General features: G+C 38.1%; 1 protein-coding gene across 3 annotated transcripts; it reads right to left on the bottom strand.

The window, feature by feature from the left end:
• Positions 1-24,278: 24,278 nt before the first annotated feature.
• CUL4B (cullin 4B) lies at positions 24,279-58,492 on the bottom strand. Of its 3 annotated transcripts, none has more exons than XM_045538761.1 (21): positions 58,328-58,492; positions 57,051-57,593; positions 54,850-54,965; positions 44,923-45,026; positions 43,646-43,715; positions 42,692-42,765; positions 41,718-41,880; positions 41,479-41,568; positions 41,097-41,179; positions 40,398-40,465; positions 38,552-38,670; positions 37,867-38,059; positions 36,732-36,836; positions 35,788-35,898; positions 34,882-34,967; positions 33,675-33,782; positions 32,695-32,808; positions 31,872-31,977; positions 30,593-30,765; positions 28,877-29,029; positions 24,279-26,508 (listed from the first exon to the last, which is right to left on the bottom strand). In XM_045538761.1, exons 1-21 carry the CDS (start codon positions 58,353-58,355, stop codon positions 26,413-26,415), a joined length of 2,703 nt encoding a protein of 900 aa, XP_045394717.1. In that variant the 5' UTR covers positions 58,356-58,492; the 3' UTR covers positions 24,279-26,412. The 3 variants fall into 3 exon arrangements, with proteins under 3 accessions (XP_045394717.1, XP_045394716.1, XP_045394719.1); XM_045538760.1 differs by having other exon boundaries at positions 34,876-34,967; XM_045538763.1 differs by lacking the exon at positions 58,328-58,492 and adding an exon at positions 57,890-57,999 and having other exon boundaries at positions 34,876-34,967.
• Between the last annotated feature and the right edge of the window lie 13,597 nt (positions 58,493-72,089).

A 72,089-nucleotide genomic window follows, 5' to 3' on the forward strand; every position in this document is an offset into this window, starting at 1 on the left:
CTGCCCTCCATTCTACAACTCAAGTTTCAGGAAGCCTACCTATTAATAGAACCATCTTCACCTGATAACTTCTTTCCAACTCAGCAGCTGCTCAAGTACTCATTCCTTCAATTTGCAGTATGAGTAGGGTTTTTGTCATACATTTAACATTTTGCTTTGTAATATCTAGCCATTTGCTCACTTAAGCAATCAGCTTGGCTTCTCTCCCCATGTAGCTTCCCTGCTGTTCTTCAGATATACTTTCACTTCCAGGGCTTTGACACTGGCTGTTTTCTCTGCCTGGAACATTCTTCCCCCAGATATCCAGATGACTAACTCTCTCACTTCCTCCAAGTGTTTGCTTAACTGTCACTTTCTCAACGAGGCCAATGCTGACTACTCTATTTAATATTAACTGCCCCACCCTACCACCACACACATACACATTTTCAAACTCCCTTTTCCTGCCCATTTTTTCATAGCACTTATCTCCTAACACAAAATAGAATGTGCTTCTTATTATGGTGCGTGTTTAGTGTCTGTCTTCCCCCATTAAAGTGTGAATGCCACAAAGTACAAGCAGTTATGTGTTTTATGTTCATTGATATATCCTAAACACCATGAATAGTGCCTGGTACATAGTAGCTACTCAGTAATATTGTCGAATGTATGAATTTATTCTCTTCTTTGTACCTATGCTAGGCTAGATCCTGGGGCAGGGCTATAAAAGAATAAGACATTGTATGACTTAGAATCTGTCCAAATATCAGACACATGTGTGATTTTGTTTTGGCAGGTTAGGCTGTAAACACGTAGGGGCAGGTAAACCACCTTTAATTTCCCTTGACTCCCCCAATGCTCACTCAGTTCCCTTCTCTCCCTGAGCCCCAAACCTAATTGCTATTCAAGTGGTTGCCCATTCTCTCCAGGTTTCTCTTCTCTCCTCAGTGGGAAGGAATGAGTGGGAAGGGAGTTTTTTTTTTAACTGCAGAAAGGCATGTTGCATGGGAAGGGAGTTAAATCATTCCTTTCACTGAATCTAGGTACTTACGGATACATATGGTGTTGAAATGCTTTGGAAAAAAAACACAAAGATGCTTAGAACAATAGTTTGGGGTGGTTGTTTTTTTAAACATACATTTGTAGGAAAACCTCAAACAATTCCCAAACTTCAAAAAAAAATTACCTTAAGCAAATTGCAATAAACGAGAACTCAAATGTATAAAGATAGATTGGGTCTGGGAGTGGCTCTTCACATTTCAAAGGATGTCTCATGTCATAGAAAGAATTTACTACAGGTTTATTTTAAATAGTTAGTGCAATTGAAAAAGAAATTGAACCCAAACATCCCCAAATAGAGGACCTGAGATTAAGTGATCCATGTTTAGTTCATAAAGTGAACTACTAAACAGTCATTAAAAGTTATGTTCTAATCCCTATTGAATAATGATGATGGTAAAATTGGGTAGCCACATGTAGAAGACTGAAACAGGATCTGCACCTCTCACCTCTCACAAAAATTAACTCATGATGGATAACAGAATTAAACCCTAAGGCATGAAACTATAAGAATCCAAGAAGAAAATGTTGTAAATACTCTTACAGACATCAGCCTAGGCAAAGAATTTATGAAGAAGACCCCAAAAGCAATCACAGCAACAACAAAAACAAATAAATGGGACCTGATCAAATTAAAAAGCTTCTACACAGCCAAGGAAACAATCATTAGAGTGAATAGACACCTACAGAATGGGAGAAAATATTTGCATGCCATACATCTGATAAACGGCTGATAACCAGACTCTATAAAGAACTTGAGCAAATCGGCAAGAAAAAAATCAAGCAACCCTATTAAAAAGTGGGCAAAAGACATGAACAAAAACTTATCAGAAGAAGATAGACTAATGGTCAACAAACATGAAAAAATGCTCAACATCTCTAATCATCAGGGAAATGCAAATTAAAACCATAACGAGGTATCACTTGACTCCAGTGAGAATGGCTTTCATCAAAAAGACCCTGGGCCTGGCACAGTGGCTCACACCTGTAATCCTAGCACTCTGGGAGGCTGAGGTGGGTGGATCCTTTGAGCTCAGGAGTTCAAGACCAGCCTGAGCAAGAGCGAGACCCCATCTCTACTAAAAAAAGAAAGAAATTATATGGACAACTAAAAATATATATAGAAAACATTAGCCGGGCATGGTGGTGCATGCCTGTAGTCCCAGGTACTCGGGAGGCTGAGTGAGGCAGGAGGATCGCTTGAGCCCAGGAGTTTGAGGTTGCTGTGATGCCGTGGCACTCTAGCCCGGGCAACAGAGTGGGACTCTGTCTCAAAAAAAAAAAAAAAGTCCCAAAACAACAAATGCTGGCGTGGATGCAGAGAGATAGGAACACTCATACACTGTTGGTAGGACTGCAAACTAGTACAACCTCTATGGAAAGTGCCCATCAATACATGGGTCGATTAATAAAATGTGGTATATGTATGCCATGGAGCACTACTCAGCCATAAAAAAAATGGTGAAGCAATACCTCTTGTATTAGCCTGGATGGAACTGGAGACCATTCTTCTAAGTGAAGTATCACAAGAATGGAGAAACAAACACCACATGTACTCACCATTAAATTGGAACTAATGAATCAACACTTATGTGCACATATGGAAATAACATTCATCGGAAATCAAGCAGGTGGGAGGGGGGAGGAGGGGATGGGTAAATTCACACCTAATGGGTACAAGGCATACTATCTGGGTGATGGGCAAACTTCTAACTTTGACTCAAATGGTACAAAAGCAATTTATGTAACCAAAACATTTGTACTCCCTTAATATTCTGAAATAAAATAAAAATTTTAAAAAGTGATGTTCTTAAAATGGGAAAATGACAGCATTTTAATGAGGGAAAGGTTTCAAAATATTGTATGATTATAATTGTTTTTAAAAACCCTTGATACAAAGACTGGAAGGAAATATACCAAATTATTAACAGATTATTTCTGAATGTCAAGATTGTAAATAATTTTCTTTTTGTGTTTTGAATTGTCTGTCCACATTTCCTATAATGGGTGTGTACCATTTGTATTACAAAGATTAAAATAAACTTTAAAACAAAAATTAAGATTTGATTTCTTTTTTAAAAATTCTCTGAGCCTTTAATTCCTCATCTTTGGTTTTTTTTTTTTTTTTAGAGTCTTGCTCTGTCACCCAGGCTGGAGTGCAGTGGTGCAGTGGCACAATCATAGCTCACTGTAGCCTTGAACTTCTGGGCTCAAATGATCCTCCCACCTCAGCCTCCAGAGTAGCTAGGACTATAGGTTTCCACCACCATGCTTGGCTAATTTAAAAAAAAAGTGTAGAGATGGGGTGGGGGAAGAGGGAGGGATCTCACTATGTTGTCCAGGCTGGTTTTGAATTCCTGGCCTCAAGTGATCCTCCCGTCTCAAGGTCTGATTTCTAAAAATTTGATTTGCACAAAACTTTTCAGAATTGTCACTATCAAGGTGACTATTGAGGTGTCACTACTGAGAAAGAAAAAGTTCCAGGAGAATTGTTTATCAAGTCTTTATCTAATTCTCCCATTTGCTTGAGAATGGGTTTATAAATCTATCACACATCATGCTCACTATAGTTAATAACAATATATTGTGTGCTTGAAAATTGCTAAAGGGAGTAGATTTTGTGTTCTCACCACAAAAAAAAAAGACAAGTATAGGAGATGAGATGTATGTTAATTAGCTTTATATAGCCATGTCCCAATGTATACATATATCAAAACGTCATGTAGTACACCAGAAATATATACAATTTTTACTTGTCAATTAAAGAAAGGCAGAAAGGAAGGGAGGGGTAGAAAAAAGGATCTATAATAACCCAGAGGCACGGTAGAAGAGTGAGAAAAACTGATGGTCCTTGTAAGAAAATATGTGGCAGTTGCTTCCGTGGAGAATGAGGGAGGAGACTCTTGTCAAGTGGTTATTTAAAACCCGTATATTGTCTTTGGCGGACTTGAAACGAATTGGGCTAAACTGAACTTTTTTAGAAACCAAACCTTGATTTTTGTTTTTAAAAGTTATGTGTGCTTCAGTATCGACTCGGGGGAATTCTGTTTAAATGCTCAAAACTGGTAGGTAGGACTGTACAAGAAAAGGTGAAGGCGGTGATGACAAACGAATAAATTAAAGGAGGCTATTTAGAAAAATCGCTGAGTCAAGAGTCGGGCAGTCACGTGAAGATTTTAATAAAAAACGAAACTTAACCAGACTCAGCCCTCCCTCCCCTCTCCACCTCTCTCCGTGTTGTTAAAGGGCTGCGGAGCGTCGGTTCCAATCAATCCTTTGGCTTCTCCGCTGGGCGGAGCCCTGGGAGAGGGTGGTGGAGGGAGGGGATCCGGCCGGGCCCGCGCGCCCTCGGCACGTGAGTCAGGGTTGCGGGAACAGGAACACTTCGATCTGGGCGAAACATTGGGCTTTTGTGTCCCCTGCGTTTGGTACCTTTGGGGGGCCGGCTGCAGCTGTGGGAGGCCGCGCTCGCTGCCAGCGGTCAAGGCGACCTTGCTCAGCAAAGCGACTATTGTACTTTGAGCTAGCGACTCCGGAGGCTTTGCTGCTCTCTAGGCATTCCTCCAGGAGCTTTCTCCCCCTGGAGGCCTCGGCTTTAAATGCAGTTTGTTTTTACAGTGCGATGCTGCTTTATTCTTGGCTTTGGCGCCAAGAGGAGCATGTACTCCTGACCGATTAATTAGGGCCTCTGTGAGAAAAGAACAATAAAGTGCTGTCCTTTATGTATAAAGGTGGTGCTCCCGACTTCACTGGCAGTAGATGCTCTGAAGTCTCTTTGCCAGCGTACCTACTCACCCACTGTCCTTTATTCGAACATGAACCTGCACCAAAGCCTAGTGGCTTTCCTGGCTTGGCATGTCAGTGGGCTACAGTGCCACTGTGGCTATAGATGACTTCGAGCAACATAAAGAGATGCCACAATTGTTTCACGCATATATACATATCAAAACTTATCAAATTGTACAGTTTAAATACGTGTAGTTTATTATATGTCAACGATGCCTTAATAAAGCTGTTTAAAAAAACACATCCAGGGAATTAAATACTAAACACTAACTTAGATTAAGTAACTGATAAAATAAAAAAAACACGTTTCTTTTATCTACATCACTGAGTAGTGGGGAAAAAATCATATCCATTGCCATTTTTAAAAAAATTAACTGCTATTATCTTAAACCTTAAAGTTTTGTAAATATAGGCTCATGGTTTTACTTGCAAAATTTTTCCTAAGTGAGGATATTTCATTGATATTTTATTTACTATTGCTGTGACACCTAAGAAAACACAAAGCCATCATGCCTCCAAAAAATAAAAGGAAGAAAAGAAAGAAAGAAGAAAAAGTAAAATAAAAAGAAAGGAAACCAACCATCACAGCCCAGTAGGAGGTAACAGGGTACAGGGGTCAGGAACCCTGGCTGAGGAGTTAGGCTGGCCTGGGTCTGAATTCAAACTCTGCCACTTGCCAGCTGTGTGAGCTGAGGCGAGTCCCTTGTTTTCTCTGAGCCTCAGCTTCCTCACAGAGCGCCTGAGTGAATCAAGGTTAGCAAAGGAGGAGCAGAGAGAGACATCATTTGGGGGGAGGCTTGACTCTACGTGGGCCTCAAATATGGGCTGCTGCCTTGTAATAAATTTATGCCGAATTGCTGGGAGAATGATTCCTGCCAAAGTTGATCCTAAGTGAAATCCATCAACCCTGGGACTAGAGGGTGGGAGGTTGGTGAGTTTCCTCAAAATCTGAAAGTTTCTCAGGCCTTGAGGACTTTTAATAATTAAATGAGATAATAGTGAGGGTGAAGGCTCAGAACAGTAGCTGATACATAGTACTATGTAATCAATGGCACTTATTTTTATTTTCTTATTATCACTGATGGTGTAATCAATGGTGCTTTTTTAAAAATTATCATTGGTAATGGAACCACCTACCTCCTAGTATTGTGAGCAGATCATTAATAAAATAAAGCAAGTGGAGTTCTTAGCAGAAAGCCTGAGATAGAAGGCTCAGTTGGTATCATTAATAGTTTTCTTCCCCCTTCCCTCTCCCTTACTTTGAAGCATTTACCTCAATTTCAGCCTACTGCACGAAGCTTTCCCTGCTTCAAGTCCCCCAACTTGACACATGTGGCCTTTCCTGTGGCTGTGGGACAGGATGGGGGAAGCACCGTTACCAAGTGCAGGCTAGGGTAGAAGACCTGGGCTGGGTGAGCTGGCACTGAGCTTCGGGGAGGCATCTGAGTTTGCACTGAGGTATTGCCCTGGACTTTGTGTACTTTAGCAGCAGTTGCTGCAAGAGTAGGAAGTGGGGTGTCACAGGTTGGGTTTTGCAAAAACATGCTGAGGTAGAATTTGAGGTGAAAGATGTTTATTTAGAGATCAAAGACCTGGCGCGGGGGCTCATGCCTGTAATCCTAGCACTCCGGGAGGCCGAGGCCGGAGGATCGCTCGAGGTCAGGAGTTCGAGACCAGCCTGAGCAAGAGCGAGACCCCGTCTCTACTAAAAAAATAGAAAGAAATTATCTGGACAACTAAAAATATATATAGAAAAAATTAGCCGGGCATGGTGGCGCATGCCTGTAGTCCCAGCTACTCGGGAGGCTGAGGCAGGAGGATCGCTTCAGCCCAGGAGTTTGAGGTTGCTGTGAGTAACAGAGCAAGACTCTGTCCGCCCCCCACAAAAAAAAAAGAAAGAAAGAAAAAGAAAAGAAAAGAAAACTTCAGCTTTTAAAGCTTTTAGCAAATTGTAGTTATTGAAAACAAAACCTGAGAAACAGAAAGGCATTAAAATGTATCCCTAATAGGCCAGGTGCGGTGGCTCACGCCTATAATCCTAGCACTCTGGGAGGCCGAGGCGGGTGGATCCCTCGAGGTCACAAGTTCGAGACCAGCCTGAGCAAAAGCGAGACCCCGTCTCAACTAAAAAAATAGAAAGAAATTATATGGACAACTAAAAATATATATAGAAAAAATTATCTGGGCATGGTGGCGCATGCCTGTAGTCCCAGCTACTCGGGAGGCTGAGGCAGTAGGATCGCTTAAGCCCAGGAGTTGGAGGTTGCTGTGAGCTAGGCTGACGCCACGGCACTCACTCTAGCCCGGGCAACAAAGCAAGACTCTGTCTCAAAAAATAAAATAAAATGTATCCCTAAAAAACGATTGGAACAAATTAAATGAGAGCTGTATTGGAGAAAAATGAACAAACAGGATTTGATTATGAAATTCTACAATTGTGCTTAGGGATATCTTGACTTGAGAGAAAACACTTGACATTTTGATAAAGCTCCTATTTTTTAATGGGATACCTTTAATTGGGTACAATTTTAATTAGATAGGTTTATATTCTGTACCTGAATGGAATGAAATTAAGAAGGCCTATGATTTTCAGCATCCATTTCTGGCAAAATTTTCAAAACGAACATAGAGACTTTTTGCATTAGTTTTGTCTTGTGAAAATATTTACTGAACAGTGACATTTTGAATAGAGAGTTTCTGTAAGAATACTTGAGATTAAGTATTTACACATTTCAATATTTGTAAAAATGTAATTGTGAATATCCTCCATTTAGCAGAACTTGAGTTTCAGGGTACTTCAGCACCTGCAGACAAAGTATTTTCTAAATAAAAATAGTGTGATTTACAGATATGAGCCAATTGAAGGTGGGAACAACTTCAATTTTTTTTTTTTGAGACAAGGTCTTGCTCTGTGGCCCAGGTCAGAGAGCAGTGGCACACCATAGCTCACTGTAGCCTCAGACTCCTAGGCTCAAGCAATCCTCCCACCTTTACCTCTTGAGTAGCTGAGACTACTCAAGGCACCAGCTACGTGCTATCATGCCTGGCTAATTTTTTAATCTTTTGTAGAGATGTTGCCCAGGCTGTTCTTGAACTCTTGGCCTCAAGTGATCCTCTCACCTCAGCTTCCTAAAGTGCTGGGATTATAGGCATGAACCACCACACCCAGTCAAATTTCTTAACCATAAAAAAATGCAAGTTTAAAAATGATTGCAGGCCGGGAACGGTGGCTCACACCTGTAATCCTAGCACTCTCGGAGGCCGAGGCAGGTGAATCATTTGAGCTCAGGAGTTCGAGACCAGCCTGAGCAAGGGCAAGACCTCGTCTCTACTAAAAAATAAAAAGAACTTAGCCGGACAACTAAAAATATACAGAAAAAATTAGCTGGGCATGGTGGCGCATGCCTGTAGTCCCAGCTACTTAGGAGGCTGAGGCAGGAGGATTGCTTGAGCCCAGGAGTTTGAGGTTGCTGTGAGCTAGGCTGACGTCACGGCACTCTCGCCAGGGTGACAGAGCGGGACTCTGCCTCAAAAAAAAAAAAAGAAAAAAGAAAAGAAAAGAAATAACATGTATAAGCCACTTAACACAGTGCTTTGACATATAGAGAACTCAATAAACATGAACTATTATTGTTGCTGTTATTATTATTATTAAGAGGTGATAGTTATGATTACTGTCAGATTTTCCTTATCATTGACTTAGTGTCCTAACATTAGCAGATTGGTTGCTTCACTTTGTCTGTATCTAGCAAAGGGACCCAGTGATCAGGAAGATTTGCCAAATTAAATGGTGGCATAGACCAGCATTTTCAAAAACATTTTCCTTAGAATACTGCCAGAATATTGCCAGAACACTGCAATATTGCAAAATACTGCAAGGTGCTCTGTCAGCAAAAGGTTCTGCTGTCAACTGATGTTGGGATTCTATAGCCAGGTCTTATAAATTCACAATACATATTAGCACTGCAGCATCTCTCAAAAGTCCTGCAATAAACACTTTTGTTTAACCCTTATTTTCCAAACTTATTTAATAATTTAGCCTCTCCTTCTCTCTTTCTTTTTGTATGTATGTGATGCCTCAAAATTAATATGCCTCACATATTATGTGAAACACAGACCTAGTCTAACATTTTCATTTTAAAAATGAGAGGCTCAACTATAAGACGGACTTTACCAAGGCCATACAGTAATAGTGTATACGTAGACCTAGATTTCAGGACTCCAAATCCTTGTGCTTTTTTTTCTTTCAAGGAAGTCTCTTTGTATGTAATAATCTTTGTACACGAATACATTGATGTGGGCTGTATATTGATAAGTAGCTGGGTGCTACCTTTGAAATTTTAAGGACGAGGAAATTTTATAATAGCCAGAGGTTTTCATATTGTAAAACTTACAATGTTATTATAACAGCCTCCATGCTTTCTGGGACTGAGGGTTTCTACACACAGGCAATAGGCAATAGGCAGGGACCACAGACCACTGCAATGGGACATGGTCTCTTGAACTGACACGAGATGAATGCCAGAGGGCGCTCGTTCCTCAGCAGTACCAAGTTAGAGTCCCTGAGCAGGAAGGTATAGAAGCAGCAAGTTTCAAGGAGACTCTTTTCCTAGAGAAGACACTGTCTCTGTAGAGGCATGGTAATGTTTAAGATATTAAAGCCATAGACAACAAATTAGAAAAGAAAGGAAGGCCGAATAAGACTATATCAATATATAAAACTCTGTTTCATAATCAACACAACTAAGATTAAAAACAAAAAAAAATGTAAATGTGAAAAGAAGTTTTTAACACAGGAATGAGAAAAGGTCAACACAAAGTTATATATATGAGACTACATATATAATTATACATAATGTGTAATACATTATATTATAATTGTAAAATGTATACACACATACATACATATAACCTGCACAAATCTATGAGACCATCAAGTTTCCAACAGCCAAAATGTCAAGTTCATATTAGAGGAAATAATATAGAAATTTTTTGATATTTTTTGATATTTATTGAGCACATATTATGTATTAGATATCTTCTGTCCACTATTTAACGCCTAAGCCTATGAGATAGGTATTATTAGAGCACCATCCTCATTTCCTATATGAGGAAACTGAGGCTTAAAGTCTTAAGTAACCTGTCCAAGTTCACACTGTTAAATGGAAGAGACAGCTAAGGCTCCAAGGGTCTTCCTCCAGAGGCCCCAACTACTCTTTACGTCTTCCCCATGGCTTATTTATTTATTTATTTTCTTGAGACAAAGTCTCACTCTGTTGCCTGGGCTAGAGTGCCATGGTGTCAGCCTAGCTCACAGCAACCTCAGACTCCTGGGCTCAAGCCATCCTCCTGCCTCAGCCTCCCAAGTAGCTGGGACTACAGGCATGCACCACCATGCCTGGCTAATGTTTTCTCTATATATTTTTTTTACTTGTCCAGATAATTTCTTTCTATTTTTTTAGTAGAGATGGGGTCTCGCTCTTGCTCAGGCTGGTCTCAAACTCCTGACCTCGAGCGATCCTCCCACCTCGGCCTCCCAGAGTGCTAGGATTACAGGTGTGAGCCACCATGCCCGGCCTTCCCCATGGCTTATAAATCCCTGTGTGGCCTGGCTCCCACTTACCTCTCCAGCCTTCCTCATCACTCAGCTCCCTAAACGGACTGTGCTCCTTACCTAGGACTCTCTTCCCTCCATGTTTGCCTGACTCAATCCCACTCATTCTTCCAGCTCAGCTTAGACATCACTTCTTCTAGGAAGTCTTCTCTGCTGTCCAAACCTGGATTAGGTGACTTTCCTTTGTGCATCTAAAGCTCCCCATCATCTCACCACACTGCACAGCGACTGCCCATTTCCTGATCTGTGTCCTCTGGTAGACTGGGAGTTTGTGGAGAGCAGAAACCAGATCTGGCTTGCTCCCCAATGCATTCTCAGCTCCTGGCACAATGCCTGGCACATAGTAAGTTCCCTGTACACACATAAATTCCTCTGCTTGAGACATTTCTTAGAGAACCACAAAGCCGTATGGAAAGTAAGTGTCATCAACTCTGTCTGCCACCAGCAGATGGTTACTGGCTGTCGTTTTGTTCTTTGGCATTGATGGCTCTTCAGGCAGGTTTGCTGTGATTTTGCTTAGGTTTGAGCAGTTTAATGAATGTCATTATATATATCTGATATATACAAAAGCGGCAAGTGTGTCAAAATTCCCAGTAAGGGCCAGGCGTCGTGGCTCACGCCTGTAATCCTAGCACTCAGGGAGGCCGAAGCGGAAGGATCGCTCGAGGTCAGGAGATCAAGACCAGCCTCAGCAAGTGTGAGACCCCCGTCTCTACTAAAAATAGAAAGAAATGATTTGGACAGCTAAAAATATATATATAGAGGAAAAAAAACTAGCCGGGCATGGTGGCGCATGCCTGTACTCCCAGCTACTCGGGAGGCTGAGGCAGAAGGATTGCTTGAGCCCAGGAGTTTGAGGTTGCTGTGAGCTAGGCTGATGCCACGGCACTCACTCTAGCCCAGGCAACAGAGTGAGACTCTGTCTCAAAAAAAAAAAAAAAAAAAAAAAAAAGTCCCAGTAAGAAATGACATAGGGTTATGATGAAAATGAAATTCGAGATAAATAAATATGAAAATTACCAGTGTTGCACAAAAACATACATGAATAGTTGAAGAGTAGTAAACATTCTGATGGGCAAACACTAGATCATACAACATGTGAAGAATGCTGTGTCTACCAAAGGCCAAAATACACCTATAAGAACCATGTATTTTGACTGAGGAAATGAGTGTCCTAAGCTACTTCTTAGAGCACTTATTTTTGGGAAGTCAGAGGGGAGCTAGAGGTCTTTGTCCACTTTCCAGAAGTTTTTTTTTTTTAATTCTTTAGGACACACTATTTCTCCGAGTTTCTCTGAAAACTATCACTGTGAAATTTTGAATTTAAAGATGCTATGGCAAAGAGCCGGGATAATCAATCTTTATGAAGGAGGGCCAAATCCTTAAAAAAAAAAAAAAAAAAAAAGTGCAGCAAATTCCTCCCATTGTGTATCCCACTACCCCATTTGCATAGGATTTTACAAAATATTATCATATACATTTTGTAATGTACTACCATTTTCTGAGTGCTTATTACAGGTCAGGCACTTTGGAACATTTTCTCATTTATTCCTCACATGTCCCCGTGAGACAGATACTATTATCTCATTCTATAGATTGGTAAACTAGGGCCCTGAAAGGTTAAGTAACTTCCCCAAGGTCACACAACTAGGAAGTGTTTATGTTGGAATTGGAAGCATCATTTTGTTGGATCCAATACACTCTTTACACTACACCAGCCTTCCTCCTCTGTTATCTAATGTCCTCCTCACAGCAATCATGTAAATGAAAGTAAGAAAAGTATTCCCATTCCTTCCTTTTCAGATGAAAACAGTAAAGCCAAGAAATGCTCAAGGTTTCACTAGATAGTGATAGAGATAGAAGTAAACTCTTTTCTGTGTCTCTAAGTCTGGCTCTTTCCAGGTCACTTCCTTATTGTTTAGTTAAAGGCTAGTGGTTGGAGCCTTTCCAAGGGTTAGACTTTCTTAATGGCTGTGAAGTACGTGCCTGGGGTGAGGTGAGAGGTACTGGCTTGCTCTGTTGGTGGGATGAGGAAGGGAAGGAGCAGTAGACCTCCCACAGCAAGAAATGGTACAGGATGTCCTTTATAATACCAGATAGAAATCTGGATCTGCACAAAGGAATGAGGAACACTGGATATAGTAATTACATGGGAAGGATGCACAAGATTTTTTTCTTATCATTTAAATCTCTTTGTAAGATACTTAAAAATAATAACAGTATGTTGTGTGATTTATAACATGTAGAAAAAATGCCTGGCAACAGTAGCACTATGGTTTGAATGTGTCCCCTCCAAAATTCATGGGGAAACTTATTCTCCACTGTAGTGGTATTAAGAGGTGGGGCCTTTTGAGAAGTGATTAAGTCATGAGGGCTCCACCTTCATGAATGGATTAATGCCATACAAAAGGGCAGGAGGGATGGGGGAGGGGAGGGAATAAAAATAAAGAATTTAAAAAATAAAGAGGCAGGATAGTCAAACGCAGTGGCCAGTGCCAGTAGTCCCAGCTATTCAGGAGGCTGAGGTAGGAGGATCAATTGAGCCCAGGAGTTCAAGACCAGACTAGGCAACATAGCAAGACCCTGTGTCAAAAATAAAATATAAAATAAAATAAAATAAAGGCTGGAGGGAACTAGCTTAGGCTCCTTTTGCCCTGCCACCTTCTGCAATGTAAGGACATAGCATTTGTTCCCTCTGACAGACACAGCAAAAAGGCACTATCTTGGAAGCAGGGAACGGGGCCCTCACCAGACACAAAAACTACCAGCACCTTTTTATTATTATTTATTTATTTATTTGTTTTTTGAGACAGAGTCTCACTCTGTTGCCCAGGCTAGAGTGCCGTGGCGTCAGCCTCGCTCACAGCAACCTCAAACTCCTGGGCTCAAGCGATCCTCCTGCCTCAGCCTCTCAAGTAGCTGGGACTACAGGCATGCGCCACCATGCCCGGCTAATTATACATATATATATATATATATATATATATATATATATATATATATATATATATATATTAGTTGTCCATGTAATTTCTTTCTATTTTTAGTAGAGATGGGGTCTCGCTCTTGCTCAGGCAGGTCTCGAACTCCTGAGCTCAGACGATCCGCCTGCCTCGGCCTCCCAGAGTGCTAGGATTACAGGCGTGAGCCACCACGCCTGGCCCTACCAGCACCTTAATCTTGGACTTCCCAGTCTCCAGAACTGTGAGAAATAAATTTCTGTTCTTTATAAATGACCCAGTCTCAGGTATTTTGTTATAGCAGCACAGACTAAGATAAATATCATAAAGGTCCAGAAGGGGCCGGGCGCGGTGGCTCACGCCTGTAGTCCTAGCACTCTGGGAGGCTGAAGCGGGTGGATCGTTGGAGCTCAGGAGTTCGAGACCAGCCTGAGCAAGAGCGAGACCCCGTCTCTCTAAAAATAGAAAGAAATTATATGGACAGCTAAAAATATATATAGAAAAAATTAGCCAGGCATGGTGGCGCATGCCTGTAGTCCCAGCTACTCGAGAGGCTGAGGCAGTAGGCTCGCTTGAGCCCAGGAGTCTGAGGTTGCTGTGAGCTAGGCTGACGCCAGGGCACTCATTCTAGCCCGGGCAACAGAGTGAGACTCTGTCTCGAAAAAAAATAAAATAAAAAAAAAATAAAGGTCCAGAAGGGAGAGATGGAAACATACTATTATACTGTAAGTGAAGTGGGATAATATCACTTGAAGGTAGACTGTGACAGGATAAAGATGTATTACTATAAAACTCAAAGCAACCGCTAAAATAAAAAAAGTTATATTTAATCAGCTAACAAAGGTGATAAAATAGAATCATAAAAATGCTTAATTCATGTTAATTTTGATAGTCTAATTTATTACTTTTTGCTTTTTTGAATCATGATGTCAAAGAACTCTTCACTATAAACTCCATAGATTTTTCTCCCATATTTTTTCTAAAAGTTTTACAGTTTTACATTTTACATTTAAGCCCGTGGTCCATTTTGAGTTATTTTTCATATAAAGTATGAGACTTAGATTGAAGTTCATTTTCTTTTGCCTATGCTTGTCCAATTGTGCCAGCACCGTTTGTTGAAAAGGCTATCTTTCCTCCACTGATTTGCTTTTGTACTCTTGTCAAAAATCATTTGGAATGGTAAGCTATATGTTACATGCATTTTACCACAATAAAAAAAAAAGTGGGCATATTTGTGTAGGTTCTCTATTTTGTTCCATTGATCTGTGTATCTATACTTCTGCAAATATGACACTATCTTTATTACTATCGCTACATAATAGGGTTAATATCAAATACAGTAATTCCTCTCACCTCACTATTCTTTTTCAAGATTGTTTTAACTATTCTAGAGTCTGAGCCTTTCCACATAAATTTTGGAATAAGCTTGACTGCTCTACAAAAAAAAAAAAAGCCTTGCTGGGATTTTGATAGGAATTGCATTACACCTATAGATCAGTTTGGGGAGAATTTATATCTATTGATATTGAGTATTCTAATCCATAAATATGCTATGTCTCTCCATTTAATTAAGTCTTTGATCTCTTTAATCAGTATTTTGTAATTTTCACCACAAAGATCTTGTGCATGTTATGTTTTGTTAAGTTTATGCCTAAGTATTTCATTCTTTTGGAGCAATTATAAGTGATATTGTGTTTTTAATTTTGGTTTCCACATGTTCACTGTTAATATATAGAAATGCACTTGATTTTTTTAATGTTGATCTTATATCCTGCAACTTTGTGAACTCACCTATTAATTCTAGGTTGTTTTGTTTGTTTTATAGTTTTCTTGGGATTTTCGGTATAGACAGACATGCCATCTTCCAATAAGGACAGATTTATTTCTTCCTTTCTAATCTGCATTCCTTTTCTTTCTTTTTTTATCTTATTGTGTTGTACTCCCAGTACTATATTAAATGAGAGTGGTGAGAATGAACATCCTGCCTGATTTCTAAACTTAGAGGGAAGGCAATTATTCCTTCATCATTAACTGATGTTAGCTGTAGCTTTTTTGTAGCTGCTTCTTATCAAGTTGAGGTAGTTCCTCTATCATGCTAACTTCCTGAAAGTTTTTTTAAAGTCATAAATGGTAGGTTTGGAATGTGCTGCTTCTTAAAAAATAAAAATAAATAAACAGGTGTTGGATTTTATCAAATGTTTTCTCTTTGTCAATGAACATGATAATACAATTTTTCTTCTTGAGCCAATTGCTTTAATGCATTACACTGATTGATTTTTGGGGTGTTAAACCAGCCTTGAATACAGGCACACCTCATTTTATTGCACTTCACAGATACCGCATTTTTCACAAATTGCAGCTTTGTGGCAACTCTGCATCAAGTAAATCTTTTGGCACCGTTTTTCCAACAGCATATGCTCACTTTGGGTCTCTGTCAGCATTTTTTAGCAATAAAGACTTTTAAAATTAAGATATGTACATTTTTTTAGACATAATGCTATTGCGCACTTAATAGGTTATGGTATAGTGTATGCACTGGGAAACAAAAATTGTGTGACTCACTTTATTGTGATAATCACTTTATTGTGGTGATCTGGAACCTAACCCACGACATTTCCAAGGTATGCCTGTACTGTGATAGGTAACTTTATGTGTCAACTATCTCTACCATATTATTTTTGTGCTTTGTATTAACTTTGCTTTTTCTAAGCTTCTTTTCCCACCTTCTTTCCCTATTTCATTGATCATGTTTCCTCCCTCTACTGTTTTGATGTTATGTATTCTATTTCTATTATTTTTTGGTCACCCTTAAAATATTTTTTTAAAAATTTAATTTACATACAGTAAAATTCATTTTGGGTGTATAGTTTTGAATTTTTACAAATGCAGAGTTGTATAACTACCACCACAATTAAGGTACGGAAAAGTTTCATCATCAGCCCAAAATTCCCTCTTACTATTCCTTTGTAATCAGTTCCTTCCTCCACCCCCAACCCATGCTCAGAGGCAAACAATTCATAAGTTTTAAATTGCACGCCATTCTGAGTAGTATGATGAAATCTCACACCATCCTGCTCCATCCCTCCTGGGACATGAATCACCCATTTGTCCAGCATATCCATGATGTATATGCTACCCACCTATTAGTCACTTAGTAGCCATCTCGATTATCAGATTAACTGTTGTGGTGTTGCTGTGCTTGTGTTCAAGTAATCCTTATTTTACTTAATAATGGCCCCAAAGCACAAAAGTAGTGATGCTGGCATATTGCTTTAATTGTTCTGGTATTATTGTTAATTTCTTATTGTGTTTAAATTATAAATTAAACTATAGGTATGAATTGTATAAGAAAAAAACATAGTATATATAGGGCTCAGTACTATCTGAGGTTTCACAGGCATCCACTGGGGGTATTCCAATGTATCCCCCATGGATGAGAGGGGCATTACTGTACATGCTAGTAAACTGTTTTTCTCAGTCTTTTGTTACAGGGTCCATTCCAACTAAGAACTATGAAGGGTAGAGAGAAAATTATTTTTCCTCCCCTGGAGTTTCTGGGGATGAGTACAGGATGTCTAGGCCATCCCACTCACTCTGGAGCCCAGTAATGGGATCCTGGGAAAACTGACAGAAACTGGCTAAGGGTAAGAATTCTTACCAAAGTCAGCTCTCCTGGATCTGTCTTGAACACAAGCACAGCAACATCACAATAGTCTGATAAACAGCTGGGCGCGGTGGCTCACGCCTGTAATCCTAGCACTCTGGGAGGCCGAGGCGGGCGGATTGCTTTAGCTCAGGAGTTCGAGACCAGCCTGAGCAAGAGCGAGACCCTGTCTCTACTAAAAATAGAAATAAATTATCTGGACAGCTAAAAATATATATAGAAAAAATTAGCTGGGCAGGGTGGCACATGCCTTTAGTCCCAGCTACTCGGGAGGCTGAGGCAGGAGGATTGCTTGAGCCCAGGAGTCTGAGGTTGCTGTGAGCTAGGCTGATGCCACGGCACTCTGGCCCGGATAACAGAGTGAGACTCTGTCTCAAAAAAAAAAAAAAAAGAAAGAAAAAATAGTCTGATAACCAAAAAGGCTACTAAGTGACTAACCGGTGGGTAGCATATACAGCATGGATATGCTGGTTGAGAGGAAGGCAAAAGCTTCTGTGTCCCTTCCTTTCCAACTTTAGGTTAGCAGAAAAAAAAATTTGTAAAAACTAATTCTTTGGATTGTACTTTGGCTTGGGAGCAACCCATTTGGATTGATCCTTTCCCTCTCAAGAGATAGCTGCTTTGTCTCACCTTGTGTCCTGAGAGCTTAACTTGGCCTTCTGCCTGTCAGGACATGCAGGTTATCAGGCCTACCTTTGCAGGCAGCCAACTTAAAGGTTGTGGGCCCCAAAAATGTGGCCAGGAAATGTAGGTTGCACCCTAATTGCAGCTAGGATCCTACCAACTGTTGTGAGCTCTCAGGGGGATTCTCTCAGTCTTTCTTTTGGCTATCCTTGGGAGTGGCTATGGATCTTGGGAGGGCTGTGTCTAGGAATATTCTTTCGTTATTTTTGATCCTGCTCCGCCCATGAGAACCTCAGTCAACTGAAACTCCTTTGAACTCCTGCAGATTATATGCTCTGCCAACTCTACCTACCTCCTTCTTGTTGACGTGATTTTGCTAATTTAGTAATTTGAAACTTCATTGGCTTTTTCAGAAAACCTAAGATCTCCCCGAATTGGCTCAAAAACCTCATTGCTTCTGCTCCTCCTTCTGCTACCTTCAATCTTCAATTAATTCAGTTCCTTTGAAACTTGATCTATTCTCTTCCAAACCCCTACCTCCTCCATCCCTCTGTCCACCCACCAGACCTTTTTCCTTCCCACTCTGGCTCCTCAGTTACGTGAACGTTAGGTCCCCTGCTCTCAAGGGACTCAAGGACCCTGGAAAGCAACTACCTGAGGCTGAAAGAAAAAGTAAAAAAAAGGCTAATAAGAATTGACTGGATATTTTATCATTCAGATGGGCTTTGGAGACAGTCAGACAGCCACTAGATGTCTCCTCAGTCACTCACCTAAAAATTTAGTCCATGGGCCTCCATAAGATTGATCTCTGATGATAGACAAATATGCTCCAAAACTCCTTCTAGGAGAGAACTATCATCCTTTCTCTGTGCCTTTGAAATATAAATTTTCTACCAAGTCTTCTCTAGGGCCTGAGGGCTATCATTTTTAAGGTGCATATCTCAGGGAGATGACTCTCGTCAAAGAAAAAAGGGATCTATTTGGAAACTGTGCAAATGAAAAATCTTAAGTATTTTTCACAAATATTGATTAAAAACCTTAGCCTTCTGAGTGGGCAATCTTAACTTATTCCATCTGCCAGGAACATAATTTAGACCTAGCTGTTCTTTTACAAACTAGTGAGTTTTATGTTATTGTACGTGACAATGTGGCTAGAATGTTAAAATAAAAGCTGTAAAATCTGTTTGCATCTGTATGCTTATGTATGTCTATTTTTTCTACCTCTGGATAATATTGCCAAAATTAATTTGTAAACATTCTCTATTTAATTGGCTTAAAGAAAAATACACTTATATAAATTATTCTCTCAGAAAATATAAGAGCCCCAAATGCTTTTCAAGTTCACATGACTTTGATAATCTTTGGTAAATAAGTATATTTAGTTTTTTAAAAAAGGAAATGCCTAAATGCTTTCAGAGTTGTCAGCATTAAATATATTGCAGATACATAATTTTTATTCTATCTGGGTTTAGTATTCAAATAAGCCTATGTTATCTCTACTAGATATTTGAGATTATAAAGCTGTAAATTCAACCTAATAACAAATGTACAAGCAAAAATGCAGTATCCATTACTTCATGTATATCAAGCAAAACAGTAAAACAAAAAAACCCATTATTTTTAAAAACTACACAAAGGAAGGCAATAATAAAGGTATTGAGGAACAAAGAAGATATAAGATATACAGAAAATAAACAGAAAAATGGCAGAAGTCCTTCTTCATCACTAATTATTTTAAATGTCAAAGGATTAAACTGGCCAGGTAATCCCAGCACTTTGGGAGGCCCAAGGTGGGAGGATCACTTTAGGCGAGGAGTTTGAGACTACCCTGGGCAAAAAGCAAGATCCCATCTCTACAGAAACAAAAAAATAAATTAATTAATAAAAGGATTAAACTGCCCAATTGGAGGAAACATTCCATAACTCATTCTATGAGGCTAGCATTACCTTGATACCAAAGTGGACAAAGATACCACAGAAATACTACAGACCAACATTCCTTATGAATACAGATGCAAAAATCTTCAAGGAAATAGTAGAAAACCAAATCTAACAACGTATCAAAAGCATTATAAACCATGAACAAATGAGATTTATGTAAAGAATGTAAGAGTGGTTCAACATATAAAAACAAATCAATGTAATACACGTTAACAGAATGAATAAAAACATGATTATCTCAACTGATACAGAAAAAGTATTTGACAAAATCCAACACCCTTTAATGTTAAAAACATCCAGAAAATTAGGAATGAAAGGAAACTTCCTCAACACAATAAAGGGCATTTATGAAACAACCATAGCTAACATCATACTCAATGGTGAAAGACTGAAAGCTTTCCCCCTACAAGGATGCTCACATAAGCAACTTCTATTCAGCATTGTATTGGATGCTCCAGCCAGAGAAATTAGGCAAGAAAAAGAAATAGAACACCCAAATTGGAAAAGAAGAAGTAAAACCATACTTCTTGGCAAGGATACTATATATAAACATTTAAAAATCCATGAAAATATATTAGAGCTGATAAATCCAGCACAAATGCAGGATACAAGACCAACATGCAAAAATCAGTCGCACATAGTTACACTGGCAATGAATGTGAAAATTAAATTCAGAAAATAATTGCACTTATAATAGCATCAAAAATAATAAAACATTTAGGAATATATTTAACCAGGGAGATTTAACAATTATACACAGAAAAGTACAAAACTTCACCGAAAGAATATTTTCTTTTATTCTTATTTTTAGAGACAGGGTCTTGCTATGTTGCTCAGGCTGGTCTTGAACTCCTAGGCTCAAGCAATCCTCCCACCTCAGCCTCCTGAATAGCTGGGATTATAGGCACATGCCACAGTGCCCAGCTGAAAGAAACTTTAAAAAGACCTAAAAGTAGAAAGACTTCTTGTGTTCATGGATCAGAAGGCTTAATATTGCTAAGATGACAGTACTCCCCAAAGTGATCTATAGATTCAATGTAATCCCTATCAAAATCTCAATGGCCTTTTTTGCAGGAATGGAAAAGCTGATCCTAAAATTCATATGGAATTGTAAGGGACCCAAATAGTTAAAATAATCTTGTAAAAGAGGAAAGCTGAAGATTCACATTTCCTGATTTCAAAATTTACTAAGAAGCTATAGTAATCAAAACAGTATAGCGCTAGCTTAATAACTAACATATAGGGTCCAGAAATAGACTCATACAGCTATGGTCAATTTATTTTTGACAAGGGTGACAAGATTATTCAAGATTTTGAAAGATAGGGAGAGAACAGCCTCTTTGACAAATGGTGTTGGAACAACTGGATATCCACATGTAAAAGAATAAAGTTTGACCCTTACCTCATATCATATACAAAAACTAATTCAAATGAGATCAAAGTCCTAAATATAAAGAATAAAACTGTAAAACTCTTACAAGAAAACACAGGGGTAAATCATGATCTTGAATTGGGTAATGGTTTCTTAAATGTAACACCAAAAGCACAAGTAACAAAAGGAAAAATAGATTAACTGGGCTTCATTAAAATTAAAAGCTTTTGTGGAAAGGTTATTATTGAGTGAAAAGACAACTCACAGAACTAGAGAAAATATTAGCAATCCAGTGATAAGGGCCTATTATCTCAAATATACAGAGAATTGTTACAACTTGACAAAAGGACAACCTATTTCAAAAATGGCCAAAATCCAAGTTCAAAAGCAAGTAAAAAGAGAAAAAATTGGCCAAAGGATGAGAAGACATTTTTCTTCAAAGAAAATGTACAAATGACCAACAAGCACATAAAAAGATGCTCAACATCATTAGTCATTAAGTGGAATTCAAAACCACAATGAACTACTTCACACCCACTAGGATGGCTATAACAATATTTAAAAACCCCCAAAACAGTAAGGGTTGATGAGGGTATGAAGAAATTGGAAAACCTGTATACTGCTGGTGGGACTACAAAATGGTATAGCTGCTATGGAAAACAGTTTGGTGGTTCCTTGATAAGTTATTAATAAACACAGAACTATCATATTGATACACAAAATCCCCATCTATTACTTGGCACATCAGCCACCTGAGATCCTCACCCCTCACGGAAGACCCGCATCAACATTATACTAACCTATTACCTGGTGCATCAACTAACCTATTACCTGGTGGCGTGTGAGCCACCTGAGACCCCATCCCTTGGACCACCCCAACTTAATAAAAGTGGGAAAAATAGGGTAGACAGGGCTCAGAATTTGGTGGTGAGACCCCTATGAGCCCGCCAGCTAATAAACTTTGATTCTCCGACTCTCCGTGTGCCACTTGGTTTGTCCTTGGGACCACCCGCTGTAACACCTGCTGTAACAATATAAGCCAGCAATTTTACTCCTGGGTATATTTCCAAAAGATTGTAAAACAGGGACCCCAACAGATATTTGTATACAAATCTTCATAGCAGCATTATGCACAATAGCCAAGAGATAGAAACAACCCAAACGTCTAAAAACTGATGAATGGATAAACAAAATATGGTATATACATACTATTATTCAGCCATAAAAAGGAATGAAGTACTGATACAACATGGATGAACCTTGAAAACATCATGCTAAGTGAAAGCAACCAGACCCAAAAGGTTACATGAGTCCCTTGCTATGAAATATCCAGAATAAGAAAATCCAGAGAGACAGAAAGCAGATTAGTGGTTTCCAGAGGCTGGGTAAAAGGGCAATGCGAAATGACTGCTTAATGGTACCAAATTTCCTTTTGGGTTGATGAAAATGTTCTAGAACTACATAATGGTGATTACTGCACAATAATGCTGAATGTCTGAATTGTACACTTTAAAATGGCTAGAATGGTAAACTTCATGTACTCTACCAAAATAAAAAAATTTAAAAATTATGGCCAGGTGCAGTGGCTCACACCTGTAATACTGGCACTTTGAGAGGCCAAGGCAGGAGGATCGCTTGAGGCCAGGAGCTTGAGCAACATAGCAAGACCCTATTGTTACAAAAATAAAAAAATTAGCCAGGCATGGTGGCACGCCCTTGTCGTCCTAGCCACTTACGAGGCTGAAGGAGGAGAATCGCTTGAGTCCAGGAGTTCAAGGCTACAGGGAACTATGATTATGTCACTGCACTCTAGCCTGGGCAACATATTGAGACCCTGTCTCAAAATGTACCAATGCATTACATTCTTATATTCTACATCAACTATAAAAGGTTCTACCAAAGAAAGGTTTTTTTTTCTTTTTTACTATGCTAGACATAACTTCTAAGGATTGCTAAATATAAAAGTATGTGTCTGTTCAAAAGAATAAATACCCTTTTTTCTAATAGCAAGGGGGAAAAGGAAAAGAATTGAACAAAGTGATAGATACGAACCAAATGTTTCCAGGTGAACAAACCTGTTCACTATTCAAATGGAAAGCAAGATTTTTTTGGTAGGAAACTGAAAAAATATTCACCAAGGAAGCATTAGCAAAGATACCATTTTATAAAGCATAATTATGCAAATTCCCATCAGTACTGCTTTTTTCTTTTTAATGAACAATTTGTTTTGGCCATTGTATGTAAATGAGAACAAAACATGTTTATAACACTCCTGCCATTCAAAGCATTAAACACAATGGTCATAAAAACAAAAACCAGCTAATTTAAAAAGATTTATGGACCCTAAGATTAAAAGATAAACTTCTCAAACCTTTAGACACAGATGCCTAACTAGGATAAACTGATTTCCTGAACTGTACACTCACATACACAGTAAAAATTTTAAGACTATGGCTAGATATCATGTTAAGACCATTCAACAGGCTCAGGAACTGAGTTCAAAAACCTTTGAGGAACATTTTACTGTTAGAGTATTTTGCCCAGGACTCAAACTATTAACAGAAAAGGTAGATCAAGTACCATAAGTAAAATAAGGGTAGTTAATCTTTTATTCTTCCTGCTCAACTCAAATCTTGACTTGTTTCATATTGCCTATTTGACTTTGAGGATGTGAATGAAACAGAACTGCTTTTACTAAAATGATATTTAATAATGATTGGCTGGGCACCGTGGCTCACGCCTGTAATCCTAGCCCTCTGGGAGGCCAAGGCGGGTGGATCGCTTGAGGTCAGGAGTTCGAGACCAGCCTGAGCGAGACCCCGTCTCTACTAAAAAAATAGAAATAAATTATCTGGACAACTAAAAATATATATAGAAAAAAATTAGCCAGGCATGGTGGCGCATGCCTGTAGTCCCAGCTACTGGGGAGGCTGAGGCAGGAGGATCGCTTAAGCCCAGGAGTTTGAGGTTGCTGTGAGCTAGGCTGATGCCACGGCACTCACTCTAGCCTGGGCAACAAAGTGAGACTCTGTCTCAAAAAAAAAAAAAAAAAAATGATTACCCACCTTGAGGATTCCTGGGAATTTTACCCTTTTTGCCATACCCTTCCCCACACTCCTCTAGCATTATGACAAAACCACCCAAAAAATAAAAAGAATATAAAAAAACAACAAAATTGACAAATGTGAATTCATTAAAAGAAATCATTGGGAAGATTTTAAGTCCTATGTTTTTATAACTTTCTTATAATATTTGAAATTTAAAGATCTTCTCCAGAAGCCTTTTTTAAATAAAAGTTTTATTGGAGAAAAATAGAACCACCACGTACACAGGGAAAAGAGCACAAAAATTCAACTGATACAGAACTGAAAGTCACAATTATCCAATATGGTTTGCAATTACTTTCCAATTTCTCAAACAGCTCCCCTCAACTTGTTTTTTAATAGTCTTGCAAATTTTTCAGCTGAAACAGAATCAAGTTTTCAAAAAAATTATGAGCCTCAAGGAGGGGACCCACTTTCAAGATAACAAAGGTGACATCAAGAGTCTCCTCCTAACAGGACCAACTCTACCTAAAAATTGCTTAAGAGTAACTATTGAGTCTTTTGTAATAGTCTACGTATCTCAGAGACCATCAGGGATGAGTTAGAACACTGATGTAGATGGTCCAGTATGGAGAGGGCAAACAAAATAGTTGAATTTCCTTGTCAGATGTGCTCATGTAAGGAAATCCGTGAGGAGCTGAGAAAACACTGGGGCAATGGCTGCTCAAAAAAGAATTACAAAGTAATTCTAAATACCACGTATAGTTAGACAACAGTGTGCAAGTTGATGCAATTAGAAAGAAACAGGCAACTTTTTTAGATAGCTGGCCACAGGTCTTTGATAAGAAAACAATCAATAGTAGAAATGAGCCAAAAGTCTCCACAACTGGAGATTCAGATCTACATATTCTTCTCAATGGCTCAAACAGAAAAGGAAGTACGCTGCTGCAAAAGACATTAAGGTAGTTCTAATTTTTAAAAATAAAGAAACAAAATTTTTTGCTTCTCCTCCATGATCAATTCCCTTCAAAGCTTCAAGGAAACAAAATTAAAACAAAATACCACCGATGACAAGAGAAGCCTTTTACTCACGTTATCAATTTGAAAACAATACTTTTGCCATTTTCTATGTATGAACAATCCTAGTACTCCCCTGAAAAGTAGATGTCCAGTGGCTAAGAGACCTCTGAACTTCAAGCAATTTTGAAAAGAATATCAGCATGACATAGAATTTCAAATTTCCAAATATGAGGTGTATGGGAAGAATGAGGGAGGACCTTTTTGTCTAGAGTTTTAAGAAGTTAAAATGAAGATGAGAGGAAAGACTTATCAAAAAAGAGTTGGGATGCTTCCAAAAAAACTTTGGTAAATAGGAATGCTAAATCCTAGGAAGCCTGTAACAATCTACAATTGGTCCAAGTTAAAGACAAAACTGTCGAAACAACATTTAAAGTCTAAAGTATGTTGAAAACTAGTTGGTGAGTTTTTGTTCCTGTAATAACTTATAAACATGTTGATTTTGGTCTCTTTTGCAATTTTCTTATTCATTTTTAATATAAAGAAAGAGTTGGATTTTTCTCTCCTATGTTCCTGTAGTACAACTGATCAGCAATTTTCTATTTTAGCTATTTTTATAAGTACTTGTTAATCAGCACAATAAACTCAGGGGATATAAGCCATATACACACATCCCATACTCATAAATGGAAAATTTTAGGATGTGAATATACAAGATATTATGTAAGCAACTGTCCCCTTACTTGAAAACTTGTTTCCAAATAAGTTTTGTTTTTTTTTTTTTAAAAATCCCTTTCAGTGTAACAGAACATTACCTAATAAAATATCAATAGCTATGACAACTTATTTTTCTTTTCAAGGGAAATCACAAAACAGGTGAACAACCAAGTCAAGGGTGGTTTTTCTATTTGATAAATACATCCAGAACTCTGTACAGTAAATAAAGTTTGCATGCAGTTTAAGTATCTTTAAATGACATTTTAAGCAAATAAACCTTTTGCTTCATAATTAACGGTGTATAAGAACCCTCCCTTTTAATAGCCATAGGGACCTCTTCCCCAGTTCGAAAGAGGAATCATGAAGACCAGGTACTTTCTTAAGTGTTTTCTGCACATCATACTAAATAACATGCAAAGAGTCAAAGAGTTCAACAACATTCTTCTTAAAGGTAAGTATTACTCTTTCAAATGGGCATGTTAATCACTGAGAAAAAGTCCACTCAACTATTTCCATTAATTACACTGCTTCATTTGGTCATCGGTAGTATAAAAGAAGTCAAATAATATAAGATCAACAGGTTAGTTTATCCACTGGCTACTGCATATGACACCAAATGCTCCAAGGCCAACATTCTATGCAATATAGTTGTACTGATTTGGATTTTCTTTATCTCTTTCCATGTAGTCCCGGTCAATTAAGGATTCTATTCTCTTCTTAAGATCAGCAGGCTGTAAGAAAAAAGCAAATTTTCAAAGCAAAGCTCATAGTCATTGGCTTAAGCCCACTTACCAACACCCCATTAAAAAGAGAACAGTTTTGGCTCACTGGTTTTCTCAATTTTTATTTATTTAAATCTCGTTAACTTTTTAGAGACAAGTATAATCAAAATAAATAAACCATGTTAAGAAATGCTTTTATAAAGCTTGACAATACCTTATCTGAAAATGCTTGGGACCGGAAGTGTTTTGGATTTTGAATTTTTTTCAGATTTTGGAATATTTGCATAGCCATAAAGAGATATCTTGGGGATGGGACCCAAGTCTAAACATGAAATTCATTTATGTTTCATATACAACTTATACACATAGCGTGAAGGTAATTTTATACCTTTGGTGTGTGAAACAAAGTTTTGACTGTGACCCATCACGTGAGGTCAGGTGTGGAATTTTCCACTTGTGGCACCATGTTGTCACTCAAAAAGTTTCAAATTCTGGAGCATTTTGGATTTTCAGATTAGGGATGTTCAACCTGTACAATATACTATACATATGTTATAGTGTTATACCCTTGCCAAATTGTTATGCAACACTTTCTATTACTTTTCTATTTTAAAGAGGTCTTCCAAGAAGCAGCTACCCTCAGCATGGTTAAATACAAAAGACTAAATTTATCATATCTTCACTTGAGAAACATATTATAGTTTAGCAAAACAGTTTAGTTTTGCCAAGACAATTTGAGAACATAAGAACATCTTTACTTTGGGCAAAATCTAGGTGGTTTCATTTTTATAAATTAAATTTAAAAATGTATTGAGGATTTCGGATAAATGACAAATCATGTTTTAGTATAAGTACACCCCATGCAGTACTGGGGACATACTTATACTACGACATGATTTGTCGTTTATCTGGAATTCGAATCTAACTGGTCATCCATGTATTGTATGTAGCAAACCTACAATAATAAATATTTTAGACTTCAAAAAAAATGTATTGAGGAAATCACTATTTAAAAAAATACTACACAAATGGCTTGATAAATGATGTATCATCTCGTAATTTAGATCTTCATATTTTGGGTTTAATGTAAGATTTAACTGTTATCTACTTTAAGTGATCAAGAAAACTTGTAGCTTGTCTTCATGATTGCCATTCTGAGCTCTTGGATGACAAAATTCCACTATATGTCTTGTGTATCTAGCCTATAAAAAGAATATAATCTTGTTTGCTAATAGAAAGTTTTCCAGAATATGTACAATGACCACTTGATCAAAAGGAGAGAAAAGAAAAAGTAGTTTGATGAGGCAGCCAAAATTTCAGCCACAATTTTATCCAGTAATCCCAAGGTTTGAAAATTAAATGACTTTCTCTTAATTATGGTGAAAGACCTAGAACATTGACACAATATTTATTACAGTGACCCCCTAACTTCCCTAGCACCAGTGATCTCTCTGGCTGGAGGACAAATGATTGTTAGGCACAGCATGAGGGTGACAGCATGGTAATGAGGAGGCAGTAGTAGGTTTGGAGTAGCAAAAAAGCTTACCTTCTTACAACTAATACCTATTGAGTGCTTATTATATGCCAGGTCCAGTGCTAAGTTTTTACATTCATGGTATCAGTTAAGCCTCTCAATAATCCTACAAGTACTATTATCTCCATTTTACAAAAACGGAAATAAGCTCAGCAAGGTGAAGTAATTTACCAAAGTCCAAAGTTCACAAGAACCCTAATAGCCAGGAGTTTATCCAAACTGTACTGAGTATTTATCATCACAAGGGTTTGGGTATCTCCTAAAACTTGGAAAATAGTCTAGTACAATATTACATTGTCTAAGTGTCTTCATTATTAGGCATTTACACTGGAACACTTCCATTTAATGACCAATTTCAGTTTATCAGAACTATCACTGAACTTTTCAAGAAGATGCTTTAATGATGATCAGTTATCTGTATACAGTTTTTTAATAGACACTTGTAAAAGCAAACCAAACAGAAGATTCAACTCAATCTAAAATAACCAAATCTGTCAAATACCATGGTATTTCAAGGAGAAAAGAAGAAAATAGAACAACAAAGAGGCTCAAAAGAAATACAGTGAATTAACATGAAAATTTCAAGGACGCATTTAGCAGTTAAACCTTCAGCTATAAGAGCTTTTATACACAGTTTTCCCCTTTTGTCACAGCTGTTCACAAATGCCAACAAAGATTTTTTTTTTTTTTTAGAATCACACGCACAATCACAGGAAATTAAAACTTTTATCTCCCTGAATGGTCTTGAGGATTTAAACTATGTTTGCAAAATTTGTGTCTGGAAATCTAATGTATTCCCTTTTATTTATAACAAGCTCAATATGAAAACACAGAAGTACCTACCTTTACCGGAAATTTCAATTGGTTGTACACTTCTGAAACAAGGAGATTGTGGCTAAGCGTCTTTCTCATCTTCATAATTCGAACAATTGCAGCATCAATTTGATACTGTCTGTCTTGAAATACTCTTTCTGTAGTGCTTGCTTGTTCCTCAACCTAACAAAAGTTTTACACTTAAGAATTGTAACATAAATGAAACTTGACTATTTTTACACAAATTGTACATTCTAGGGAAATGACAATATTATTGCTTTAAAAGTACTGAATTACATAAATGGGACCTTATAAACACAGAAAATGACAGAAAAAAATCCTACAAATGTAACTCCTTTCTGTTCTAATTACACTGCCCTGTACCAATGAAGCAATGCCAATATCAGTAAATGGAAAAACACCATCTTTAACTGATTTTCTGGAAGTAGAGATGGCTGGTGTGGAATTTACCATTTTCTTTTTTTTTTACCCTCTCCTTAGATACTTCTAAATGCATGTATCAGTTACAAGGGGTTTTTGACCAGATTTCTGTAGGACAATAGCTTACCTATAAAGTGATTGACTCTGACTCGAAGCATGGTACTAACTAGCTAAGTAAACTAGAGTCAAACTCTTTGAAAATTAATTTTTATTTTGTATTACATAAAACAGAAATACATAGTTGGTACTTACATTCCTTCAAAACCTACAGAAATTTAGGTTTTTAGGAGTTAGCGCTCCAATCTTGATGCTGAAGTAAAATGTTAATCTTTTAGTAACTAACCCAAAAGAACAGTTTGGGGTTTGTGCAGCAGTTTCTTTCTGGAATGGCATAAATGTTTTAAAAGGACATAGCAATCTTTTAAGGGAATATCATGCCTTTGATGTGTATGGGAAAAAGACAGGAATTTGTTTGAAGATACTGACCCTCGTCCCACATAAAAACTTTTTCTCAAGTATCGCTTTAAATCTTACTGGAATTGAAACCAACTGGTTTCAGGATGCTACAGTTGGTTTCCGTAATAAAAGTCTCTTACAAATTCAAATGGCAAAGACAAAATATTTACCCTCACTGTTAATCAAAGAAATACTAAATAATCATTTGGATTTTTCACCAAGAAAGTCTTTTTTAAAAGAAAATATAATCATTAGTGCCGGTGAGGGCATAGTAAGATAGGGCACTCATATGCTGCGGGCCAGAGTATAAATTGGTCCAGCCTTTCTGGAACACAATATGGCATTATGTACTAAGACTCCTAAAATGTTCATAGCCTTTGACCTAAAAAACCTACTTCCATGAATTTATCATAAGAGAAGGATCAGAGAGATTAAGATTTAGGTACAAAGATGTTTCTTGCAGTTTTATTTACAATACTAAAAAGTCATGAATTTAACTGCCCAGCAATGAACAGTTGCTGAATAAATTATAACAGCCATGTAAAAGAATATTATGTAGCCATTTGCCATTTTTGAAGTTATTAATGTTTAATGGCATGGAAAAGTTCTAAGGATTGAATATTAAATGAAAAGATCAAGATATAAAACTATGTTGAATATCAACCTAATCATGTGCAACCCCCCCAAAAAAAACCCAAATCAAACACTGAAATATATTAAGTTAGATAAAGACACAGAAAATGTTAATGGTAGCGGTAACATTATGGGTATAAAATTTTCTTTATACATTTCTATTATGAACATACGTAATTCTGGTGCATTGGGACTAGGAGAAAGTAAAAGAAATACCGTTTCTTTCATTTGGATTTGATTGATCTTTATCCTGAAAAGTTTGTGTCTGAAATCATCATTACAAATGAACTTGTCACCATCTTCGATATCTTTGCCCTTTGGGTTTTTCGCCAGAACTCTAGCTTTGCCACAGGCTAATGACTGTAGTGTCCTCCTTAACTCTCCATCCTCTGAATAACAAACAGAGGTTTAGTTATTTGTTATCAGCTTATCAGCATGAACTAGTACATTCAACCTCAATCTAGCTTCTACTCTGTCCCTCTATTAATACTGTTTCTTTTTCCCCCAAGGTCACCAACAACTTCCTCTTTGTTCTATCCAAAGGCTTTTTTCCTAGTCATCTTCCAAAGATGTCAATTATTACTTCATGTGGATAACTACCAAATCTTCTGAAATGACATTCTCTCCAGTCCCACATTTAAAGGACACCTCCCCCTAGCTGTTCTACTATCATCAACTCTACTTATATCGAAAATTATATTCATCATCTTCCCCATAAAACTGTATCCTCTTTCCAATTGTTAGTGGTGATACTACCAACCTCGTCTGGTGAGAAACCCTGGAAATCATCCTTTTACTCTTCTTTCTCCTCCAGCCTCCCATGTAGTATCTAGTACTTGCTTCCTTAGAGATACCTCCTCTCCATTCTCATGGTCTCGTTCTAGTCTAACCCCCTTATCACTTTATGCCTGAATTATCCCAATAGCTTTGGAACTTGAATTTCTTCATCCGTCAAATTGCCCTGTATATTGATTTCAGCTAGATTGTCCAATTACTTCCATTATATTGAACATTTGAGACCCTACAATGTAGGTTTCATTTGCCAGATTTATCAGGCTCTTCATGATCCAGCCCTATCCATCTTACCTATCTAATTTTGTAGCTCATTATTCCATGCTACAATTAAGCTATTCATGATTCCTGCCCACGCTGCCCATTAGTACCTCCAAGCCTTTTCTCACAATATTTCCCCTTGCTGCATATGTCTTCTCCCTGACCAAGACTTGGTGGCCCAGCTCAAGTCTCACTTCATGAGGGCTTTCCCAATTGTGCCAGTCCACAGTGATTTCTTGCTTTGCTTAACTCCTAAGACACTTCTAGTGAGCACCACAAACTGGTATTTATTGGTTCAGAAATTATTCCAAGTGTCATTTTCCCCTTTCCCCATGGTTATATTAAGAGTGCTGAGGTGAGGGATTATTCCTTTTGTATCCCCCAGAGCTCTTAACACAGTGGTGTACACACAGTGGACACTTAATAATGCTTCAACACAAACCTATTCCAGTAGCCTGCTTGATCTCTTCCAAACTGAACTCTTCTCCCTCATTAAACATTAGCAGCACCAGTGTTTGAAAAAGAGAGACTTGGAGTTCTTTTTTACCCTGTTGGAGAAACAGCAGTGTTTAGCCATCACTTTTTAAAAAAAAACACATGAAAAATTAATCAAATAACTAATCTCTCATAGGAAAAGCATTTTTTGATTAGTGGATTTATAAACATGGATTAACATTATGCAGAAAAGACACTTGAGGTAGTAATACTGTATGTTTGGTGTAGGGTTTAGGTATGATCCTACCTAGAATGGGTGAAACATTAGTTGACCTTTTAACAGGTCTTTTTTAAGCCTTATAATTAAAATAAAACAACAAAGTAATGAAAATTAATAACTCAGCCCTATGTGTCATTACAGATATTCATCACAAGCACCAAGAAATCACTATTTCAAATGCATTTTCAACTTATTTGGTTCAGATTAGTCATGAAAAGCTGCAGGAGTTTCTTGAAATTAGATATGGGAACTGTTCCCCTTAACTCCCACTCTATTATCTAGCTTCCAGCAACAAGATTTTCTGTCAAGACGTGACAATGTGAATTCTGCATCCACAGGTGAGGAAAAGGTAGAGGAAAAGTTTATCGGTTTTGGTTTTGCAGGAGGGCCAAATCTTAAAATACACAAAGCTGTGACAAGCTATCCGTGCTGTTGTGCAAATATCTAGGATACATTTAAAAAACAGCTTAAACTTTCAAGTTAAGAGGGATGACTTCAATATTAAAGATAAAGAGGATGAAAACTAAAAGTTTTGGGGACATTCACTTACCTCTTTAAATTCTGCTTTTAGCACACAGTGTCCTAGGGTTGATTGCCATTGAAGTTTCCTGCCACTGTGTTTGCCTAGGTAAAATGTCTTGAAAATCTCCTGAAGTTTTACCATCTAAAGTAAATAAAATACGGCTTTAATTAAGTTCTACATTCAATACCATATTCATCACTCTTTATACTTATGTGTAATACTTTCTGGAAGTTTTTAAGACTATATATATCTAATAGGTCAATGCATCACTTTGATGTAAAATAACGATCTCCCAACCACCAAATCTAATGGCATTTATCAGTCTTTACACTCTGCCTCATTTAATCATACCCTCTTTTGAAACAGTCACATCCAGTGGCTTTTGTGCCTCTGCACTATGCTGGCTCTTTCACCTTACTGTTGCTTCTGCATTGGTTTCCTTTGTAGGTTCCTCTTCCTACCATCTGCCCAATGAGAGAGCCTTTTCTAAAGTTCTGCCCCTGCCCCTTTTTCTTCCTCTTCTCTATATTCTCCCTCTTACTGAGGGAGATCTACTCCCTGCGTTTCCATGATCATCTCCACAGAGGATTCTCAATATCTATCTCTCTAGCCTTAACCCCTTTTCTAGGCACCAGTTAGTCCTGAGCTAGATATTTCCCCAGGCATTAGAATGGATTTAATCAAGCACCCATCGTTCAGCTATCCCACTCCTCTGGATGAAATATGGGCAAGAATTTTCAATAGCTAGTCAGAGAGGTATAATCTAGGGAGATGAAAGAGCAGTCAGGGAAATTGATCCTGAACTCAGAAACTTGGCATTATTAGCTATGTACTAAACTGGACTTGGAAATATAAGTACAAGAGTGAAATATTAAAATAGTTGGCATTTGGTGTAGGTGTATTTACCAGCGTAAGTTTTTAAAAGGTATCTATTTTTAAATGACAAGTAAAATAGAAATGCCATGATTTCTATGCCTATAACTCAGGTCCTAAATAGTAACTCTTACCTCTGGTGGTAAATGAACTTCCATAGGCACATATGTTGGCCAATAACCCATTGTCAGGATATTCACAGTTAATTCAATATTCCCAGGTACATTCTGATTCTGCATATACTGTAAGAAAACCAATACACACATTGAGATCTTAAAATAAAACTGCATACATTTCATGTCATAATAAACCCATTTTAAAAGTTACGCATTATACAACTGCATGCAAATACTGACCATCCTTAAGATAAAAGGCAACTATTTAGAGGATTTTAAATGAAGCCTACACAAAATGCACCATGAAAGTACATAGCTTAACATTATGATACAAGTGCATACAAGGATCACATGACCCCATTATAGGCATTATGAAGTTAAATAATTTCTCACATATAGCTGAGCTGTTTTAGGATCTCTTCTCCATTCTTTTCCCCAATACCACCTGCAGTCCCCACCTTTGGAGACCCCTATTTGGCTTTAACACCTTGTAGCAACCCCATTCCTCATCCCACCAGCCAGCCCAAGTCTCCAGTTTTCCACTTGCTCCACTGCCTGTTTGCAGGGGGTGACCTGAAGTAGGGAAGAAAGAAGAAGGAGGGGAGGGCAAAGCAGATAAACTCTGTTCTGTAGCTATATAGGATCCATGATCCTACTGGCCCTCATCTTTTCCTGAGTCTTTCACTTTCATTTCCCACCTTAGCAATATAGTGGTAAAGAAGTCACTACTAAAACCCTAAGAAAGGAAAATGTAATTTGCTATCACTATCACCTATGTTCTTAACTATTTTAAAACTATTTTCTACCTACATCTTCCAAACTATGGATCTAAATTTTCATCGCCAATGTTCCCTAAGGCTTTATACAAGCACTTTATCATCTCCCCTCCCTCCCCCTCACAAGCTCTGAACGTGCAAATCACCAAGTGATTAGATGTTGGGGAAAGTCCTGTTCCCACTACTTAGCTACAGCTCTTCTTGTGCTGACAATACATTTTATTTCTATGTTTGTGTTATTTTGGGTGTTTATTAAAAAATCCTAAAGTAGGTCAAATATACTTACATTTCATTAATTTTTTTCCTGTACCGCGAACACCATCTGAGTTGCTATGAAGTATTTATAACAAATGTGTTCCTATTTATCCTCTTCAGTACAAACCACAGCAAGAAGTTAACTAAATATGACTAAGTTCGAGGAATTAAGTAAGAGTTTAACTCACTTTTACCTGTTTGAACTGAATCATGATGTCTTTAGAAAGTTCCATGTCTTTAAACATTCCTTCAAGTTTGCTGGTGAAAGCAGCTCCGCATTCTATTAAAAATGTTTGTGCATTTATAATATTTTAAGGTGGTAAAAACATAGAATTTAAAATGGAAAACATGAAATATAAAACTTACTATAGCGTGAAATATGATCTGTAACTACTCATAAAAATAAAAAGAAATCCTTACCCCAAAGTGTATGCCCCACTAATTGAGTCAAACTCTTTAATCCTGGCCAGGCACGGTGGCTCATGCCTGTCATCCTAGCACTCTGGGAGACCGAGGCGGGAGGATCGCTCGAGGTCAGGAGTTTGAGACCAGCCTGAACAAGAGCGAGACCCCGTCTCTACTAAAAAATAGAAAGAAATCATCTGGACAACTAAAAATATACAGAAAAAATTAGCCGGGCATGGTGGCGCATGCCTGTAGTCCCAGCTACTCGGGAGGCTGAGGCAGGAGGATTGCTTGAGCCCAGGAGTTTGAGGTTGCTGTGAGCTAGGCTGACGCCACGGCACTCTAGCCCGGGTAACAGAGTGAGACTCTGTCTCAAAAAAAAAAACAAAAACAAAAACAAGCAAACAAAAACTCTTTAATCCTGTAGTAACCTTATCTACTACTTAGGCATAAGATAAATGGGAAATTTTTATAAAAATAATAAAAACAAGAACAATGCTTTATTTTTTAAAAAAACTGCAACGGCTCTGGACATGTACAATAGGTTGGAAACCACATGAGTGTTTCAATTTTATGTTTTCATCCTATGTACGTACACATGATTGATAAAAGAGGAAATCATGTGAAAGTAAAAATTAAGCTAACATTTTCCTTCAGAAATCAAAGAAAAGGAACAGAAAGAATGACAAACATACCATGTTTGAGTTTGGACAGCATTGATTTTTCAGCATCTACAGATGCACTCTTCCCAACTAACAAGCGCTTGGCTAAATCTTTCTTATAGAAGGCCTCAAAAACATCCTTGCCTATGTTAAATAAAAAATGTGACACTCATAACATTCCAATAAAAAATTCTGACAAACTACATTAAAGTGCTTAATAAATCACACCATTGCTTCAAAGTTACTGTACACATTCTATCCAAGTTTGTTAAATGCAAGAAACATTACAGGTCCATTTTTTTGTGCCAGACATTTCAAAAGGTCTTTATTGTAAAAAAAAAAAGACTGTATTGGCCAGGCGTGGTGGCTCACGCCTGTAATCCTAGCCCTCTGGGAGGCCAAGGCGGGTAGATCGCTCGAGGTCAGGAGTTCGAGACCAGCCTGAGCGAGACCCCGTCTCTACTAAAAATGGAAATAAATTATCTGGACAACTAAAAATATATATAGAAAAAATCAGCCGGGCATGGTGGTGCATGCCTGTAGTCCCAGCTACTTGGGAGGCTGAGGCAGGAGGATCGCTTGAGCCCAGGAGTTTGAGGTTGCTGTGAGCTAGGCTGACGCCACAGCACTCACTCTAGCCCGGGCAACAGAGCGAGACCCTGTCTCAAAAAAAAAAAAAAAAAAAGACTGCATTGACTTTTCTTAAGAAAAGCTTTAGTCAACTAGTAGCTTTGGCACCAATATTTGGGACACTAAAACAAGTAGCAAAAATTAAGGGTCTTAATAGTAGAAAAGTCAAAGCACAAGGCAATTAAAGAACATTCCTCGAGTATCTCCTATGAATTAAATGAGGGAATAAGATACAATTTTAAACCTCTAACTCCCAAATAAATATTCCCTCTAGGTTGAATATACTTGCTAGCTTCTCTGTTGAACGCTTTGTTTTAAAAGAAAAATATTAGAACAGTAATACTTACCGTAGATAAATCTAAATATGATCATAATTTTATCCAACATTTTCTCAAGTTCTTCATCTGTAGCTTCTTTGTTGCCTGCACGAAGCTTTGAATCTACATACTTAGCTAAAATGGGGGCAAAAATTTGTTAATGACCACAGGTATCTATGAGGTACTAGGCACTATACATCCCCAAAGACCAGTATGATATACTGAGTTTTTCAATGCTTCAGAGATATATATGCATTACTTTAACGTCTCCAAAGTTAGGGACACCAAGTGTCTTGTTTAATGCCACAGAGCTAACACCATAGCCTGAACTCAAACACAAGTCTTCTGACTCTAAATCAAATGTACTTTCCACTACATACTGATGTTCATTAAAATGGGATATAGATACCCCTTGGGGGAGGTTACATGTAGTCCTGTGCAGGGATAATCAAAAACACTGAAAAATATAAAGCATCTTCTGAAGTGTCCATTTTACACTGATGGTAAGCGATCTTGAACATTACTTTGCTATTAAAATACACCAGATACATTACAGAGTAGAAAGTACAATGTGTTAAATGTTTAAGGATAAAAAGAAAGACTTCAGCAAAATTTCATCCTTTTGGCAGAGAACCTTAGACATTCTCAGGGTACCCCATCCTCTAACATTAAGGGGTACTTGGGTGGGAAAACTTGAGAAGCACTGCAGTATATACCCCACCTTTACACTAAATTGGCCAGGGTCATTAGGTTTCTTTTTGCCTTGGACTTTCTCCTTTCTCACTGGCAACTATAATTTCATGCTGCCCTTTTGTGCAGCTCTAAGTGTAGGCCTCTAGAAAGAGCACCCTGCCCCATCTCTAAATCATTGTAGGCTTGGAAAACAGATAATCAAGCATATTATGAATAAAAGTACATAGGGTCCAACGTACTGTCTTATGAAGAAAGCACATCATGTTTGACATGAGGGCTTTGAGATGTTCTTTAGCTTGAAGGGCTTTATGCCTTATATCCAGGTTCTTAGAAATACTTTTCAAACTTGGTAATGCAGCTAAGCAACCCCAATTGAGGTTTCAGTATACTACAACCTTGTCACAAATTCAGATTGAGATTTTATGACTACAAGAAAGAACTTAAATAACTGGAAAAAAGACTGGAAAAATACCTATAAGTTCAGCAGGTTTATTTGGTCTTTTGTTAATAAATGTTTCAAATGCTTCTTTCATGGCATTGATAAATTTTTCATTCTTCAGAAAGCAGATATCAATTATATGGTCAACTTTATCTTTAAAATCCAGCAATTCTTGAACCATGGTTTTATCTTTTTCAGGATTAATTACAATAGTGCTGCCAAATGCCTAAAAACAAAAATTGCCACTTTTTACTGGAACTGAATTATCTACAATGAAAATCCCCAAACTGAATTTTAAGTTAGCACATGTATTTAAAGATCTTAAAAAATTAAAATAAAGTTGTTTTGAAGAGAGGAAAAAAAAAGAAGTGATAAAATATGCAGCCAGCTACCATTTATCCATAATCACAAAAATTATTAGGAATGATCACTGAGTACACAATATTGTAAGTCTTCCCTTTTCCACATTCACTACTTTAAGTACTGGAGCTAGAAACCATGTTAGAGATTAATCAGATTTTATTGCTGATTTGCCACAGAGCTATCATTCTCAGGTTGACTATTTTCAAAATTCTTATTACTTTAAAAAAAAAACACCAAATTTCCCCTACTTAAAAGAAATCAGATCAAACAAGTAAGAAATGCTTGTCAAGATGCACTCCTGGTGTGTAGATTATAAGCCACGAAGAGAGAAAAATCACATGTAAATTGTTAATACCTTGATGTATTCAATCCACTGTTGCAAGAGAACCTGAACTCCACCTCGAACTCTACTGAAGAGCTGATACAGGAGAGACAAATCTTGAATTCGGTTTTCATCAAGGAGGTTATTTAAACCTGAATTTTAAAACATTTTGGCATTAAAATATGGTAAACAAAAATGTGAACAAAATTGTCAGATATTTTAATGAAATTTAAGTTAAAATTATTACTGTAATATTGGTCTGAACTATGACTAGTCTGTATGTGAGTTGTAAGATTTCTTCTAAATTAAAACCAAATGGACAATTACCTATCTGGGTAAAAACTAAATATAGCTACTTTAGTCGCTATAGAAATAGCTGACTGTATAATGTTTTGTGCCATTTAGCATGACAGACCAGACTGCATAAATCAATTTATAAAAACTGGTTTACATAAACATACATTATAAATACCTCATATATATACTCGCCATATTATATCTGGATCTGGCATTAATGTTCATAGGTATATTTCAGAATATTGGATATGGCCTGTGATATATCAAAACCCATGCATAAATAGGTCGAGTTTAACTGGGGTTCTAATGTATTTGATTTTCTGAATGAAATAACAGTATAACTGCATTAATGTTCTAAATATATCCATTTTATACAAAAGAAAAGATTGTTGAGGCCAGGTGTGGTGGCTCACGCCTGTAATCCTAGCCTTCTGGGAGGCCGAGGCAGGTGGATCGCTCGAGGTCAGGAGTTCGAGACCAGCCTGAGCGATACCCCGTCTCTACTAAAAATAGAAATGAATTATCCGGACAACTAAAAATATATATAGAAAAAATTAGCCGGGCATGGTGGCGCATGCCTGTAGTCCCAGCTACTGGGGAGGCTGAGGCAGTAGGATCGCTTAAGCCCAGGAGTTTGAGGTTGCTGTGAGCTAGGCTGATGCCATGGCACTCACTCTAGCCCAGGCAACAGAGTGAGACTCTGTCTCAAAAACAAAAAAAAAAAAAAAGATTGTTGGAAAGAAAGGTAAGACTTTTGCCTACTTATAGCATTCTCAAAGTAAAATTCAGGGTATACTCTAAGATCCTCACTTGGAATTAGTAGAAGTGCTTGGTTTTACATACTACGGATAACCAAAAAAACCCACTTCAGTGGAAAAAGAATGCCTTTCCTTACTGTAGTCTTACATATTAAGTCAAGAATTTCCCACATTTCCACTGCTTCTTTTTTTTTAAGAGACAGAGTCTCACTAAGTTGTCCAGGCTGGCCTCAAACTCCCAGGCTCAAGCAATCCTGCCTCAGCCTTCTGAGTAGCTGGGACTATAGGTGTGCCCCAACCACTGATTCTTTATTGGTATTGGTAGATCGCTCTCTTCCAATTCCTCTCACACTCATTTAAGGAAATCGGCACCTCCAGAAAGTTTACTGTGACAAATAGGTGAAAAGGATTGTGCCTACGCTCAGAAATGCAGCTACATGCTATCAAGTTTTTTTTCTTTTTTTGTCATTTTTTTGAGACAGAGTTTCATTCTGTTGCCTGGACTAGAGTGCTGTAGTGTCAGCCTAGCTCACAGCAACCTCAAACTCCTGGGCTCAAGTAATCCTCCTGCCTCAGCCTCCCGAGTAGCTAGGACTACAGGCACATGCTACCATGCCCAGATAATTTTTCTATTTTTAGTAGAGACGGGATCTCACTCTGGTTCAGGCTGGTCTCGAACTCCTGACCTCAAGCAATCCTCCCACTGTGGCCTCCAAGAGTGCTAGGATTATCACGCTTTTAAAATGGCAATATTTTTTTAAATTCCCTACTTGTTTGCCACTACCATTTTAAAAGTAATCGCTTATTTATAAATTGCCAGTTACCTTTCTGAAGAATTGCTGTTAAGTGTTCACCTAGAAGTTGTTTTTCTACAGTAGCAATTAATGACTTCCTACAAGGAAAAAAAGTTCAATGTTACTGACATTTGACTTTCCTGAAAATGTAAAGCCTCTCCTAAGGGAAAAAAAATCAAATAGCTAATGTTATGTTATTTTCAATATTCCTATCCTATGTATAAATTATTGGTGCTGAGAGTTCTCTACTTTATGTCCAGAAGAAGGAAATGCTGCATATTTCAGAATTTGATTTACATCACAAAATAAATTATCTCCATGGTGTTGCTGTGGCTAGCCTTTTCCAAGTTTCTCTACTTTCATTATGAAGATAAAGAAATTATCTATACTACTTACAGAAACCCCTTGGTTGGTAATATTTAGGAATCATAGAAAGTTTCTCCTATGAAAATCCACTAAATTTGAATTAACCTGAAGATTTCAAAGATCACACCAGCCTCTAATACTATTTTTAATTACATCCTAAGCATACACACAACCAATAATCAAGTCCTTGATTAAGTCTAATACACTAGTGAAAATATCAACTTGAAGTTTGCATTATGAAAACAATTGTTAAAACTTCAAATCATACCCACAAATAGTTACTAACATGTTTAGGATGCCTAAAGTGCCTTAAGTGATTTGACGACAGTTTTAAGACTATCAGGCTGAGCATGTAATACTTACTGGGTAGTCTGATCTAAGTAAGTAATAAGTCTGTCTGCTTCTTCTTCTAGACGTTTGTTAACATGATGAAGATATTCAGGAACCTACAAAGACAGTGTTTTATATTAATTGTTTTCCTCCCCATAAATCACTCACAAAATGTCAAGTCCGAAAGATCCTGGGAGCAGCCCTGTCAAATGTGACAGGGGAGAATCACATGTAAAATTATAGGTAGAGTTTATGATCCAGGATTCTGGCCTTTAAGAAGAGAAAAAGAAGGAACACCTAAGTGAGAGAAGAGTATCACAATGTTGGGAAGATAAATGCAAAGGGAAGTTTATATTCTATCAAGTAAGATCTACTGTGAGAGACAGAGGATTTATTAATCATGATTTTTAAATACCTCTCTTTCTTGCATTAATTTTTGACCTTCAGCTGCATAGAGCCGGTTAGTTTCTTCCAAAAATCGTTGTTCAAAAGAATCTTGATAAATCTGGAAGGTGGGAACAAAAGAAGTTCATTTATTCAATCAATATTTACTCAATGTCCTCTATGTGAACAGCACTATGAATATGGTTTTTAAACATCAAAACAGGGACAGCAATCAGCTTTGTAGTAAGTGAAGTGGTTAACTTTACTTACTTGCAAATCAGAGAGCATACTTAAAAGGCTTCGGAGTAAACTTCTATCAATTGCTTCACCATTTCTTTCCCTCTCAATCAAGAGAAGAATGCCATCAATTGTCTTATTCTGAACTTTCTGATCACTTATGATATGAGCCCTAAATAACTCCAGGCCCATGTCCCTACAATAAAAAAACATATATTATCTAAATTAATTGACAATAATGCTACTAATAAAGAGGCTTAACTTCTTACCACATGTAAATTAGGACTCCACATGTTGAAGCAGCAATTGTAAAAAGGGTAAAATCCAACACATTTAATTTTGAATAACATTATTAGATTAAAGCATACAGGAAACTCATTTTGTCTTTAATGAGAACTGAAGCTAAATTATTATCTTCCTCCATAACTAAATTTTCTTGTATTATTTCCTCTGGTGGATTTCTTCCTTGGTCAAATCAAGAGACAAAATTAGTTCAAAGACATAAGATAGTTTTCACTGTACTGGTATTGAAGACTTACTTGATCATTTATCAAGTGGTTTTGGTACTCAAAAATCACTGAACTCTGATCATTGCTGTAGGTAGATGCTAGGCACGTGGTAGGGGCAAAAGTTCATTACACTATTCTATTTTCATGTATACATGGACTTTTCCATAATAGTGCTAAAAGAAAATGAGTGAACTCTTCATGATCAGCAGCAAAATGAATCACTCACAGATATTCCAGAGCAAACTTTAAAGTCCTTGGCTAACAAAAAACTTCTTCCTAAATTAATATATGCTCAGGGAATGTTAACTACCTTCAATATTAGCGTAAGCAACATATCATTAAGAAGAAGGTAAAACTTTTATAAATAAAAACGTAGAAACCAAATGTGACTTTTTAGGAGAATATTCACAGTATTGCTCACACTCTTTCATTAGCGTAATTAAGATCTGACTATGATTTGTAACAAATATTTTCATAATTCTTTTCTGGCATCCTTACCAAATGGAGGGTAGCATTGAATTCTGAAGAACGTAAGTTCTATCCAGAAACAAAAAAATGCTCCTGATCATGATCTGTCAATGAAAAAAAAAAAAGAAACAAATAACTTTTATATTTTGTATAGCTGAAATATTTGCTCTCAATAAGAATAAAACTGAAGGGTTCATTTGTATATATATTAGATGACTAGGATCAAACATGCAGATAAACACATCTACCTGAGAATACACCCATACCATTTTCATTATTCTATTGTCTTAATCCTTGCTGTGGTTTCTAGAAAAAAAGACACTTAAAAGGGTCCTCTGACTTCTTTGCTACTTAGAAGTAATTGAAAATAAAAACAGGGAATCAAGGGGAGACTCACACAATTCTTCCTTAGCAACAGTGCTAGGGGGTGAAGCTTCTTTAAATTGTAAAAGTGTGGGGTTTTTTTTGGGGGGATGGATTTTAAGATTTTAATTTACAGAATATAAGGTATAAACTAATACCAGACTAGGGAGAACAGAGAAGGTTTTCATGTGAATGAATTATAATTTAGGATGATCAGGCACCTTCACAGGTAATCAAATAGTGGACGGGATAGCCATCAATACTGACAGACAAAATATAACTTTTTAATGAGATACGTACTTTTTGGTAAGTGTGACAAAAATAAAAATGATCCTAAGAAGGCAAATCATTTTAAAATGCTAGTTTATTCAGAAACAGCTGGGTGCAAGACATTAAAAAACAAAATAAAAAAAAGGAAAAAAAGGTAAAATGTTAGTTTACCTGTAACTTGCAGTTTTAAAATAGGAAATGCAACCAAAATTAGTTTCCAATTCAGAAAAAGAACAGATATTGAGGTAGTCTCCCCATTGCAAAGCTTTTAAAACTAACATTCCCTGTATTGAAGAAATTTGTTTTTTAACTACAATGTCTAGCTGAAATGTAATACTTTTTCCAGCTTACCATTTGCCTGCAATGGTTTTGCCAGCATCTATCAATCTTCTTTAGAAAAAGAACACTATCCAATGAATCCGTGAGATATGTGTTAAAGATATTTTAAAGTGCTTAGTACAAGTAATATATATGATATAACTGCACAGGTGTCTTAAATATGGAATATCTTATATACTAAATGAAACTAAATGGCAACCATAAAACAAAATGGTATTTATTTATTTATTTATTTAGAGTCAGAGTCTCACTCTGTTGCCCAGGCTAGAGTGCCGTGGCGTCAGCCTAGCTCACAGCAACCTCAAACTCCTGGGCTCAAGCAATCCTTCTGCCTCAGCCTCCCGAGTAGCTGGAACTACAGGCATGCGCCACCATGCCTGGCTATTTTTTTTCTATATATATTTTTTTAACTGTCCAAATCATTTCTTTCTATTTTTAGTAGACATGGGGTCTCGCTCTTGCTGAGGCTGGTCTTGAACTCCTGACCTTGAGCGATCCTCCCACCTCTGCCTCCCAGAGTGCTAGGATTACAGGCGTGAGCCACTGCACCCAGCCAAAATGCTATTTCTTAAACTGTACAAAAAAAAAAATTTAGAGCCTACTAAAGAAACACCTTTAAAAACAAGTCTTAGGCCGGGTGCGGTGGCTCACGCCTGTAATCCTAGCACTCTGGGAGGCCGAGGCAGGTGGATCATTTTATCTCAATTGTTCCAGACCAGCCTGAGCAAGAGTGAGACCCCGTCTCTACTAAAAATAGAAAGAAATTATCTGGACAACTAAAAATATATAGAAAAAATTAGCCAGGCAGGGTGGCACATGCCTTTAGTCCCAGCTACTCAGGAGGCTGAGGCAGGAGGATTGCTTGAGCCCAGGAGTTTGAGGTTGCTGTGAGCTAGGCTGATGCCATGGCACTCTAGCCCGGGTAACAGAGCGAGACTCTGTATCAAAAAAAAAAAACAAAAACAAGTCTTAGACACTAACTGAACGTCATGTTTTTGGTTTATGATTTCCCTTTGAAGATTATCTTTCCTCAAATTCCCATTTGAGGAAAAATAAAGACACAAAGTGTAAAGACATAAAGACATCTTATTTACATGTATATCACATGTAGATTTGGACCTCGATTAAGGCTGAAAAGTAAAAAATTTGTTTCTTCTTTTTCTAGAAAAAAAAAAAAGAACAAAAAAATAACAAAACACAGGCATTCCACTTCAAGCTGGGTTAAACAGTGAGGGATATGGAGAAAGGAGAAGATAAAAATACAAGATTTTTTGTTTTTAAAAGGATATTCTCTGAACTGATGAATCTGTGCTTTGATGTGATCTTCACAAATCTGTCTCAGTTGTTTGTACAAGTTTGCAGAAATCTTGTAAGAACAGAGATTTTCTACAGCCTGCAACATTAAACACATACTTTTTAAAGGAGAGGATAGGAGGAAAATTTCTCAATTATTTACATCAAATTCCTATTATTATGATATTATTACCACATCAGCTTAAAAGGGTTATTCACCCACTTAAGGCACAAGGTAAAGCAACAAAATATATCAATGTGGGTGGTAAACTTTTTCATAAGCAATGTACTGTACCCAAAAAGAACAAATTACAGGTTGGGTCTCTCTAATCCAAAAATCTGAAATCTAAAATGCTCCAAAATCTGAAACTTCTTGAGCACCAATATGACACTCAAAGGAAATGTACATTGGATCACTCTGGATTTCAGATTAGGGATGCTCAACCAGTAAGTATAATGCAAATATTCCAAAATCCAAAACACTTCTGGTCCTAAGCATTTCGGATAAGGGATAGTGAACCTGTGATATATTTTTTAGGGCTATACAAGATAAGGATGGAGTGAATCAAGCCAAGTTCTCTTCTGTGAAGACATCCAACTTATAGCAACTGCTACATATAAAAATTGTCTTGTTCTTAAAAATGTTAATCATTTTCACAAGTAGAACTCCATTTGGAGTTTTAAAAATAATTTCACCAATTGTTTATATATCAGACAGGTCAGGCAGTCCTACTACAATTGAATTAAAATTTATTTATCCTTTCTTGAGTTTTCCTGAATAGAACAAAACAGATATTATTGTCAGTAGTACTCTGATATAACTAAATACCAAAAAATTTTCTCCAACATTTTAGTTTAAGAATAGTTAAATAAATATGGAGGTTTTAAAATTCACACAACTCAACAGACATTAATTACAAAGGAAAAGACTGTACTTTTAAGTTCATTCTAATAGTTGAATTGGTCTTCCTTTATACTCAGATCCCAAAAGGACAACCTTCAGGTTTCAGTGAGTTTCCTGTTATGTGTATCAAAAATCTTTCAAATTTAAAACAACAGGCAGGAATGGTAATACTCGTCAGATAAACTCAGATATAATCTACAATTCCAACTGGTAATGACTTAAGTATAACACCAGGATTCCTTTCTCACCACAACAGAAGGCAAAAATTCCATTAAAATGGACTCTAGGGGGGCATCCAAGTTCTGTTGGTTGGAGTGGAATTTTATAAATATGTAGCTCAAAATTATATTCCCAGTGTGCAGGTCCAGTAAATAAATTAGCAAATGGAAAGAAAGTTTAAAGGAAACCTCTTATAACATGGGAGGGAAGCCACATCTCACTGAGAAACAGCAGGCCAATTAGATTCAGCAGCTAGGAAGGAATAAGAAGGTTAAGTCTCTGTTGGCCTGGCCACTTTCCACGTGATCTAGGGTTAAGCCACAAATGCCTAAGGGTATATTTATGTTTATTTCATGTGCCCCTCTGTTCACACTGATCCTCTATGGACTGTTCCCCTTACTACTTCAGTATTCTTCTCATTATATCTTGGTGCTCCATTTGAGGGACTGACTCATTTTCTCAGCACTTCTCATTTCCCTGCTTAGATTCTGTCATATGCCTTAGTGTGTATTTCACCTTCTCCACATTTCCCACTTACAGTACTTCCCTAAGTCCTATTTATTTCATTTTCTTCTGCTACGTTCCCCTTTCTCCCATAAAACAGTTCTTGAAGTACCTATTTATCTTTTCACACAAGATACCATATTCCCTTACTACTCAATTAGGTCCCACTTCTTCCAGTAAGTTCTTAATTGCCTCAGCTGTCAGTGACTCACATGGCACTCATACCAATCATACCACACTGACTTGTCATTAAGTCAATATGATTTATCTTTTTATGTGTATATCCTGTCTCCCTGACTGTCCTTAAGGACAGAAAGAGATCATGTGGTCATGTATGTATAAGTTCTTCAATAGTTTGGGGGCTCTGAACCAGGTGAATATATTAAGTATTCAAAAAACTAATGTATCTACAAAACAACTAGCAATGTGTTCTATACATAAAAGGGGCTTTTAGTATGATGAGAAAATTTGCCAGAAAACATGTAATTACAATAGACTGTGCTAGAGGCTATGATGGGGATAAACAAGGAGACGAGGCCCCTAGGCCAGCCTTTAGGGCAGGGCAAGTCAGAAAAGCCTTCCTGGGCAGAGGTAAGGTAAAGAAGAGGGGCCCTAAAAATTCAGAGGGAAACGGATAAAGTGTCAGTGGAAATAGTGAGATACTGTGAATTAAACTGGGCTTTACGGTGTACAGCCTCCTCATCTGTGTTTAGCTGGAGGCTGGTTTAAGAAGTTTGACCCAAGAAAAGACAGAGCATCTAACATGAATTTTTGTTTTTGTTTTAACTTTTTTTTTTTAGAGACAGAGTCTCACTCTGTTACCTGGGCTAGAGTGCTGTGGTGTCAACCTAGCTCACAGCAACCTCAAACTCCCAGCTGGGCTCAAGCTATCCTTCTGCCTCAGCCTCCCAAGTAGCTGGGACTACAGGCATGCAACACCACGCCCGGCTAATTTTTATATATATATATATATATATATATATATATATATATATATATATATATATATATATATATTTTAGTTGTCCAGATAATTTCTTTCTATTTTTAGTAGAGACGGGGTCTCGCTCTTGTTCAGGCAGGTCTCAAACTTCTGACCTTGAGCAATCCTCCCGCCTCGGCCTCCTAGAGTGCTAGGATTACAGGCGTGAGCCACGGCACCCTGCCCTAGGCACCCTGCCCTAACGTGAATTTTGAAGGTCAAGTTCAAAGAGACCATTCTGCTTCTCTGATTTAGCCTTGACTGCTTCTTAACATATAGACCAAATCTAGTAATTTTCCTTCCTCAACAACCTTCCCTCAAGCTCTTTATGTACTGTTATGGAGAAATCCCATAATATGTATAAACAAAAAGAAAGGGACAGAACTGTGTGGTGCATGGTCTACTATCACTTATGTAAAAAAGGGAAAAAATTAATAAAAACATGCACAGCTGTTTTGACATACATAAAACATCTCTGGAAAGATACTCAAAAAACTAATGTTTGTTGAGAAGAGAACTAGCTTGGGGGTTGGAAGAGATTTTTCACTAAATGCTCTGAAATACATTTTGGGCTTTGAACCAGAGGAATATATTAAGTATTCAAAAAACTTAAACCATTTCTAATTTCCCCACCACCATACTTTTTAGCATGGCGTTGAAAGCCAATCTTACCATTTTAGTATCATGTCTGATTATAACCTTCCACACACCCTGCGATCCAAGCACTCTGCTTTCCCCACTTTTGAGTAAGGTTTGGAGCAGTGTGCCTAAAAACAGCAGCTTTTAAAACTTTTTGGCCGCAAGCCACGGTAAAAAATATTTTATGTCACAATCCATGGTAGATAAAATAAATTTATGTAATTGAGACAAAATCTTCATGAAGCTACACATCATTACAATGTGTGATACATTCTGATATTTTCTATTTTGTTATTTTTTTTAAAAATGCTGACCACAAACTATTAATTTCATGAACCTACTAGAACATAAGCACCTTAGGGGCAAGGACTAAGTGATCTCTGTATCCCCAAGGTGTCTGTTCAGCTTTGCACCCACAGTAAGAGTGTCAACAGTCACTGATTCAACAAGAAATGAGTGTTTATTAATTCTCTACATCCTGTTAGGTGCCGGGATAGAAACAGGAGTAAGAAAGTATTTGAGATAAGCTGTATTTTATTCTAGATTTTTGAAATGTACTTTTAGAAATGTATTAATTATTTTACATTTCACTAATAAAATACTTTGGAAATCCCAGGAATTTTGAACTAGTATAATTATCACTAAAATAACCTCTTGTCACACAAGCACCTATTTGTAATAAACAGATTCTAGATAGTTTTACATGTCTTTTAAATAAAACCATCTTTTTACTGAAGCTCCTAATAATTACTGGCAAATATGCTGTCTTAAATTCTTTGAAGGTAGTCAAGTACAAACATTCTAGCAAGCTTTTAACCTTTATTCCTCCAAATCCCAGCCCCTCCCCTCCAAAATCCATAAATGTCACATCAAAAACATGTTTGTCTGAAAAATAAAAATAAACACATCAAAGAAAATATAAACATGTAGCAAATGAAATGCAAATGTTTACTGAATGACAGCAGACAATAAGAAAAATACTGAATTTCCACCAGGGTGCTGAACTCTGGTCACTGGCCTAATGAGTTGGGTCTTATTTTTCAAGTTATATTTAAAGAAAGTAAAGCATACCACAAAACTTTTCAATAGCTGATACAGCAATAAGATCTAAATTATCTCTCTTTTTAAATCTAGTAAAAATGGCTACAATAAGATACTCCAAATACAGCAAAAACTAAGAATCTGTATAAGGGAAACCAACTATACAATGAAATGTAAACTTTTCTTTTTACATCTAGTAAACAGGGCTTAAATAAGACTTAACACATGTGGAAGACTGAAACAGGACCCACACTTTTCACCTCTCACAAAAATCAAATCACGGTGGATAACAGATTTAAACCTTAAATGGGAAACGATTAGAATTCTAGAAGAAAATGTAGGAAAGACTCTTACAGACATTGGTCTAGGCAAAGAATTTATGAAGAAGACCCCTAAGGCAATCACAGCAACAACAAAAATAAATGAATGGGATCTGATTAAATTAAAAAGCTTCTACACACCCAAAGAAACAGTCACGAGAATAAACAGACAGCCCACAGAATGGGAAAAAATTTTTGCATACTACACATCAGATAAAGGACTGATAACAAGAATCTATTTAGAACTCAGGAAAATCAGCAAGAAAATATCAAACAACCCTATCAAAAAGTGGGCAAACGACATGAATAGAAATTTTTCAAAAGAAGATATAAGCATGGCTAACAAACATATGAAAAAATGCTCAACATCCCTAATCATCAGGGAAATGCAAATCAAAACCACAATGAGATATCACTTAACTCCAGTGAGAATGGCCTTTATTAGAAAGTCCCAAAACAACACATGTTGGCGTGGATGCGGAGAGACAGGAACACTCATACACTGCTGGTGGGACTGCAAACTAGTGCAACCCCTGTGGAAAGCATTATGGAGATACCTTAAACAGATTCAAGTAGACCTACCATTCGATCCAGCAATCCCATTATTGGGCATCTACCCAAAGGAAGAAAAGTCATTCTATGAGAAAGACACCTGTACCCGAATGTTTATAGCAGCACAATTCACAATTGCAAAGATGTGGAAACAACCCAAATGCCCATCAATCCACGAATGGATTAGTAAATTGTGGTATATGTGTATCATGGAGTATTACTCAGCTATAAGAAATAACGGTGATACGACATCTCTTTGGTTCTCCTGGAGAGAGCTGGAACCCATTATATTAAGGGAAGTATCCCAAGAATGGAAAAACAAGCATCACATGTACTCACCAGAAAACTGGTTTCCCTGATCATCACCTAAATGCACATCGGGGAAGGATACCAACTGGATATCAGACTGAGGCGGGGGGAGGGGGGGATGGGTGTATGCCTACATGATGAGTGCGTTGTGCACCCTCTGGGGAATGGTCATGCTTGAAGGTGCTGACTCGGGGAGGTGGGGGTGGGGGGGAGGGGATGGAGGTATAACTACATGGTGAGCGCCAGGCGCACTGTCTGGAGAATGGACATGCTTGAGGCTCTGACTCAGGGGGATGGGCGGGACATGGGCAATATATATAACCTGAACTTTTGTACCCCCATAATAAGCTGAAATAAAAAAAAAATAAGACTTAAAAATTATTAAGGATTAAGAATTTATAATTGTACATTTTTAAAAATAGCAGTGATAGTACTGATTAATAACAATTCAGCAAAAAGAAGAGAAATACATATAGTCTTGTGGTCCTCTATAAATAAATCAACAATAAAAAGGTTCATTAATTAAGATTTATTTTACAAAAAGCTAACCAGAATCTCCACTATTAATGACAGATAAAATCATTTTCATTCAAGTATGGACTAGGCTTGCCTTCAAAAATAGCTAGACATTTATATTAATAATAAATGTTACACTCACATATAAACTTTTAGCAGCTCCACAAAAGGCAGCTGATTTTATGTTTTAGAGATGAGGTCTCGCTATGTTGCCCAGGCTGGCCTCAGACTCCTGGGCTCAAGTGATCTTCCTGTCTGAGCCTCCCAAGTATCTGGGACTATAGGCATGTGCCACTACACCCAGGTAGCTAATTCTATTTTATTTTTTTCACTTATGTTTTTATTATCTTTACAATATTTTTTTAAATTTCAGAATATTACGGGGGTACAAACGTTTTGGTTACGTGATTTGCTTTACTGCAGTTTGTAGCTAATTTTAAAACACTGCACAGCCAGGCACGGTGGCTCACGCCTGTAAATCGTAGCACTCTGGGAGGCTGAGGCAGGAGGATTGCTTCAGCCAAGGAGTTTGAGGTTGCAGTGAGCTATGATGACACCACTGTACTCTACCCAGGGTGACAGAGTGAAACTGTTTCAAGAAAAAAAACCCACTACAAAAAACCCACTATGCAGCCACTCATACAAAAGCTGGGAACATGAGAAAAATAATCCCATTATTTAAAATATTACTTAGTAAAAAACTCACATGAAAACCAACCTTCCAACTGTAAGACAGCACATGTGAAAACAGTATACATTCTTGAGAAGTGCAGAGGGACACTGTTTCTAAAGAGTTCTTCTCTTTTTCTATTATTTTTTCAATTTCACTAATGGTGTCTACTGAAGCATATTTGGAATGTAATGTATTTATCAGCCAGCTGTTCTGGCCTAGTGTGGATTTAGAATTTAAAAACGTGTGGCTTTAGAGCTCTAAAATAAAATATAATTTTAAAATAAAGATTTCTTTTTTAAACACAAATATTTATTATCACTGATGACACCAATATATAGCAGGGACAGTACTAAGTACTTTTTTGGAGTATTTTATTTACAACTAAACAACCTTGTGATATAGATAACTGGTAGTCTCCCCATTTTGTAAATGAGGAAACCAGGGCTTAGAGAAGTAACTCACCCGAAGTTATATGATGAATGACAGATCTCTAATCTAAGGCAGGCTAAACAACTCAAAATTCAGTGTATGTAACCATAGTCTTATTTGTAGTTAATCAAAAATAAACAAGTAAACAAACAAAAAATGCAAACCAAAACTCTGACCATTGACTCGCTGTTACAGGATTTCAAGGTCATCAAGGAAAGACAATTTTAAACTCAGGTGCAATTCTCATTTAAAATAACTTTTAAACTACAATGTTTGCTTACTGCAAATGCACTCAGAACAGTATGTTCTTTTCTGGAAATGAAAAACTTAGTAGGCAGTACACGCAACCCACACTAGGGACTTCCATACTTAAGCTTTAAAGCAAGATGGTTTTTCATGAAGAAAAAAAGTTTTGAATAGATATGTGCCAATAAATGTTTACTTCAGGGAAAGAGGGTGGGATAGAAGTTTACAGAAATTTTGTTTTAACTACATATTTCTATATTGTTTCAATTTTAGGAGAGTACTTTTAGTTACATTTCAACGAATGAAAAATCAAACAAGCACCTGAAGTCCAGATGGTATGAAATAACTTTATGTCCTTTATCCTCTTTTTCGAATTTGAACATCTCAAAATAATCTTACTGAGAACAATCCATAGGAGCACTTATAAAATTAAAGTCAAAAGCAATAAAAAAGCTGAAAACCAATGCTTTTGAGTTTGTTATAGTCAAACAGTGTGTGGTACTATGAAACATGCAAACAGTGAAAAGTTGTAACACTTGCGATTTCAGGTTAAAGAAATGAAACTGAACAACACCAGGTAAAACTTATGAAGTACAAGAAAGTAAAAACACACACAAAAAAAGCTGTAAGCTCTTGAAACAAAAAGATTTAACAGAATCAACATATCAGGGAAAATCTTTTCAAATCAAAAGCTCTGGAAAAACACTCAAGATAAAGTAAATAGGGTTCATTAACAACTACAATAAATATTGGTTATAAACATGGAATATACAAAGTAACTATTATTGAAATTAAACATGCTGTATACCAGCATATCCAAATAAACACCATATATATGCATGGATGAAAAAATTATCTATTTTGATGATAAAGGTTTTTCCTAAAGTAAAACAATTTAATTGCTTCAAACAGTGCATTACAATGTTATTAAAATGGCAGTGAAAAGTGCACTGGACTAGGAATCAAACATCTCAGTTTGAGTCTCCCCTGCTCTTACAATATATGACTCTGGGCAGGTTATTTAACTTTGCTCAGACTCAGTCTCCTCATCAATAAAGTATTAATAACAACTACTATGCTATCTACTTCAGAAAGGGTTTCTGTAAGGCTTACATGAGATAATATAAGATGAACCTGCTTTGCAGACTGTCACGTACACTATACAAAGAAAAGATACTGGACCACATGATCTCTTAAATGCCTTTCCAACTCTAATTCCATAATTCTTTCATTATTGTGCATATTAGGAGCCACATATGTAATATATCAAAAGAGCCGAATGAAATGGGCCTATCCTTATCTAATAGCTTAGTACTACTACCAGCTGACATTTACATAGCACTATAATGCTTATATTACATAGAATTCTTCAAACCAGCAACAACGTGAAAAAAATTACATAGCATTATTACTATGTGTTGAGCACTGTTCTGAGTGTTGTGCATGCATTGACTCATTTAATTTTTACAGCATCAGAAACTGGTGATCTCTACTGACATATTGCAAGTGAAAAAAAAATATACTGTGACTTATGAAAAAGTCTGACTAGCGATAACATCATCTCGTAAGATTATAGCATTGAGGTATTTTTCACAAAAATCTTATTTGATTCTTGTAAGCAACCCTGTGAGGTAGATAGGGCAAGTATTCTTTCCTCTATTCTACAGAGGAGGAAACTAAAGGTTTAGTACCTTGCCCAACATCACAAGAGTTAATAGAAGTTAAAACTAGATCCAAAGCCTGTCTTATGACTCCTATTCCAAGGTTTGTCCATCACCATACTACCTCTGCAACTAATATGAAAACTACAAATAACAATAAATTGAACCAACATAATTTCTTACAAGGTACTCATCAATACAAAACCTCAAGCTATTGTACTCTGAAGTACTTTTTAATACCAAACTGCTGATGCTATCTATAATAGAAAGTAATTTCTTGAACTGGTTATGTGGGTCAAAAACACAGTAGGGCAAAATCTCTTGGCAGCAAGAAGTCTAAGTCAGTAGTTGTCCTTGACATTATATTTCAGTTAAACATTTCAAGTAAGGATCCATTTGTTAAGCAAAAGAAACACATCTGAACCTCAAACTAAGTTGCTCGGCTACAACCTACTTCTCATTTCTGGGCTAAGGTGTGTCTTATAGCCCAGGAGGTAAGACAACATAAAGAGCAAGAAAAAGAAATGGTAAAGGCTACTAATAGAAAGGAGGTAGAATAAAGTATGTGAAGAATATGTACATGTCTTGAGGCCTTTCCTATAAGTAGGTGGTATGACTAAGTTAAGAATTCTCACAACGTATAACATGTTACCAGAAATCATCTTTGGGATCCATGCTGTAGGAATCCATTATAGGTAAAACCTCTATTATACTAAGGTACACCTAACTGTAATTCCTAATTAGAAGGGCCCAAGATAAGCCCAACTTACACCAGTATGATTGTACCCATAGTTTATGTGAGAATATGTGAAATTGTAATTAAAAGGGAATCAAAAGTCTACTAAAGGACCATTTAAGAAAGTAAAATCCATATACATCCCATCTCAATTTATGTTAATCAAATCTGGTTATCCACATTAATACATACCTGGTAGAGTTCTTCTAAATTGTATTTAATCGAAGTACTATTCTGAATAGCTTCCACTGCTTCTTTCAGTTTTTGCCATGTTTCATCTGTGTAGTTTTCTGGTAATTTAGGCTTATCTATATGACATATAAAAGAGATTCGTATCAGAATAAAATGTAGAATATACTAACCAAAGATCCATAACATACAATAGCATTGCCATTTCTTCTAGGGTAAACTGTAATCCTTATAACTATTATACCTAAATACTAAAGTAACCACTGTATTTAAGTTTAACATAAAGAATAAAATTTGAAATGCCAGAATACTGTTTAAGACATTTTGACTCACCAATTAAAACTGAAGGTGAGGTTTTTCTATTGATTGTATTACTTCAAAAAAAACAAAAATTCAAGAATGACAGATAAAAAAATAACAATCCTGATCTCATTTCATCATGTGTAATCCCTAACTCAACATGAATTTTGTACCTGAGATTTAAAATACTGAGTGTCTGCTATGTGCCAGGTATTTTATAAATCCCTTCCTTTTCCCAACAATGCCCTAAGGAAGGTATTATCATCCATATTTTACAACTGAGGAAACTGAGGCTGGAACTCATTTAGTAAGTTTGCCCAAGGTCACCAAAGCTAGTCAATGGCAAAGCTGGGATTCTAATTCAGGTCTGTTTGAGCCCCAAATTTATGTAGCATCTATAGAAATGGAGAGAAACATCTTAACTCGGGTTTTAAACTACATTTATGAGCAAAGCGAAATTTTAAAAACATAAAACATCCAAATGACTCCAGACCTATGTAGCATTTTCAGAATAGAAAGAAACACCTTACTCTAGGCTTTAATTTAAACTTCATTGGCCAGCAATGAGTGAAGGAAAATTTCTAAATAAAACATCCCAATGCCTTAATAATGTGTTTTTATTTTAGGAGGAGAGAAAAACAAAATCTCTGAACCCAATCTGCAAATGCAATTAGGATCATAGCTCATTTCTTAAAAAATCCTTGGCTATTAAATCAATATATCTTTAAGTGAAATAAATAATCAACACATTAGTCAATTACAATTCATAGTGACTTCAGAAAGCTCTACTATTAAATTAGAAAGTAAACAACATTCTTGAGAGCATGGGGATGGATATTAAAAAAGGGTTAAAAATAGACAACACTATAACTCTCTGGCTTGAGACAAAATAGAGCATATTCCTGATTTCCAGACTAATATTGAAAATACAAGCATGGAGAACCTAATCTTCTCAATACTAATATTTAGCCACAAGGCACTTATCTGGTAAACATTACTTGAGTTTCTTCATTTACTTCTCTATTTAATAAACATTTTAGCATTGATTACCTGCGGGTTAAGGGTGTTAAAAAAGTCAGAAAAACAAACATTTTCAAGAAATAAATTAATTCAGCTCAAATACATTTTTAAAAATTGATTTTATATTTGCATCAATGCATTCATAATACTCTCCATCACATATCTCACACACAATATAAAAAAATGCCTAAAAGCTTCAGGTTAATACTTCAAAACCCATTTTAGTGATGCAAAAAAAAAATAGATGTAGTAATTGTTCCTATCTTTAGACTAGTGGTACACAGAGTTACTACTTCTGTGTATACACAATATTTTTCACTTCCAAACCCTACCTTTAGAAAGAAATGCAGAGATCATAAATATATTTCTCCAAATACTGCTTCCACAATGAGTTTCATGAATATAGTATTCAACATTATAAATCTAATTATAAATCTTATTTGAGCATGAAAAGATCACCATTGCTACCTGCATTTCTAGGGACTGGAGAATGTGGCCTATTGAAGCATAAAAATAAAAATCCCAGCAGTGCCAAGACTCACTATGCACCTGAAATAAATAAACCTCTTTAGAATACAAATTTCTCACCTGTAAAATCCGGATCAATCATACCGATTGTCAATGTTATAAGGATTAAATACAATAGGATTGAGAAAGACCTCAAAATGCTGCACAGAAACACCCGGTATATGCTTCAGTACAAGGATACTAACCACCCCCGGAAAATGAACCCTCCACCAAAAAAAGGACCTCCCCTCCTCCTCATTGATTATGCATAAAACATTAGGACACCTCTACAATGTTTAATATATTAACAAATAGAGCACGTGACCACTCAAGTGTCAAATCCTTAGTAAGTGATTATGGATTTTGGCTTTAGTTACCTTTAAAGTTCTTGATCACTAACTTCTTAGCAGAGCCAGGCTTGCTGTTAGCAAAGCTAGAGACGGTGGTAGATGATTTAGCTAGGCCGTTTGCATGATGCACCGAAGCCACAGAGGAGATTAATATACTCTTATTTTTAAGTTGCTGCTGCTGAGATGTTGCAGCAGTTGGTGAAGAAGAGGAGGAGGAGGAGGAGGATTCCTCAGCCATCTTCGCATCAAACCCTACAAACTCCAGGGTGTCTTCAAAGCGCAGCTTCTTCTGTATCGGTACGTGGCTGGAAGCAGCCACTGAAACCCCCAGGCAGAAGGACGAGGTTGAAGGGGATGCTGAATCCCTGGATTGTAAAGGAGGAGTGGAAGAGGAGGAAGAGGTGGAATCAAAGTCTTCTCTCTCGTTACTACTGTTACTGCTGCTACTGCTGCTGCTGTTTAACTTTCTCTTCTTGGCAGAGGTGGGCGGAGTGGTGCTGGTATTACCATCAGTGGCAGATCTGACCTCCTGAGCAGCAGCAGCAGCTGGGGGATTGGGGGAAGAAAAACCTGTTGGAAACATGAAAATAGCGGGGTCAACAGGCAGAGGAGCATCAAAAACCTACGTTTATATGCCCGTGCGTGTAGGAGAGAAGGTGGTAATGCTAGAGGGGGAAGGGAAGAAAGAAGAGAGGAGAAACACAGAGGACGAGAAGGAAAGTGAAGGGGGGGAGCCACACCGGGAGAATGGGAGGGTTTGGGAAGGCGGATAGGCTGACACCAGGAGTGAGCAGAACGAGGGGGGAGAGCGAATGAGGAGGCAGACAGGTAAACCGCCGTGCCGTCCCCCTCCCCTGCTTTTCGACCTCTCTCCCCCACTTTCTGCAGGAGCGACTCAGCGAGTCTGTGAGGCTGCAGCTCCTCCTCCTTTTCTCCCTCTCTCTGGGAGGGGAGATGCTGTGGTTGGGGGGAGGGGGAGGAGGAGAGACCCAGGGCTTGTTATTGTCAATAGCACAAGAGGCTAAAGATGGCGCTACTTCCGGTCACGCGGCGCCGAGGGAGGGGCGGCGACTCTCTCCGGGAGTGGGGGGTGGAGGGAAGCACCGCAGCCGCCCGGGGGGCGGAGGAGCTGGCGCGTGGTGGGGCGGCGGGAAAGGGGCGGCCAAAGCGCCCCAGACACTCCCGCTAGTTCGCTCCTGCTCCTGCTCCCCTTCCCTGGCAGCACCCCCCTTCCCCGGCCCACCGGTAACTCCCACCCCTTCCTTAACGGTCCCGCGGGAAGCTTCGCGCCGCAGCGCCCTTACCGGAAGTGACTGGGCAGACACTTTTCATAGCGCCCAAATCCCGAAGCCCCCAGGTCCGCAGGACTTGAGTGGGGGGGGCAGGGGAGGGAGAGAAGGGGGGGAAGAGAAGTGGAAAGGGAGGAGGGGGCGGGCCTTCGAGACCACTTCGGAGCTCCTGATTGGAGCTTTCTGAACGCGAAGTGTGGGGAGTGGCGGGAGAAGGAGCGGGAAGGAGCCTGAAGGGGAGGGAAGGTGATGACGACAAGGGGCGGGGTGAGCTAGCTGGGAAAAAAGAGGAGGAGGAGAGAGAGGGAGGGAGTAAAAAGTAAGGGAACGGGAGAATGGAAACTTTGAAAGAGATAAAGGAATAAGGAGGGGTTGCAAGGCGAGGGGAGTAACCCAAAATAGTGGAAAACATAAGCATGCCATTATGCGCGCTGTTGGAGAGGAATGTTACAATGTTAACATAAGAAAGAAGAAAATGAACTTAGGAAGAAAAGCAGTTTTTGATTCGGTGCAGCTATAAATTATTTCTCTTTTAAGTCAAGGCACCACAGACCCAACGGTGAATAGGGCCTGAATTTTGATACTTTTCTCAGTACTGTAGCTGCAAATTCTTTTACTTTCCTACCAGGAGCATTTTCTAAGATATCTGGCCACAGTTAAGGATGTATTCTAAGGCCAAGAAACTGGAAGGTAACTAACCTCCCCCAGCACAATTCCCTGGGCCACCCCTACCCCCACCCCATCAGTCATTAACTCAGTAATTTATAGCCCAAACAAAGCTAAGACCCACTTCCTTCTTTTACCAAATCTCAGTTTATACACTGTCTCAAAGGAGACATTTTGGGAAAACAATATTGGCAAAAGTCATTGTTTTCTGTCAATGTGTTCCATGAACCCAAGTTTTAAACTTGATTACAGATTAAGAAAAAAATCTCTCAATTTGGTTAAATTAGCAACAATAAACCATGTAAATTCCCTGTTGGGAGTTTTTACTTAACTCTAGGGCATTCTCAGAGGGAGAGAACACAATATCAAGTAAAACTACATTTGCCAACCTGTTGATCATACTAACTGCAGAAACAGAAACATTCAAGGAGCATGTATTGAAATACAGTATCCAAGATCCCTGCCCTTGAGAATCCAGGGGGGAAAGACTGTTTCAAAATTAATTTCCATAACGGTACTATAACAAATGTACAGAGTACTGTGGGAAGAGGCAAAACAAAAAATACGGGGGAGATCTGGAATAGTCAGGAAGAGTTTCACAGAGATGATGTTTATGCTCGTTCTCAAAGTGTAGATGCCAAAGACAAGAGAAGAGATGAAAGGCATTCTGGGCAATGGAAACAAGGGGCAAAGCAAAGAGTTGTGAAAGGGCCTGGCCTGTTTTTGAAAACATGGAAAGCTCCGTGGGGCTAGAAACTAGGATGTCTGGTTGGGAGTAAGGAAGATGAGGTCCAAAAGTGCCTGGCACACCAAGCCAAGAATTTTGGAGTCTACCCTGTAGGCAATGGTAAATTGCAAGCAGACAATCAAGCAAGCTGGGCTTTTATAAGCCAGGGAGTGACAGGATTGTGGGTGAACTTAAAAGCAATTTGTTTGGTATAACTTGTGATAGGTGAATTAGAACCCTACAAATAAATCAACTTTCTGACTTTGTTTAAACAGGCCCCCTTGTTTTTTGTCTTGAAAATTCCCTAGTTAAAATGCAAATCAACCTTGCACATTATCTTTGTGCTATTTGATGAGGGCCTGCAGAAATCAAGGCTCTAATGGAATTTAGGCCCCAGGGCTTTAGAGAAGGGAGACAGAGGCCTGAAAAGGGACTGAAGGAAGCACTCAGATTTGTTTGGGTTTTTTTGTTTGTTTGCCGGGGCTAGACTACGTGGCATCAGCCTAGCTCACAGCAACCTCAAACTCCTGGGCTCTAACAATCCTACTGCCTCAGCCTCCTGAGCAGCTGGGACTATAGGGATGCACCACCATGCCTGGCTAATTTTTAGTTGTCCAGCTAATTTCTTTCTATTTGTTTAGTACAAACGGGGTCTGGCTCTTGCTCAGGCTGCTCTCGAACTCCTGAGCTCCAATGATCCGCCAGCCTCAGCCTCCCAGAGTGCTAGGATTACAGGCCTGAGCCACTGCGCCCGGCCAGATTTGTTTTGAGTAAACCAAATAGTTCTTGCCACCCAAAGTGAGACAGTAAACTCTTAAGGCCAGGGAGGATGTCCTAAAACATTGAGCTTTCCTTTATTGTGTCTCACATTTCACACAATGCCAAACTACTGTGTAAATGCAGAGTAAATACATATTGAGTTGAATATTTCATTGAATGAGAATAAAATAATGCCATGTCTTTATAAGGGAGGATTAACTGGCTAGTTTTCAGGAGTTAATGAACAAGGTTGTTCTAATTCATGTAAATTCCTTAGAAGGCTAGCTATGTTTAAAATTACAAATATTAACACAACTGAAAGGAAATGGACATAAAGATAAGAAAAAGCTGTTTTAGCCATACAAAGGTAAACTGTTACACAAACCTGAAGGATAACTGAGTCCTGTTAATATTCAACTACATTCTAGTAGTAATAGCTCCCAGTCTCACATGGTTATCTAAGCCCTTCAGTTTTCTTGATAAGGAAAACCCCCATCTATTACTTAGCACAGCAGCCACCTGGGACCCCCCACCCCTCACGGAAGACCCACATTAGCATAATACTAACCTAACACCTGGCATATTAGCATACATCAGCATAACACTAAACCTATTACCTGGTGCAGACACTAAACTTATTACCTGGCAGGAATTAGTCACCTGAGACCCCTTCCCTTGGATCACCCCAACTTAATAAAAATAGAAAAAATTGGGTGGATGGGGCTCAAAATTTAGTGGCGAGACCCCCTCTGAGCCCGCCGGCAAATAAACCTTGATTCTCCGACTCTCCGTGTGCTGCTCAGTTTGTCCTAGGGACCACTCGCTGTAACACTCGCTGTAACATTCTGAGTTAGATCTTAGTTCTAAAAGCACAGATCCTTGGCTCCGAGCTCTAGCTCACTTTGAATGACCCAGTAGTCTAACCTACTATTTAAGTTTTCCATGAAATATCCTTAAGTGAGTTTTGTGGGAAAAAATAATTTTTCTTTTTTTTTCCTTGAATGATTAATGATAATATTCCTTTTGACATTTTACAGCCTCATTTTATTTTGTGCCAGGTCAATCCTCACATATTTAGCAGATCTTAATATGGAGATATAATTTTAATGTTTTTTTGTTTAACATTTGCATTTTGTGGTACAAACCAACTTAGATACCACTATATGATGTGTGAGGAACACATCATACCTTGGACCAATTTAAAAAGAAGAAAAAACTCCCATGTTGCTTTGTAAAACATCTTTTACATCAAGAATCAACCAACTGGGGCTAACTAAAACAAGCATGTATTTTATACACCCAAATGTTTGCCAACCAATGTTAAACACATTCTCAACATTAAAATATGTTTTCAAGGTTGACATCACTGAAGCCACAATAATCAAGATGTGTAATGTAGGACACCATACAATTATTGGCATTATCAGACTAAACTAGATTGAGCATTTAACACATATTCCATATATAGGATCTTTCATCTTGAGTTCAACTCATACCTTAGAAACATTAATTAAACTTTACGATGCTGCCAGATGAGGTGCAGTTATTATTGGCTTTCTTTTAACCAAGCTATTTATAAAGATAAGTATATTCATAAAGGAAGAAATGCACAAATGAAGACAGAGGACTACTTTTTCTAATGTCCATTCCCCTATTTCTGTAGGCATCTTCCTAAAAAGGCAGAGTGTAACCCACTTTTTTTATCACAGTCATTCCCCAGTGTGCTTGGTTTTAGGTCCTATGCAGACATTTTATAGCAGGCGCTTGCCACTAGATATACTCCTGGAAGCCTTGTTATCCAATGGGTGGAATTCTCCTTAAAAATAGAAGAGACTGCTTGCTCAGGAAAATACCAAAGATGATTCTGAAGAAAGCATTGTTTAAGAATGTATCAAGGCCCTCCCCTCACAATGGCTCATGCTTGTAATCCTTGAGCCTAGGAGTTCGAGGCTGCAGTGAGCTATGATCATACCACTGCATTCCAGCCTGGGTGACAGGGTGAGACCCTATCTCTAAAATAAATAAACAAAAGGAATGGGCTGGGCACGGTGGCTCACCCCTGTAATCCTAGCACTCTGGGAGGCTGAGGTGGGAGGATCGCTCGAGGTCAGGAGTTCGAGACCAGCCTGAGCAACAGCGAGACCCCCGTCTCTACTAAAAATATAAAGAAATTATCAAACAACTAAAAATATACAGAAAAAATTAGCTGGGCATAGTGGCACGTGCCTGTAGTCCCAGCTACTCGGGAGGCTGAGGCAGGAGGATTGCTTGAGCCTGGGAGTTTGAGGTTGCTGTGAGCTAGGCTGACACCATGGCACTCACTCTAGCCTGGGCAACAGAGTGAGACTCTGTCTCAAAAAAAAAAAAATAAATAAAATAAATAAATAAATAAATAAAAAGAATGTGTCAAAAAAAGAGAACTGGGTGAAAGACGGTCCATTTTCTCTATCCACTTTTCTGAAGGACTATCTTTGAAGAGAAATACGGAGTAGGCAAACCAAACAGTGCTAAAATAGTAAAGATTACATCAATAAGGGCTTTGTTATGCTATCAACAGCAATGGGCTGCTACAGGATGGCGGAGGAGGCCAAAACTCAATCAATGATAATCCAAATACAGTGTGAATTCATCATTTTCCCATCCTGGGGTTGCTTTATAAAAGCAAGGAACTTAAAGTCAGGTGTGGTGGCTCACGCCTATAATCCCAGCACTTTGGGAGGCTGAGGTGGGAGGATCCCCTTAAAACCAGCAGTTGACCAGCCTGGGTAACATGGTAAGACCCCATCTCTACCCCCTCGACCCCCGGCCCACACACACACACACCCACACACAAAGTAAGGAACTTAAATAATAACGTACTGAACCTACAGTGCCAAGTAAAATGTAAATAGATAACTAATCTCATACTTTTAACAAAATTATTTACTGGCCTGGCACGTGGCTCAAACCTGTAATCCCACACTTTGGGAGGATCACTTAAGGCCAAGAGTTCAAGACCAGCCTGGGCAACATAGCAAGACCCTGTGTCTACAAAAAATAGAAAATTTAGCCTGGCATGGTGGCATGCACCTATAGCCCTAGCTACTTGGGAGGCTGAGGCAGGAGGATCGCTTGAGCCCAGGTGTTTAAGGCTGCAGTGAGCTATGATCACACCACTGTACTCCAGCCTGGGCAACAGAGCGAGACTCCTTGTCTCTAAAAAAAACAAATCATTAAATTTTTTATGTAAAATTATCTCATCACCTGAAGACTTACTGACTTGGTATTTCAACCATTCAAGTACTTTGCTCCTTAGTGCAGAGATTTTATCTGTCATACCTGTGAAGCATCTGGAAAGCAGATTTAAGGACTAAAAGTTAGAGACAGGCTGTTTTCCCTGGGGCTTTGGGAGTGAGGAACTAACCAGCCACAGATTACTTCTCCCTTTGGTGCTGTCAAGAACTTGCTTATTATGGATTTGCTGAGCCTATTTTTAACCTTTGGTTCACTTTATCAATGACTCTCAAAGTTCCCCTACCCTGCTTCAATGTTTGATCTTCTAATGGCACTCAGCTTTTCTTTTTCTTACAAATAAGGCCAATTTAGGTTTAAATCTGTGGTTTCTAACTCTGACTGCACAATAGAATTGCCTGGGGAATTTTTTAAAAAACAGCTTTGCCCAGGTCCAAACCTAGTCAGTCCAATTCATTCAGAATCTCTGTGAGTAGGGCCTCAATAAGCAGTATTTTTAAGAAGCTCTATAGGTGATTCTACATTCCTCCAAGGTTGAGAGGCCACAGTTGTAGGTGAAGTAAGTATGTCTTATGATTTGAATAGGGATGATAAGCTCTTGCATTCCCTTTAATGCCTAAAATTTCACAATTATTTATTTACTCCTTTGGATAAAACATTGCCCCCTTCTCTAGGAATCTTTTTTTCAAATGCAAATTAGCCAAGGAGACTTTGTTCCTGACCCTTTAAGGTGAATGCCTCTTGGAGAAAAATAGGATAATACAAGAATCCTAAGTGCCCTGAGGTAAAAATAACTAGGAGAAGGCACAGAAGTAGGGGGTGGTGAGAGGTAAGGTTACTAACAAGGAAGGAAAGACTTCTGAGAGTACATCTTGCTGACCTCATAGTATTGCCTAGAGCCAATCCTGCTTTATGATGATTGCATATTTAAAATCTAGTCAAGTATGACAGTTTATCTCAGCTGCCAAAATCATGTTCAAAGAAAACTTAAATTTTTTTTTAAGCAAAGAGAAAATATTGGTAACACAGGTTTACAGCTATCCATAAATGCCCACTTTTTGAATTATCACTCATCATATGAAAGTTTCTACTACCAAGTCATCTAGTTTTCCTGATTCTATAATTAAATGTCCTTCATTCCCACCAATAGCAGTATTTCTCTTGCCAATTCATTTGGTCACTCAATACTAATGTATTGAGCACTGCTCTCGACAAGGCACGGTGCTATATGCCATTAGGGAATACAGAGCTAATACAAAATTCCATTTGTAGTTGATTCTACAGTTTTTTCAAAGCACTTTCACACACAGTCATATTTTATCCTCATAACCATACTGTGAGATAGGTCAAGTACCATCCCCACTTTACAGATGAGAAATAGGTGCAGCAAAGGAGGTTAAAATTACTTGCCAACGTCAAAAAACACACAGACTTAAACCCAGTTCTTCACTAACTTAAAATACAGTACCTCCCATATTTTACAATTTCATAAGGAGACATGCCATAAAATAGTCTCAAGCAGGGGACGTAAAGACATTCAGAATTCCACTCACTAGGAGAAAATAAATGAAGATTAGTAAAATAATTCCTTTATTGAGATGAGCCAAATCACAGTGCTCAAAAGAAAACCAAGGTTGAAGGCAGTTCAGGCCATCATCAAGCAGGTAGGACAAAGCAGCAAGCAATGCACATTTAAGGAGATGCTAATTTGGCTCTATAGAGGCAGTGCATTCTCTGGCTGGAAATGGATCTTCACAGGAGGTAGAAACCAGCTTCTTCTGGCCAAATCCAGGCAAAAGCTGAACAAATCTTGCCTGAGGACCCATTATGATGTAGTGACTGAGTATACAAAGACAACCCTTGCCCTAAAACAGTTCTCAATTGGCCCAGTAGGTGAGGAAGACAATTACAGGACAGAGCAATAAAGGCTGCTATGGGAATAAAGAGGGGGGACACTCAGCCCAGCCAAAGAGGGTGAGGTGGGGTGGATTAGAGGAAGGTTGGGGGTTAAGAATAACTTCCGGAGAAAGAAATTCAATTTAAATCCCCAAGGGTGAGTGGGAATTAGCCAGGCAAAGGGAATGAAAAGGGGCAGGGGGCACAAAGAAGGAAAATAGAGAGCATATTTAAATACCGAAGGTGAGAGGGAATAAGGCATATTCACGACATTGCAAGGAGACTAGTTATTAGAGCATAACTTCAGGCCAAACCAGAGACTATGGAAAGCTAATGAGGGAAATCAATATAGCATCCCAGTCTCAAATCTAGTACAGCAATTCCTAGGCCTTTTAGCACCAAATCTTACTCATATTCCCTACTTGCTGTTGGAGCTGTGACTACAGATAATACTTCTTGCCTTGAGCCACATTGGTTCAGGAATTGGACTTACAGGTTGGGCTCACCCTTAGATATAGGAAGTTAGAAACACAAAAGGGCTGGGGGGAAGTGTTGACAATGGGAAATAAGATAAGTGCAGACTGGATAATATGACCACAGCACTAGGCAATATTACAGGAATGCAGATGAACTAGAGCAGGGTTAAGGAAACTATAGCCCATGGACCAAACCTAGCTCTTTGCCTGATTTTGTAAATTAAGTTTTATTGGAAGACTGCCATACTCATTTGTCTACAACATATTTTGTGGTTGCTTTTGTGCTAAAGCAACAAGAGTTCAGAGTTATGACAGAGACCATATGGTCCAGAGAGCCTAAAACATTTCCTATCTAGTCCATTGACAGCAAAAAAAAATTGCTGATCCTTGCACTTGAATATACTAAGGGCTAAAAATAGAGATTTGGAGAATGTTTAGTTGTGGCACAAAGAGAAAGTAATTTAAAACATACTAGGGATTTTCTATTCCTAGTCTGCATCACCTTTGATACAGACTTCAAAGGATGGCAAGAGAATATTCTTTGACAGGAGGATGGCTAAATAAATTGTGGTATATTCACATGATGAAATACTATACAGCACTGAAAAATGAATGAATTACAGCTGTGTGCATAAGTTTCAAACAATGTTACGTGAAAAAAGCAAATCACAGAACACGTAAGATCTGATAGCCTTTTTTATAAAGCTCAAAAATAAGGAGAACTTACAAATATATAATGTGGTAAAACTATTAAAATATAGAAAGGAAATTGCTAGGCTGGGTGGCATGTGCCTGTAGTTCCAGCTACTTAACAGGCTGAGGCAGGAGTATTGCTTGAGCATAGGAATTCAAGACCAGCCTGGGCAACATAGATAGTAAGATCTTGTCTCCAAAAAAAAAGGGAAATAATGAACATAAGATTCAGAATAGGGATTGCTCTAGGACAACTGTGGGGAAAGAATTTAGAGAAAGAGAATTTAGGTAGATTTAAAAGCATCAGTAATGTTCTAGTTCTTACACTGGTGATGGATTCCTGTATGTCTGTTTTATAATTATGTTCCATAAATTACACATCATACATATTCTTTTGTATATGTTAAAATTACATAATAAAAAGCCTTTAAAAAGTTTTAAGACAGCAAGTGGTGACCTGTTGAAGGTCAGAACATGGCAATTTGGAGAAAGAATAGCTGGCAGAGGCCGGGCGCGGTGGCTCACGCCTGTAATCCTAGCACTCTGGGAAGCCGAGGGGGGTGGATCACTTGAGGTCACGAGTTCGAGACCAGCCTGAGCGAGACCCCATCTCTACTAAAAATAGAAAGAAATTAGCCAAACAACTAAAAATAGAAAAAAAATTAGCCGGGCATGGTGGCGCATGCCTGTAGTCCCAGCTACTCGGGAGGCTGAGGCAGGAGGATTGCTTGAGCCCAGGAGTTTGAGGTTGCTGTGAGCTAGGCTGATGCCATGGCACTCTAGCCCGGACAACAGAGTGAGACTCTGTCTCAAAAAAAAAAAAAAACCAACACACATCTAATTTTTTTAAAAAAAAAAGAATAGCTGGCAGAGATAGCAAATGACAACTGGGACTGATTTTTAGAACATTTAAATATATTTTGTGGATTCCTTGAAATCACTCAGGGGTGAAGGGCGGGGGGAAGCACCCTCCAACCTGTGGAAGAATGGACTTTCCATTGTCCACAAGATGGGGGCTTTGATTTGTTATAATTTATATATTAATCATACAAATCCAAACTTAATTTGTAGAATCAGAATGGTGAGATCTGGAGATTTATGGGTTACTTGCAAGAGGGAACAGCATGTGCAAAGACATGGAGGCATGAGAAAGATCATGGCCTATTTAAGCAAATATAAGTACAGGTGACCCTTGAACAACACAGGTTTAAACAATGCAGGTCCACTGATATGGGAATTTTTTTCAATAAATACAGTCGGCCCTCTGTATCTGCCAGTCCCACATGAGCAATCAAACTCGGATCCAAAATACAGTATTCGTGGGATTTGAAACCCATACATACAGAGGGGGTTCTGCAGGGCCAACTGCAAGACTTGAGTATGCATGGATTTTAGTAACTGGAACCAATTCCCTGCGGACAGAGAGACACAAGTGTATTCCCATGCTGTGTGACTGATGTGCAGTAGGCCTGTAGGGGAATGGTGGGAGATGAAGACAGAGAAGAAGGCAGGGTTCAGATCATGGTGAGCATTGTATGCCATGCTCCACAGTTTGGATTCTATCCAGTAAGTCATGCGTAACCACTGAAGGCCTTCAAACAGGGAAGAGAATAATATGATAAGATGTACGGTTAGAAATATCCAGGTCATAACAACCTTTGACTACAAAATAAGGTGCTATCTCCCTTCATTCCCTGCTCCGCAACTAAACCCACTCCCCAAAGGTAACCTCAGCTGTTTTCAGATTAGGTATTTTTCTATACATTTACCAACATACAGAGTTTTTGCTTTTTTAAAAAAATGGATCAGGCTGGGCGCGGTGGCTCACGCCTGTAATCCTAGCCCTCTGGGAGGCCGAGGCGGGTGGATCGCTCGAGGTCAGGAGTTCGAGACCAGCCTGAGCAAGAGTGAGACCCCGTCTCTACTAAAAATAGAAAGAAATTATCTGGACAACTAAAAGTATGTATAGAAAAAATTAGCCGGGCATGGTGGCACATGCCTGTAGTCCCAGCTACTCGGGAGGCTGAGGCAGTAGGATTGCTTAAGCCCAGGAGTTTGAGATTGCTGTGAGCTAGGCTGATGCCATGGCACTCACTCTTGCCCGGGCAACAAAGTGAGACTCTGTCTCAAAAAAAAAAAAAAAATGGATCATACTATATGAATTGTTCTGTGATTTTATTTTTTGCTTAATATTTTATCATGGACATCTTTCCTTGTTGGTATATATAGATCTACCCCACTATTTTAAGGGCAGCATAGTATACTATATATGGATGTACATATTCCTATCCTTTTTAAAAAAAATCTAATTATCTCACTTTACTGTTGTTTTTTTCCCCCTTACCTTACTTTTGCTGGACTGACTGAATGTCCTTTGTTCCTTTTCAACTATTAGTGTTTGGGAAGTCTACACACTATTTACATTCTATTAATATTAATGGTTACCTTTCAGGGTTTTTTTACTTATACAAATGATACACAAACACATTCTTCTTGTAAGAAAAAAAAATCAAGCAATATAGAAGAATATAGGATAAAAAGTGGAAGTCTCCCTTCCCTATTAAGTGTGGTGCATTGCTTCCTCAGCACTTGTGTACATGTATACTTGTATATATACAAGTAGGAAGCTTTGGCACTTTTAAACAAAATGGCATCATTACTGAACAGCTCTATAATTTACTTTATTCACTTAATATGTATTAGAGATCTTTCCATGACAGCACATAGAGATCCACCTCATTCTTTTTAAGGGCTGCATACTATTAATATTTCATAGTAAAGATATACCACATTTTATCTAACCATCCCCCTATTTTTGGACATTTGGTTATTTTTTGTGACTACAAATATGCTTCAGTGAACATCCAGTAACATAAACCTTTGTGCATGTATACTAAGTATTTTGGGGCATATATTTGAAGAAGTAGAATTGGGTCAAGGGGAAGGTATATTTAAAATTTTGATAGATTGCCATATTACCCTTCAGAAGTGTCGTGCCAATATACAATCCCACCTTTTGAATGACCATTGATTGCTCCACATCCTTAGCAACACTAAATTTTATCAAGCCTTAAAGTTTTTGCTAAAATATTTACATTAATTCATTCTCACTGTAAAACAACAACAAAGTTAAAAGCAGGAGTGCCCTCTTGACCAACATCCCCTGATCCCAACTCTCTCTGGGGAAATTTATTTCCACCTTGCTATTAAAGTTTTTATTGTTTTATTATGCTTGATCTTCTTAGGAATAATTTCTTAATAATTTACTCAAGCTTCCTAGACATATTGTTAACAATTACTCAGAATTAACTCTTAAGTTTTACTAGTCAATTTACTCACCATTGCCTTCTGAGTTGGTCCCATCATCACTCCTATCTGCCGATAGAGATGACTGTGACATCTATCTTTTGGGTCTATGTTAGAAAACAGAGAATACAAACCTCTCCCATATCTGTATGGTGTTATGAATTTACTGACTCTGGTTTCTCAACTGATTTTATCCTATTCCATTATCTTCAAGAGAATCCTCAAAATTTTGGTCTGCTAATCACACTCTTCCCTGTTATCCCTTGCAATTAGAGTGCTAGTCTTACATTTTTCTTCTTTCATTTAAAGCTAATTTGGGAGCAAAACACATTTGTTCGGGCTAACATCTTAAACTGGAATTTTGACACGCTCTTTTAAATTACAATGGCTTGAGACCCCACCAGCTTGAATGCCAACAAAATAGACTCCCCTCAAACTATCCTCCAACTACTTCTGAGTTCTAGAAAGTACTATCTCACATGTGACCTGAACCAGATCACTACTTTTCCTCTGTTTTGGCCTCCTCGTCAAGCGGCAGTGCTATGATTGTTGAGGGCCCTCCTGTGATCACCATTTTACTGGGTAGTTTTCTCTACAGAAAACTACAACTCTACATGGTTTTTCCTAAATTCTCCACATCACAAGTGAGTAAAGGCTATAACTTTTAACATAGCGCTTCTAAATGTCTGGGAATAATGAAACTTAGTACAACATTGAGAATAATTTAAAATCACTTGAAGTGGTTTCGCTTAGAGTCTCAGGGCCCGAAGCCAGGCTCACCTTTTGTAAGTTACAAAACGATACTTTCCCCTCATTTCCCAATCTCAAAAGGGCAGTTTAGCTCACCGTTACAGGAAGATTTGTTGTGGTTGTGTTCTATCTAACGTCGAAGCTCTTGAAACTAGAGAGCTGCGAAGAAAACACGTTAACAACTCGTGCGTTGTCCAGCTAGAGTCCACCCCCTGAGGTGGATTTCCAGTGTGACGGTTTTCAGGGTGAACGACAGCAGATCTGACCAATCCCTGCCGGGGGCGGGAAATCCCACTCGACTATTGGTGGCGGGGACGTTGGCGGCTACAACAACAAACATAAAAGACATAAGAAAAACACGCAAAAGTAAAAAGACATAAAAACATCAAATTCAACATGATCACATAGCAGTACATTTCCGAAAGTCTATGTTATTCTATCTTTAATAATACCACCTATGGGATGTCAACTGCTCAGCCAAGGTTGCTCTCTGTGCCAACCACTTTCTAAACTGACGCTGTTGGGGGAGGGTAGCCTGGTTACCACTGAGAGGTTCTGACCACACCCCTGCGGGAGGGGGAGGGGCAGGAGCGTCAGACGGTCCACGTGGCTTCCGGTGAGCAGACCAGCCTGAGCAAGAGCGAGACCGTCTCTACTAAAAATAGAAGGAAATCATATGGGCAGCTGAAAATATATATAGAAAAATTAGCCAGGCATGGTGGCGCATGCCTGTAGTCCCAGCTACTAGGGAGGCTGAGGCAGGAGGATTGCTTGAGCCCAGGAGTTTGAGGTTGCTGTGAGCCAGGCTGACGCCAGGGCACTCACTCTAGCCCAGGCAACACAGTGAGACTTTGTCTCAAAAAAGAAAAAGAAAGAAAGAAAGACCAGGAGAGAAGCGGGTTGGAAGATGAGGAGGGTAGCCTCAGTTATAGCCTTCCAAGAGAGGAAGTCTGGGCTCCCCAACTCCGACATTGCTGGCGTGGATGAGGGTAAGTCCACAGTTTTTTAATTTTTTTATTATTTTTAAAAATGTCAATAGATTTAGGGCTCTAAGTGGAAAACCACTTAGAGTGTTACATGCATGAACTGTAGAGTGGTGATGTCTGGGCTTTTGGTATACTTGTCACCTGAATAGTGTACATGGTACCCAATAGAATCCACAGTTTTTTCTGTGGCTTTGGCTAGAGTAGATCAGCTTTCTGAAATTTTCTGTATCACTAGGTTGCTTCTTTTCTGGTCCTTTGTCTGGAGAAAGCAGAGTTTTGTTGGGGCT

This window comes from Lemur catta, chromosome X (genome assembly GCF_020740605.2).
Source record: "Lemur catta isolate mLemCat1 chromosome X, mLemCat1.pri, whole genome shotgun sequence".
Lineage (NCBI taxonomy): Eukaryota > Metazoa > Chordata > Mammalia > Primates > Lemuridae > Lemur > Lemur catta.

What these genes read in the sequence shown, in the direction of transcription:
- CUL4B (XM_045538760.1), bottom strand. Translation starts at nt 58,355, where the DNA reads ATGAAAAGTGTCTGCCCAGTCACTTCCG. An exon ending in AAAACCATTGCAGGCAAATG is followed by an intron (nt 42,766 to 43,645) that starts GTAAGCTGGAAA and finishes TTTCATTGACAG; the next exon opens with ATCATGATCAGGAGCATTTT. An exon ending in CAAGCAGGCTACTGGAATAG is followed by an intron (nt 30,766 to 31,871) that starts GTTTGTGTTGAA and finishes TTTGTTATTCAG; the next exon opens with AGGATGGAGAGTTAAGGAGG.